General features: G+C 48.0%; 4 protein-coding genes and 1 pseudogene across 8 annotated transcripts in view; all 5 read right to left on the reverse strand.

Annotated features, from left to right (window-relative positions):
- Nucleotides 1-7015: 7015 nt before the first annotated feature.
- Nucleotides 7016-13005, reverse strand: LOC131913442 (glutathione S-transferase Mu 7). 3 transcript variants are annotated; one of them, XR_009379895.1, is made up of 9 exons: nt 12872-13005; nt 12539-12614; nt 12047-12111; nt 11707-11788; nt 11507-11607; nt 10313-10408; nt 10119-10229; nt 7732-8085; nt 7016-7497 (listed from the first exon to the last, which is right to left on the reverse strand). XR_009379895.1 is itself a non-coding variant. In XM_059266075.1 (8 exons), exons 1-8 carry the CDS (start codon nt 12905-12907, stop codon nt 7996-7998), a joined length of 657 nt encoding a protein of 218 aa, XP_059122058.1. In that variant the 5' UTR covers nt 12908-13005; the 3' UTR covers nt 7016-7995. The 3 variants fall into 3 exon arrangements, 1 of the variants encoding a protein (XP_059122058.1); XR_009379894.1 differs by having other exon boundaries at nt 7016-7381; nt 7421-8085; XM_059266075.1 differs by having other exon boundaries at nt 7016-8085.
- Nucleotides 13006-19836: 6831 nt separating this feature from the next.
- On the reverse strand, nt 19837-24942 carry LOC131913440 (glutathione S-transferase Mu 6). 2 transcript variants are annotated; one of them, XM_059266072.1, is made up of 8 exons: nt 24783-24942; nt 24453-24528; nt 23955-24019; nt 23560-23641; nt 23361-23461; nt 22383-22478; nt 22188-22298; nt 19837-20319 (listed from the first exon to the last, which is right to left on the reverse strand). In XM_059266072.1, exons 1-8 carry the CDS (start codon nt 24816-24818, stop codon nt 20230-20232), a joined length of 657 nt encoding a protein of 218 aa, XP_059122055.1. In that variant the 5' UTR covers nt 24819-24942; the 3' UTR covers nt 19837-20229. The 2 variants fall into 2 exon arrangements, with proteins under 2 accessions (XP_059122055.1, XP_059122056.1); XM_059266073.1 differs by lacking the exons at nt 24453-24528; nt 24783-24942 and adding an exon at nt 24273-24436.
- A 9075-nt stretch (nt 24943-34017) lies between these two features.
- Nucleotides 34018-38633, reverse strand: LOC131913447 (glutathione S-transferase Mu 6-like; annotated as a pseudogene).
- Nucleotides 38634-46967: 8334 nt separating this feature from the next.
- Nucleotides 46968-52629, reverse strand: LOC131913443 (glutathione S-transferase Mu 3). The gene is made up of 8 exons (XM_059266076.1): nt 52391-52629; nt 52062-52137; nt 51468-51532; nt 51100-51181; nt 50904-51004; nt 49545-49640; nt 49351-49461; nt 46968-47408 (listed from the first exon to the last, which is right to left on the reverse strand). Exons 1-8 carry the CDS (start codon nt 52424-52426, stop codon nt 47319-47321), a joined length of 657 nt encoding a protein of 218 aa, XP_059122059.1. The 5' UTR covers nt 52427-52629; the 3' UTR covers nt 46968-47318.
- Nucleotides 52630-62304: 9675 nt separating this feature from the next.
- LOC131913438 (glutathione S-transferase Mu 1) overlaps nt 62305-69456 on the reverse strand; it is a 23298-nt gene continuing 16146 nt past the window's right edge. The window contains exons 1-8 of one of the 2 annotated variants that reach the window (XM_059266071.1): nt 67975-68107; nt 67633-67708; nt 67188-67252; nt 66818-66899; nt 66620-66720; nt 65634-65729; nt 65441-65551; nt 62305-62759 (exon numbers count right to left, since the gene is read on the reverse strand). In XM_059266071.1, coding sequence (XP_059122054.1) covers nt 62670-62759; nt 65441-65551; nt 65634-65729; nt 66620-66720; nt 66818-66899; nt 67188-67252; nt 67633-67708; nt 67975-68010 — 657 coding nt within the window. In that variant the 5' untranslated portion in view covers nt 68011-68107 and the 3' untranslated portion in view covers nt 62305-62669. Of the gene's footprint in view, nt 62760-65440; nt 65552-65633; nt 65730-66619; nt 66721-66817; nt 66900-67187; nt 67253-67632; nt 67709-67974; nt 68108-69456 lie in introns of those variants that run through there. The other variant, XM_059266070.1, reaches the window with a different exon arrangement.

A 69456-nucleotide genomic window follows, 5' to 3' on the forward strand; every position in this document is an offset into this window, starting at 1 on the left:
CATCTTGTTACTCACATGTCCTGCAACACACATGCTGATGTATTGCTCTGAAGAACCCAGGCACTAAGAAAAACAAGGAGCCGGCTGAGGAATCTGCTAAACTTTTGGCCAAGAGAATAAAGGAAGCCAAATAAAAATAATTTTAAAAATGCCAGGAACACATTGCCAAGAGACGGGGGCTGTCCTTGGTGAGAGCTTCCGATTCTGAGTCTGAGTCCAGTCAAAACTAAATCTTTAAGAGTAACAAATAAATGACCAAACCTTGGGGTAGAGGGAAGCAAATGTCTTTGTCTTACAAATTGAACCACTACAAAGACAGAAATATACCTCTGAAAACCTACCCTATCTATCTCAGAATACTTTCAGATACTATTAAAATTTTTAAAGAAAGAAAGAAAGAAAGAAAGAAAGAAAGAAAGAAAGAAAGAAAAGAAAGAGAAAGAAAGAAAGAAAGAAAGAAAGAAAGAAAGAAAGAAAGAAAGAAAGAAAGAAGAGAAGTGAGATAGCTGAGTGGATAAAGGTATTTGCTACCAAGCTTGATGACCTGAGTTTGATTCCTGGTGAACCACACGGTGGAGGGAGAGCCCACCCCAGTGGGTTACCCTGATTCCACACACCCACTGTGCCACTGCCCCAAATAAATGCTTTAAAAATATTGAAACTGAGTCTGCTTTACCCTGCCCTTAAACTTTTATAAACGAGATCAAAGCTTAAACAGAAGGTCAGGGATGTGGTCATCCAAACAGTGCCTGTCAAGGTCTGTGCCCCTGCCTTTGACACGCTCTCTGGAATTCAGGCTCATCCTGCAAGGTGGTCTGACAAGTTATTGGGACTGTGTTATCAGAGCTGTGAGAAACCTCTCTTCGGGGAAGAGATTTCTTCCCACTGTCTGGTGCCAGGCTTCAGCCTTTTCCTTCTCCCCGCAGGAGATGCCTGGAGAAAACTCCAGTTTCCTGGAATCCATCATTTCAGTGGTCAGAAAGCCAGATTGGGGGACACAAGTGTCTCATTAGAATTTACTCCTTTCCTCCAGGCCAGTGACAACTTTGCCGTGTAGATGTGTAGATTCCCACAGGGAAAGGAGTTCTAAAGGTGGCATTGTTAGTCTGCTCTGTCCTTGTGTGACCAGTATACCAAGGAACAGCTGATTTCATATACGCACAGGAGGCAGGTTCTCATGTCGATAACACAAGTTTGCCCCAGTTCCCAGTATGCCTGACAGGGAGGCAGTGGCCCTCTAGATAATCCCTATCTGAATGTCCTTCCTGGTCTTGGCCCACTTTCTTTTTTTTCTTTTCTTTTCTTTTTTTTTTTTTTTTCAAGACAGGGCTTCTCTGTGTGGTTTTGGTGCCTATCCTGGATCTCACTCTGTAGACCAGGCTGGCCTCAAACTCACAGAGATCCACCTGGCTCTGCCTCCCGAGTGCTGGGATTAAAGGTATGCGCCACCACCGCTGGCCTTGGCCCACTGTCAACAGAGGCCATGGTGTTAAATGTCTTTCTTTCTTTACTCATTGGACATCATCAGCCAGGGACGTTTCTTTGTCTTGGATGAAGATTCCTCATGTGGCTGTGGTGGATTGTTGACTGCAGTAACTGCCTCTCATGCCTTTAGCCTGGGGCTTCTGTCATTGATTAATCCTGAAGTCAAGAACATTAAAATAGCCAGTGCCTCAGAGCTTTTGACCCAGTTCCAAATAAGAGGACCCAGGACAGAGGCATATTACACCTAGAGGAGACTGTAAACAGACTACAGAAGCATTGAAGGACTTTGTAGAGTGTAGTTGCCGTTAAATGCTAAAACCTGAGAGTTCTTAATTCATTCCTTCAGAAACTCTTAATTCATTCCTTCAGTCAACACATCACTGCCCAGTGCCTTGGAATTTTTTTTTTACAAAGTGTAGGAATTGTAACAGAAATTAATATTATATGAGGAAAGTTTGTTCCACCTGAGAAACTAGAGAGCATCAGAGAGTGGCAGGGGTCCCTATAACCTTGTCTCACGTTGCTGGTATTGGAGTGAAAATCTCAGCTGGGAGTCCAGCACAGGAATGCTCTGGGTGGTTGAGCTTGTTCTAAAGGTAACAATCTTAGCTAGCTCTTCTCCAGGCCAGGTGTACATGCAAAGTCCAGGAATGAGCCTTACCTGAGAATGCCTTGGAAGTATGATGTTTACAAACACAAAAACATACAATTTAGCTTTCAAGAAAAAAAAAATCCCATGAAAAGAAAAAAAAAATCAACAAGAAAAGACCCAGGTGGTGGTGGCAGTGCGCATCTTTAATTCCTGCACTTGGGAGGTAGAGGCAGGTGGAACATATGTGTGTTTGAGGCCAGCTTGATCTGTGGAGCAGTTCCCAGACAGCCAGGGCTACACAGAGAAACCTGTCTCAAAAAACAAGATATGGTATGATCTAGTAGCTTCAGTTCCTTATTCTTTATTATGAAGAGTGTGTACATTTCATTTTATCTTACAAAACAAACACATTTTTATCTGCCTGCTTACACATAACACATAATGTATTGTGTATGAAATAGACAATTTATAGAAATGTGTATCATCCATGTTCCTCTTCGTTAGAGTTTAGTTAAAGGCAGCGGTACTAACTGATAATAACCTCTTATCTTTGGGAAGATAAAATAGATTTTTCTCCTGGTAGAAAGCAAACGTTAAATATGTGATGGATTTAAACTCCGATATTGGTATCAAGATGATTAATGTCTGTTCACCTACATCAGTAAAATGAAATGCTGTGTGTGGTTTTTTGTTTCTGTTTGCTTGTTTGTTTTAATTATTAAGCAGAGTTTTTTTTAAATTAATTTTATAATTTAATTTAATTTTACATATCAGCCACGGATTCCCTTGTTCTCCCCCCTCCCGCCCCCCCCCCCCCGAGTTCTTGGTTTTTTTTTTAACTTACTTTAAAATTAAGTTATGGGAATTCCCCATTTCCACTAACTTTTTGTAATTAATATGGAGAGGACCCAGTCTATGATTCATGAATGGGTTAAAACCTGCAATTGAATTTTAACTACTTGAGAATTGCTGGCTGGCAGGTGGAGGACCAGACTGGACACGACCCAGGAGGAGGAGTTACCCACAGGGAGAACCTGGAAACTGTCCTGCCCCAGGGCATCAGGCTGTACATAAGGAGGAGAGATGGAGAGTTGGGCACCCAGAGAAGCAACCTAGTCCTCTAGGGTACAGGGTAGGGAAGGGGTGACTCTTTAGTCAGAAAACTGCCCCCTATGCAGTCTTCAGCAGCCTGTCCCAGGCCCCAGCAGCCCCCCGTGTCACTATGGAGATGGAGGAAGTCCCACCACCCTCAGTCTGCCACAGAAGGAAGCAAGACTGCCTGGGTTGTTAAATGCATCTGAATTGGTAGCCATGGCAGAGGAGTGAGTGACAGGGAGATGGCGTAAATCTCTGCTTACCCAAGACCAGAGAACCAGGAGCACAGAGTTCCCAGCGCCAGAGATGGATGTCCTCACCGAACAGAGCTACCAATTTCACACTTCCCCAGCTTCCATCAGGTCTAGGCCCTGATGGATGGAATGTCCACCTGCCTGATCGGTCAGGATATTTCTTCGCTACTCAGTCTACTCATTCATACTAATCCCTTCTGCAAACAGCCTCACAGACACAGCAGAAGAGTGTCTTCACAGCTGTGTGGGCATCCATTTGTCCAGTCAAACTAACACAAAAATTAAGCATCTTATTTTATGATAGAAACCCTGACCCTGAATATATCAATTCATAACACTGAGCTATAGGGGAAGAGTAGACCTTAACTGCCAGCAGCTCATCTTTTAACTGTTCGCCAGCAATTGGCTAAGCCCTGGGGAAATTTTGGATAAACACGAGTTTTACACAGGGAGATCTGTAGGCCTTGATTCATCAAGCGGAAACAGGTACACGCAGTAACAATTAGCCAAGAATGAAGGCAAAAAGCATCAAAGAGTCATTGTAAACTTCAAAGGTACTGAGAAGTGGAACAGCGGACTCCAGTGCTTCGGTGACACATGAAAGGGGCCACATGTCTTCCTGGTGACACTGTCAATGTGCTCATAGAACAGGCACATGATCTCTGCTAACACCACACAACTGGTCTTTCCGGGCGCCCCAGACTCTATCCTTTGGGGATCATCGAAAACCCAGGAACCAAAGAAAAGGGAGACAATACATTTAACGGCAACTGTACTGGTGTAACGAAAGCTAAAAGGTTAGAGGTGCCCTGTAGCATGAGAAGGATTAGGAAAATTGGGCTTTATCTACAGGTATGATTACTAGATAGCAGCTAAGTCTCATGAATGTACAGGTAAGCGAAATGCTGATATATCCCCCTTTTAAAAATAGACACTGCCGGGAGCTAGAGAATGGCTTACTGGGTAAAGTGCTTGGCATGCAAGCGTGAGGACCTGAGTTCAGATCCCTCATATCCACTTTAATAAGGTAGACTCGGGCTGGGCACCTGTAGTCCAGGCCTGGGAGACAGAGACAAAAGGATCCTAGAAGTTCACTCACTAACCGTTCTAGCCAACTAGAGGTTCAGATTCAGTCAACGACCTGTCCTAAAACTTAAGGTAGAGAGCAATAGAGAAAGGCACCCATTGTTGACCTCTGGTCTCCACATGTTCACACACAGACACTTGCAACTAATACACACATGCATGCACACACACACACACACACACACACACACACACACTATACATATATATCACACAGAGAAGGGGGGAGGGGAGAGGGAGACAAACAGAGAGAGACAGAGAAAGAGAGAACAGATTACGGTCTTTCTTTTCCTTTCTTTTCTTTCTTGGGCAGGCAAGGGGGTCCCAGCCAGGGCTCTGTGGGTGCTAGGCAAATACTCTCTACCAATGAGCCACACAGCCAGCCCCAAAATGTTTTAAATAGAAGATTAAAGCCAGGATGAGCAGAACCTGTAGGGAACAGAGGAAGCCCTAAGTGAGCGAGGTCCTGAGTGAACGTTATTTTGATTTTTTGTTTTGTTTTGTTTTGTTGGTTTTGTTTGTTTGTTTGTTTGTTTTTGTTTTTGTTTTGTTTTTCGAGACAGGGTTTCTCTGTATAGTTTTGCTCCTTTCCTGGAACTTGCCTTGTAGACCAGACTGGCCTCAAATTCACAGAGATCTGCCTGCCTCTGCCTCCCAAGTGCTGGGATTAAAGACGTGCACCACCACTGCCCAGCGAACATTATTTTGATACGGGCACAGCTACATTGAGAACTACAAGACCTTAGACCCATGAGACTATTGGCAGAACCATTATGGCTCAGATTCAAGAGGAACATCAAAGCTTTTCTTGGGGTCAAAGTCTTTATGAACAATTGATCAGCGTGTGCAAAGACTAGCAACTGTAGCTTCCTCCTCCGGGATGTTCACAGCCTAAGACTGTCTGATTACAGTGACCTCCAATCTAGATTAGCTCACCCCACCCCTGCGCTCTACCTAAAAAACAAGCTGAGGATCCAGGTTGTAGAGGTGGCAGAACCCTACCGGATCCCAGCTTCCCTGTATGTGTGTCTGTCCTTTCTCCATTCCCTCGCTGCCCCAGTCAAGGTTCTGGGACTCAAGCCACACTGATCCTGGTAAGAACATACGTGCACACGATTAAAGTAGGCATTATTAAAAATCAAGAGAATCTGAAGTGATGTGGTTAAATAGACATTCGTCAAGTCTCTACTATGATCTGGGCATTTTCTAGGCCCTGAACACTAGAATACTAATGAACAAGAAGAAACCAAAATACATGCAATTTTGCCATTATCATCCATGGGCACACAATAAATGTGAATAGTAAGTTATGCAATATGCAGACTTTCCCCCAATGTGTAACTCACATGCAATAAATGTACAGCTCTTCAGTGTATACCTATATGAATTTGCTCTCTGCATTCTTCATGTAATTGCCATCCAGATCTAGGTAATGAATGTTTCTAGCACTCCACAAGTTCCTGTCAATAAACAACCCTGCCAAAATCAACATGCGTTTGACCCAATCACACTTCCCATCTAAATGGAATGATAAAGGATGTACTTTCTATGTGTGTGAATCAACATTATGTCATTATCAACATCGGTCAACATTATGTCACCGAGATCCATCCATGCTGTGGTGTAGAGCATTGCCCCGTTTGTCTTATGATATACTATTTCATTACATGATAATGGCTTTATATTAGTAAACTACACTTGACTTATTAATTTCCTGATGATGAAATTGAAAACTAAGCTGCTTCCCACATCCTTGCATAAGTCTTTCACAGCTTTTGGAAGACAACAGCATAGGGAGACAGTCCTGGGTGAAAGGTCTACTTGCTCAACACCAGTTGACATTGTCAATGTTCCAAAGTGGTTATACTCCCAGCAATACACAAGTTCCATTACTTCATAAATTACCAGCTGTTGCCAGCCTGTTGGATCTTGGCCATTCTAGTGGGTCTACACTAGGATATTACAGTGTTTACCATGACTGGTGTTTGTTGTGACTTTACGGACTAGTAGGCTACTTGGATATTCACTTTTAGGAAATGCTTGTTCAAGCCTTGATCTGTTTCACAAGTTATCTTTCTGGATATATTGTTTCTGGATAAGAAATCTTTGTGGAGTAGCCGTATTCTCCCAACCAAGCCTGGCCCGAATGCCTACCTGTAAAGCAGCTCATTCTGGTACCATGGATGGGAATCACTGAGATCCTGAATGAATCTCCCGGGGGCTCACTCTTTGGTGTGGTTTGAAATCGCTTTGGGAGTTACGTGACGCAAACGAAGAACTGGTGAGGGAAGAATCTGAGTCGACCAACTCCTATGCTAACAGTGTGTAGAAAAGAACGTGAAGAGTCACATGGCCCCATGAAGTGTGGCTTTTGACTTAGAGACCTCAGAAGGACCAAGGAGATGGCCTTCAGTGTTGAAGAGCATCTGAAGAGGTTCTGATTCCATTAGAATCAGGCTTCTTGTTGGTTATTTGTTGTTGTGACAAAGTACCAAACATGACCTAGGGGGAGAACGATTTATTCTGGTTCATGGTTCAGGAGATACAGTTCAAAGTGGCAGGGAAGGCGAGCAGCAGGCCTGAGTCACAGGTGTAGTGACACATGCTTCTGTCACAGCGCAACTTGCTCGTGTCTCGTTCAGCGGGACACAGAGAGCAAGCAGAAGAGGACTTAGCCACAAAGGTCAAAGGCTATGCTCCTAGCAACCTACTCTCTCCAGATAGACCCCCCACCTGCCAGAGAACCCACAATTGCCCAAAGTGGCCATCAGTGGGGAACCAAGTATCCACAGACATGAGCCTGTGAGGGGCACTGCAGTGCAGAAGGGTACCTTGGAGCCTGTAGGGGCACTGCAGTATAAAAGGGTACCTTGGAGCCTGTGAGGGGCACTGCAGTATAAAAGGGTACCTTGGAGCCTGTGAGGGGCACTGCAGTGTAGAAGGGTACCTTGGAGCCTATAGGGGCACTGCAGTGCAGAAGGGTACCTTGGGGCCTGTGAGGGGCACTGCACTGCAGAAGGGTACCTTGGGGCCTGTGAGGGGCACTGCAGTGCAGAAGGGTACCTTGGGGCCTGTGAGGGGCACTGCAGTGCAGAAGGGTACCTTGGGGCCTGTGAGGGGCACTGCAGTGCAGAAGGGTACCTTGGGGCCTGTGAGGGGCACTGCAGTGCAGAAGGGTACCTTGGGGCCTGTGAGGGGCACTGCAGTGCAGAAGGGTACCTTGGGGCCTGTGAGGGGCACTGCAGTGCAGAAGAGTACCTGGATCATGGAAAGGAGTTGCTGGGGCTTTAAAGCACCTATGTTGGGCAGGCACTGAATGAGCAAAAAAGAGAGCTGGTTAGGACTTGGGGTCTGGACGGGATGGAAGAGAAGGGAGAAGGAAACGGTGGCTCTGGGGCTACAGAGGTCCTGGCTGCTCCCCAGGGCTCCCTGCAAACCAAGGACATCTGGCATCTTAATCCTAAATCCCACCCTGCCAAGGCCCTACTTGTTGCCCCAGATGGCTATCTTTAAGAACACGGGTCTTGGGAGGAAGCGACTGCTCTTCATGTAGTCTGAGATCTTCTTCAGGCCCTGTGAGTGAGAAGGAGCAAGAGCTCAGGTCAGTGGCTCCTGGGATAGCAGCCCCACGCCAGGAGCAGCTTTCCCCGTAGGCGCTAGTATTAGAGTTCCGTATAGGGAACTAACTCTTCAGTTTCCTGTAAAGACTCTGTGCAACGACAGGGTTTGGACCCATATAGATTATGCTCATGCTCAGAAAACCCACTTGATCCTTTAAGATCAGTCTCACTGTGTCTACATATCAGCAAAAGCTGAGTTCCAGAGGGGTGAGGTGGCTTCCTCCTGCTCACACAGCTAGTCCATGGGACAGGGCCTGAGTCAGCTGCCTCTAGGGCTCCCATTCTGTGCCCTCTCTGCCCAGTCCAGTCCCCTCCTGTCCTCCTGCAGGAGACCCTGTCACCCCCAGTCTTCACACACACGCTCCTTCTTCACAGGGAACATCCTCCTGGCTGGTTTACACAGAAACTGCCTGTAACAGGACGAGGAGGTCCAGAACAGGCCAGTGCAGCAGAACAGAGAGCCCAGCCAGTGACCTCCCTGGCAACCCCTGCATGAAATGCACAAGGGAGGAGAGGCAGCTTGGAGTGCTGAGGAGCTCTGACCCATCTCACTGTGCCCCAAGCTGCCTCATATCCAGCCCCTCTACAGAGGACCGTGCAAAGAGACGCTGGGTGTGTTTTGTTCCATCCTGCCAGGAGAGCCTGCTCGGATACTTCCTACAGTGTTCAGAGACCTAGAGCTGACTGTTACCAAGGAGGCAGGTGGAGCAGGCCGTGGGCTGCAGCCCTCAGCTCTTTTATCCTTCCCTACCATGAGCACACTGTTCTGATACACTTCAAGGCCGCTGTGGGGGACCAGAGCCAGAGCTGGTGAGAACTAGCTGAGATGTATCGCTTGACATAAGGAACAGATTCCAGACTACAAACCTGCTGTTCCGCTGCCTGCAGTAGTCAAGTCTCTAAAAGAACAGATTCTGTGGGTGCTGAGAAGACTCTGGGGGACCCATGACTGACTGCGCAGTGGGGGCCAAGCTTCCATCCCAGCACCCAGTTCGTACCATGTCTGTTATGTCCATAGCTCTCTGCTACTCAGTCTCTGAACGGAATTCTTTCCATGTCTCATTGGGTCTGACACTGAGCCTCATATAGAGGAGGCCAGTGAATAGGAATGGAAATAAGTAGATGAATACAAAATGGCTTCATGGAGACACAGGGAAGAAGAGAGGGAAGGAAAGCCCCACACCATGCAACACTTCAGAAGAAAACCCTGAAAAGGGCCCACATACACTCTCAAATCCAGCACCAAAAAACAGCCCTGGGGTTTGGCATGGACTCAGATGGGGTGAAGCATTCTGAGGATCAGGTGTAAGTATTGTCTACACAGGCTATTTCACACAAATCCTACCATGCCTCCCTCTCTGAATGCATGTGGCTTACACACTCCTGCCACGTTCTTCCTTCTCCACAGCAGCATCCTGGGCTAAGAAGCTCAGAGAACACAAGGGCCCAAGGCTCTTCCTTTTGACACAAAATAGGAACACAGCTACTGCCTGCTGACCTCTGAGGCCAGACACAAAAGGGAGTCGGGTGCAACCTCTGCTAGTGAGGGACTTACCCTCTATAGTCTGTTTCCATATCTATCCAACAGGACTCACAATTCAATCTGATCATAATGATCAATTTCACCCGGTAGATAAAAGATGCTAAGCACAGGTCCTGCCAGAAAGCAAGCACTCAATAAATGCTACTGTTTTTGCTGGTGGTTTTTGTTTTTTTGTTTGTTTGTTTTTTGTTTGTTTGGTTTGGTTTAGTTTGGCTTTTCGAGACAGGGTTTCTCTGTATAGTTTTGATGCCTGTCCTGGATCTCACTCTGTAGACCAGGCTGGCCTCGAACTCACAGAGATCTACCTGGCTCTGCCTCCTGAGAACTGGGATTAAAGGCATGTGCCACTGCCACCCAGCTGCTGTTTTCAATATAGTTCCAGGACTCAGGACCTATCAGGGAAAGGAAGGACATCGAAGAAGAAAGAAGATTAGGAGCATCACCTCAAAGCGAAATATGAAGTCCTTCAGGTTTGGGAATGCTTCCAAACACTTGGGTTCGAATACTTGGTTCCTCTCAAGAACATCATAAGCAATGAAATCCACAAAGGTGATCTGCAGGAAGCCGACAGTGAGTGCGCTGGAATCTGGTAACCTGGGAAGAACGGCAACTCCTTCTCCCTACCCCCTCTCTTTACCTTGTCCCCTGCAAACCATGGCCGCTTGCCCAGGAACTCAGAGTAAAGCCTCATCATTTCTGGGAGTTGCTCCAGGTACCCTGGCTTCAGCTTTTCCTACAACAGAAAACACTGTGACCACCCTCAGTCACAAGACTGTGGGCACAGCCTGGGCCCATAGGGTTGTGAAGGCCTCATCTGGGCAGAGGTGCAACCACCTTCCCGAGGCTGGGCCTGGGTCAATTCAGGCTTTCATTTATTATGTCACCACTGATTAGATCCTACAGGCACCAGATCTGGTGTCAGAGGTGCTGAGAAGGCACACAGGTGCACACTGTCCCTGCGACTCACCACCGATGCTCAGAACCACTCTTGTGGGTCACACTCAGGACTGTGTGGGCAGGCTGGGGACTCAGATGTTAGGCAGAGAGCAACTAAAGCGTTCTGGAAAAGAAGTCGCATGTTCTCCATAGTAAAGTGACAGGAGAAGGGCGGGACTTGAGTGCAGTTTCAAAAAAGGCGAAGTGAATTTGAGAGGGTGAAAGGAAACAAGGGAGGTTTGGTGGGCTGTGAATTGCCTACTGGGAACATCTGCCTGTCCCCATGGGCATCCTGGACCTGGCTCTGGGAATCTGCTTGGGAACAGTCCCCAGGTGCTGACGCTCTTCTGTGTCCGGGTTGCACCACTTTTTCTGCTTGTTTGAGTGTGTACAAAGCAGTGATGATTTAAGCCAAGTAGAAGACATAACCCAGGGCAGGAATGGGTGGAGAGGGCTGAGGGATTCTAAACACAGTCTTTACTACCCAGGTACTCATGCTCACTGTGGAGGTTTGCTCTGTTTGCTAGAGGCAGTGAGGTGGAGTGGGAGTTTCATTTGACAAGACTCTGAGATTTGAGGATTACTCTGTGAGCAGGCGCGCGCACGCGCGCGCTCGCGCGTGCACACACACACACACACACACACACACACACACGGAGGGGTTGGTTTTGTTTTGGTATTTTTGATTTTGAGACATCTTGCTGTGTAACCAAGAAGGCCTTAAACAGTCCCGTCTCATCCCCCAGGCTGTACCATGTGACTCCACTGCAGTCCAGAACACCATTTATAGGTGAGCAGCACTAAGAAGTTTAGATGTTAAACACACAGAGCAGATGAGAAGGCAAGAGTACAAAGTTCTGTCCCCCCACCTCACCCAGCCCAAAGTAGGACTCACAAAGTCAGGGTTATAGCAAAGCCTGGCTAGCACCATGCGGTTGTCCATAAGTTGATTCTCCAAAATATCTACACGAATTCTCTCCTCTTCTGTCTCCCCACCTGCAGCACACACAGCACACAGGCTCACTCTCAGCATCCCACCAGACAAAGCCCAGGAGGGTGATCACCATCCCCCACTCTGCAGCCGGCCCCACTCACACAGGTTGTGCTTGCGGGCAAGATAGCGCAGGATGGCGTTGCTCTGGGTGATCATGTGTGATCCATCAATTAAATATGGCAGCTGGATAGACAAGCAAGGATGGTCAGATGGGATATGAAGTCCCTGCCTCCCTCCCTTGGGTGAGGACAGAAACGGGGCCTGGTACTCAATGTGCCTCACATGGAAAACTTTCCATGAACACAATGCACACTGAGTGAAAGAGCTGGGATACAGCCCATCCCAGAAAGATGATGTGGGCAGGGGTGGGCAGATGAGAGCAGATCTGTGCAAAATAAGGACACCATCACCTTCTCCAAACCTCCCCTTCCCAGCACCTACATTGGGGAAGTCCAGGCCCAGCTTGAATTTCTCGTTCAGCCACTGGCTTTGGTCATAGTCAGGAGCTGTGGTGGACAAGATAATATGAAATCAAAGGACCCATGTGTTCAATCCCCTTTCCCAAGACCCTCCCAAGGAGTCAGAGACAAGGCTCTCTGAGGCGGTAGACCTGCAAGCTGACTCCCGCAGTCTCACACTGCAAGGATGAAGATGTTTGTAAGGGCTGTAGGCTCCTTCATCATCACTAAAGCTTACAAAAGATTTAGCCAAGTGCTAAGGAAATGGAGCCCAGTTATATATACAGAGGACCCACTAATCTTTCCTCGGCATCTTCCATTGGTAGAGCCAACCACACAATTAAGGGTTCTGGAAGGGACATAGTCTAGATCCAACAAGAAGAGGACGAGCTGAGCAACAAGGGGCCTAGTCGTGGGCTGCTGGGCACCAATGGGCAGGAGTTGGGCAGGAATCTGGCTAGGAAGGTGCAGTCACCGTCGCCCATGGTGTATCTCTTCTCCTCATAGCTTGAGTCTGTGTACTCCAGGAGCATGCGGATGGCATGGGCCAGCTGTGAGAAACCATCAGAGAGGGTGAGATTCTTTACTCCCTCCAGATGAGTCCCCACCTCCCTGTCCTAATTTTGCCATCTCCATGCATGGACACACACGCACATGCGCGCGCGCACACACACACACACACACACACCTGCAAAAGCATGCCTCCACAGATTGTCTTCTGGCAGACAATCCTCCTCAGCAAACCCATCTACTGTGTGCGTCCTTACCCCCCTCCAAGTCCTACTCTGCATTCGGACCCCTCACTCACCCCGCGGATGTCCCAGTAACCCAGGGTCATGGGCATGGTGCTGTGGTCTGAAAGAATAGGCTCAGTGTCAGATTAGCCTCGACTTTCTGAGAGTGGCCAGGGAGCAGGACTTGGCTTTGTCAGGTCTTCAGACCGCCCTTCCCCACCCCTAGTTTCGACCAATACCGGAGTCCAGGGGGAGGGCCGGGCCAACCTCCCAGGGACGGCTGAGAGCCAATGCAGCCTGAGATCAGATACTGAGCAGTGGCTGGCTGGACGCCTAAAGCAAAAAGCAGGACTGGACTTGCCTGCTCCTGGTTAGTGGCTCCACGCTCTTTTTGTCGTGGGGCTACCTAGAGATGACAATTCAGAAGGCCTTGAACCCTCACAAATGTGTCCAGAGGGCAAAGTTATCTCTTGTATTGTGAATACATGAAAAATGAAGAACTGGAAAACATGATAACGTAAATATATTCATGCATGCAAGATAAGTCTTTCTAATGGAACTTACACAACTAGGTGTGTGCATGTTTGTGTCCTGGATCATGTGGTAAATGTATCTATTTTTCCCGATTTTTTATTTTGAGAAAATTCATAACAGAAAAAGTACACGTATCTCCTATGCACCCTAGCTGCTCCCTTGTTCAGGTCCCTCCCCCAACCTCGGTCCTTCCTAGCCCAAGAATCTCATTTTCTTTCTCTCCAACATCATCCTGGGGGTGAGTAAGACACTGAGGAGCTGTGATTTATAATCACTTCTGTTGTGCCGACTCCCAGCCAGGCCGTTCATGTGGACCTGTAATTTATGACAATTGACGGAACACATTTATCTTTACAACACTTGAAAACCTTGCCCCAAATTCCTGAGAAACAACTGTTCTTTGTCTTTTTTTTTTTTTTTTTTTTTTTGATGGTTTCAGAGTCTGGGCTTTGAACTCTGGGTAACCCAGGCTGGCCATGAATTAGCCTCAGTTCTCCTGCCTCAGCTCCCAAGTGCCGAGATTAAGGGTATGCAGCACTATGCCTGTCTCTCTTAGAATGTACCATCAACTCTCCAGCCACAGGACATGCCCTTCGTGTTCTAGAGACCCTGCGGAGGCCGCCTGCTCTGGGGGTACCCTTCTTAGTCCTCTAGAATTCCTGTGAACCAGGCACTATCCGGGTCACCAGGCAGTCCTGAGAGGCAATGGTGAGCTGGTAGACCTGACAGCCAAAACAAGTGTGACTCCAGCTTTATGGGGACCACGCAGGGCCCTGCAGGGACCTCATTGGGGAACACGGCAGATAATGGGGGTAGGTCCACCAGGCCCCTCAACACAGCACAGCCACTGCTGGACAGGACAGTCACAGGCCAGCCCCAGGGACAGTCACTTCAGGAGGCCACTCTGTCGAAGGAAAAAAAGGAGCTGCGGCTTTACAAGGCAAGAATGGGACAGGGATCAGGGGACAAGAAAGGGGCAGGTGAGACCTTGGGGTCAGTTAGAGAAAGGAAAGAAAGGAAGAGAAGGTGGAGCCAGGGCGGCAGGGGAGTGGCTGCTACCGAGGACCTCCAGCATCACAAGGGAAATGAGCTTCTCACCCCCACCTCGTGTCCTGTTGAGGACCATATTTAGTGGCCATCTTTGTGAGCACAGGTCTGGGAGAAGCAACTGGTCTTCCGTGCAGGCAGCGATCTGCTCCAGGCTCTGTGGGTGAGGAGACAGCAGGAGCAGAAGGCTGTGTCCCCAAGGGGCCTCATAGCTCCACTCTAGGAACAGCCATTCCCTGTGGACTCTAATGCAGGCTCTCTGGAAAGCAAATTCTTCAATTTCCTGTAAAGAAAGGGAGACTGTGGAGGATGTGGTGGGATTATACCCTAGAGATTAAAAAAACTCACTTAATAATCCTGCAGGATCTATCCCACCATGACTAGCTATCAGCAAAAGCTGGGGTCCAGAGGGGTGAAGTGGCTTCCTCCTGCTCACACAGCTAGTCCATGGGACAGGACCTGAGTCGGCTGCCTCTAGGGCTCCCATTCTGTGCCCTCTCTGCCCAGTCCAGTCCCCTCCTGTCCTCCTGCAGGAGACCCTGTCACCCCCAGTCTTCACACACACGCTCCTTCTTCACGGGGAACATCCTCCTGGCTGGTTTACATAGAAACTACCTGTAACAGGATGAGGAGATCCAGAACAGGCCAGTGCAGCAGAACAGAGAGCCCAGCCCCCAGCCAGTGACCTCCCTGGCAAACCCTGCATGAAATGCACAAGGGGGAGGGGCAGCTTGGAGTGCTGAGGAGCTCTAATCACTCCTGAAAGCAGCGGTCCAACCTGTTCTACGTGCAACCTCAAGCCCATCTCACTGTGCCCCAAGCTGCCTCATATCCAGCCCCGCTACAGAGGACCGTGCAAAGAGACGCTGGGTGTGTTTTGTTCCATCCTGCCAGGAGAGCCTGCTCGGATACTTCCTACAGTGTTCAGAGACCTAGAGCTGACTGTTACCAAGGAGGTAGGTGGAGCAGGCCGTGGGCTGCAGCCCTCAGCTCTCCAGTCCATCCTTCCCACAGCCAATATTTGCACAATCACCAGGGTATTCCTGTATCAGAACCCAAACCAATGAGAATCTGAGCAAGGAGAACATTTGATGGTGAGAAGACTCCAGACCACAAACCTGTCGTGCTGACGATGTCTCCAGTACCCAAATCTCTGTACATATCAAGCAGACTCTGGAGGACCCATGATTGGCTGTGACGTGAAGGCTACTGTGACTCCCAGTAGCCAAGTGATGCCATGATTTGTCTGCCTCTTGCTCTCGGCCATACTTAGTCGCTGGATGGAGGCTCATCTTTGCATGGCTCACTGGGCTTCATACAAAGATCACCAAGTATCAATAAGAATAGGTACATATGGCCGGGCAGTGGTGGCACACGCCTTTAATCCCAGCACTCGGGAGGCAGAGCCAGGCGGATCTCTGTGAGTTCGAGGCCAGCCTGGGCTACCAAGTGAGTTCCAGGAAAGGTGCAAAGCTACACAGAGAAACCCTGTCTCAAAAAAACAAAAAAACAAAAAAACAAAAAAACAAAAAAACAAAAAAAGAATAGGTACATAACCCTATCTCTCAGATATAAAACAAGACACCCAGAGAAGGAAGGAAGACAGGCTGGAGAGTAAAGGAAACTGGGCTCCTACATGTCTACTCAATGCTAGCACCAACTATATCCCTTGGGTCTGAGTGCTTCTCAGTTGGGAATCAGTAAGGTATTCTGTAGAGGGAGTATAAATACGAGCTGTCTTGTGGACCTGTGCCTAGCTTGTCCCCCACAATCTGCAGCCAGCCCCATGCACACATGCTGAGCTTGGTACAATGTAGCAGAAGATGGCGCCATTTTAGCTGATCCTGTGACTGGCCATAGCAAACGGTGCCTCTACCATGGGATGTGTCTGGCCTCTGCCTCATCTGCATAGGGGGAAATTCCTGCCTTGGTTTGGACTTGTTTTCTCTTTTTCCCATACTTGAGATATAATAACTTCATCTAAGGACAGAAGTGTCAGACAGAGCGCACAGGCAGGGAGCTTGTCTCTCGCTCCCCCGAGGGCCCTTCCAGATAGCATAGCCCTGAACAGAGAAGGACTAAGTGACCACTGTCTTATCACAAAATAACTAGGCCCTTTGTTCTTCCAGAAGCCCTTATCCAGAGATGTCCTTGGGACTTTTCAACAAGAAATACAAAAACACGCAATCTCTCTTAGTTTAGTTAGGTGGTATCAGCTGACCTTGAACCCAAGTAACACCACTCTCCCATCCCAGTTGTCCTCATCTTCAAAGAACAAGCCCAGAACTCCATACTTCAACCCCACCAAGCTGTGCTTCCTTCCTTGGGGTGTTGATAAGGTCTAGCCTGAGGGCAATTTGACTCAACACTTGTCTCTTAAACCCCTTTCTCTTCTCAAACCCCAAAACTCAACAAAGAGGAAGCGCCCTAAGGAATGGAGGGACCAGAGATAAAAGGAGACTGAGACCCAAAAAGACTCCATGGAGCAGAACTGCCCAGTCCCAGAGACTCTCCGAATAAGAGAAGATGAACTGGGAACAGGTCCTTGCAGATGTAGTCTCCAGCTCCTTACATCACACTCTGACTCTCATCTACCCAGAAATGAAACCAGTCCTGCCATATGTTCTGACAGTCATAATATTCTGCCTAAGCATACGGGGCAACACACACATATATACACACATGTATAACATATATGTATATGTGTGTATACTCATGAACTTCAAGTTACTTTGAGTATGTATTCAGAAAAGGAAGTAGTATGTCATAGAGTACTTTTTTTTTTAGGAACTAATTACTAACAGTCTAATTTCCACAGTAGCTGTAGCATTTTATATTCCTAGGGACAAAGCAAAAGCCTTCCAATCACTCCACATAATCACCAAGTCTACCATCTTGACCGTGGCTCATTCGATGTGTGGGAGGCATATCTTCAATGTAGTTTCATTTTATGTTTCTCCAGTGATTAGCAATTTTGAGCAACTTTCATGTGCTTATTGGCAATTGTACATCTCCTCTAGAAAAATGTCTATTCAAATCTTGTACCCAGGTTTGAGGTATTTGGTCTTTGTTGCAGTAACTTGCACGTACAGGTATATTCAATAGAACACAGCCAGATCGATTCGTTATGTGGTTTGACATCCAGCAGAGGTATTAAAAACGAACCAGGGAAGGATGAGGAGATGTCTCAGTCTACAAAGTACCTGTATGTCATGCAAGTACAAGGGCATGACTTCAGTCCTTTGCACAGGTCAAGCCAAGTGCTGCTGTGATGAACTTATAATCCTCATGCTGGAGAGATGGAGACTCTCTGGACTTACTCTGTAGACAGCTTACCCAAACCAGTGAGTGCCAGGTTCCGTGAGAGATCATGTCCCAACAGGTAAGGAAGAGAGGGAGCATGAGGGAGATACCTGATATCAACCTCTGACCTCCACATACAGGTGCTCGTGCGCGCGCGCGCGCGCGCACGCGCGCACACACACACACACACACACACACACACACACACACACACACACGGCCAGGAACTATTGACCATCATGGAAAGTATTCTCTAACTTCTGTCTTCCTAACTTTTATATACTTCCATTAACTTATCTTTTTTCTGATGTTGTTGTATCTGTGTTTAAGTTAGTGTTTAATAAAGGCTGGCTTCTTAAAGGTTTTTGATGTTACCAGATTAATCAATACTTCTCTTCAATGAATAAAGGAAATAATCTCTTACCTTACAAGCTTTACCTTTTAATTAATCACTTATTTTACAGTGACCTCACATTCTGCCTGTGAGTGCTCATTTCTTAACTGCTGTAGTAGCAGCAGCTGGAACTTGGCATAAGGACAATGCCCTGCAGGGCTGCCTCCAACCTGTTCCTAGTTACAGGTAGGTCAAAGGAAGTGCTTGACAAAGACCAGAATCCAGGAACTGGCTACCACTGAGGATCCTGCTCATTGGGTGCTTCTTCCGTGAGTCCAGCTCCTTTGTGGGCGACCCGACAGCACCTCTGGTCACACACTGCTGCTCTAGGGCCTAGGAAAGTAGACCCACCCACCTCAGCTGCTCAAGGCCAATTGCAGTCCCTTAAGGGCTTAGGTGTGAGAGGGCCTCTGGGTCAGACTACAACACCTCCGCATGGAAAAATCTTCTGTACCTCATTCTATGCCTTCTCAGGTTATTTCTCATGGTTATTTCTAGAGCTCTTCCTCCAGACACTGGTACAAGAATCTCTGAAAGCAAATCTTCACAATTTCCTGAACTTCAACAATGTGCCAGACACTGTCCGACATATCAACAGGGCCAGGCTCCTCCCTCAATGAGCTGATGATTGAATTTGTTCAAGATCCCACAACACAATCACCAACAGTAGGGGCTATTTATAGCAAAACATCTTGGAGAGAGAGATGACTTCCAGGTGAGGCCAGACATTGAACCTGGAGCTTGCTCACCCTCTGCCCATCAACCCACCCGGCACCTCACTGATGCAAGACTCACGGGTGCACATGGCCAATGAAGGTACTGCATATTGCAGGATGATGAATGAGGGACCCCTATAAGAATCCCAGGTGTGTGGTGGTATTGTGTTCCCCAAAATATTGTGTACCCTAATAAACTTATCTGGGGTCAGAGAACAGAAAAGCCACTAGATACTTAGGATAGGCAGTGGTAGCACACGCCTTTAATCCTAGCATTCCAGAGGCAGAAATCCATCTGTTCAAGGATACAGCCAAGCATGGTGACTCACGCCTTTAATCCCAGAAAGTGAGCCTTTAATCCCAGGGAGTGATGGCAAATAGCAGAAAGGTATATAAGGCGTGAGGACCAGAAACTAGAAGTATTTGGCTGGTTAAGCATTTGGCTGGTTAAGCATTCAGGCTTTTGAGCAGCACAGTTCAGCTGAGAGCCATTGGGATATGAGGACACAGAGGCTTCCAGTCTGAGGAAACAAGAACAGCTGAGAAGTTGGCCAGGTGAGGTTAGCTGTGGCTTGTTCTGTCTCTCTGATCTTCCAGGGTTCACCCCAATACTTGGCTCTGGGTTTGTTTTATTAATAATAAAAGACTCTTTAAGATTCCTGCTACACAGGTGAACATCTCTCTCTTTTTAAAAAGATTTATTTATGTATGTATGTGTGTCTGCTTGCCTAAGTTCATGTGAACCAAGTGTATGCAAGGCAGGTAGCAGACAGCATCAGATTCCCTGGAGCTAGGGTTACAGGTCATTGTGAGCCACTGTGTGGGTGGTGGGAACCCAATCTAGGTCCTATGCAAGAACAGGAAGCACTCTTAACAGATTAGCCTTATTTCCCACCCCTGTGCATGATCTTACATCCTGCCTGACTGAGAGCCCACCATCCGCCATGTTCTCATCACCTAACTGTCCTTATGAATAACAGAACAAAGACTGCACATCAATGCAGTCACTCCTGTGAATTCTAGGAAATAAGACAGGACACAAAGCAAGTATGCCTCATACTTTACTAGAGATCAGACAAGGTTGGGCCATTCCAGTCTGGAGACCGAACCTGCATACCAGGTAGTATGGATCTTTGGGCAACCGTGGGGAGTAAAGCCATCATCGGAACTGCTCAGAGTACAGTGAAGGTCGTCTGATAAGAAACATGACAGTAAGATGTTTGCCAAGGATGGGGGTTTGAAATTTAGAGGCTTGAGTGAGAAGAGGCTGTGTGAAACGGGAGACAAGCATTCTTGTAGAGGGGAAGGTAATGAAAACACAGAGAAAGAAACGGAAGGACTGATGCAGAGAAGTTACTGGAGCTAGCTGCAGCCCAGTCAGTGTCCAGGGCGCCGGGTGCATGACAGGTCTCCCTAACAGTACCAGCAGTGCGGGCTCCTACTTGTTACCCCATGTGGCCAGTTTTAAGTACAGAGGCTTTGGGAGGAAGCGGCTGCTCTTCATATAGGCAGAGATCTTCTTCAGGCCCTGTAGCAGGAAGGAGAAAGAAGGACATCAGGTGGGCAAACTCACTCTAGGAACATCCAAGAGACTTTAAAAGCCAGATCTAGAAAATCCACCCAACCACCATTCAGCAGGGATGCTGAGGTACCCAGAGGTTAAGAAACTTTCTCATTCTCCCATGGCTAAAAGACTCAGCCCAGCTGTGGCTGCCACTCTGCTCTCTGTGCACTTCCCTCCTACCTCCCATAGGGGGCACTGTCACTCCTGGCTGCTCTATGATGAAAAGAAGCAAGGAGCCAGAAAACCAACAGGGCTGAGAACTTGCATGTGGCTCAGAAGGGAGCCCAGGTCCTGCCCAGTGATTCAGCAAACCCTGAGTGTGAATGGAGAGGGCGAGGGGGATGCAGAGCAGGGAGAGGCCAGCTCCAGTGTGATCCCTGAGCACTCTCCCTGAGCCCCAACCAACCTCATCTCTAGCTCTGAGGCAGTGGAGTGTGTTCCAGGACACCTCAGCAAAAGTGCACAGATCATTTCTAAAGACCAACAGAGAGCCAGAGCTACCCCAACAAGCCACACCCATCTGTGCTCAGAACAAGGGTTTCTGCACCCCACAAACACCCCATTCCTCAGCCAGGCCACCTCTTGCACACTCCCAAGGCCACTCCATGTGGCCCAGAACCAGAGCTGGTGAGAACTAACTGAAAAAATAAATGCATCCCTTCATGGAGAGTGGAGGAGAAGGAAAAACGCTCCCAGGCTGAGATCTGTTGCTGTACTAACGGCTCCAATACACAAATCTGAAAAAAGTAGGTCTTGTTCGTGTCCAACCAGAGAGTTCAGCATGGCTATGAGCAACTGTAAGATGAGGGCCACCACTAATACCACATGCATCTCTGCCCTGCCTACTGCTTCCAGCTGCACTCAGCCCCAGGATGAAGGGACATTATCGCGTGTCCTGCTGGGCCTGACCCTGTGCCACACACAGGGGAAAATTCCAAAGAATCTGAATAAAAACAAAAGTATGATCTCATCTCATAGAGGAACATGAGATATGAAAGAAGAGAGGAGGCAAGAGCACACCCATTGGGCTGGAGAGATGGCTCAGGGGTTAAGAGCACTGGCTGGTCTTCCAGAGGACACGAGTTCAATTCCTAGCCAACTACATGGTGGCTCTCAACCATCTGTAATGAGATCTGGTTCCCTCTTCTGGCCTGAAGGCATACATGCAGGGAGAGTACTGTGTGCATAATAAATGAATCTTAAAAAAAAGAAAAAAAATAAAGCACACCCACACACCAGCCAACAGAACTCAAGATAAAATCTTCCATGGAAACAGCCAGGATCACAATGCTTCCCTAGTCAAGTCAGGAACATGAACTGACTACATCATTCTGCAGATCAGGCAGGACCATTGAGGATGTCTTGGTGCTGCACATCAGTCGGCCTTGGTCTCAGCCTAATGGCTGCAGGAACAAACACATTCTTCACATGTTCTGCATACCACAGGTCCTGGGCAGGAAACCCAGGATGTACAAAGGCCTGACTTTCCTTTTTACACAAATCAGAGACAGACACTGAATGCTGCCTTTAGAAGCCAAAGGCAGTCAGGAGCCCAGAACAGTCTCTGCTGGCACTAGGACCTTGAGCAAGCAGCTTGCCCTCCACAGTCTCAGATTCCTTATCAGTCCAGTGGGACATCTAATTCTATCCAGGTGGCCAGCTGTTGCAATGATAAATGGACTCCACAGATCTAAGCGGCTGATCACAGGTCCTGGCAGAAAGCCAGTGCTCAATAGATCCTTGTTATTCTTCTTTTAACCCTCAGAATAGGGAAGCATCCTGGAAAGGGGGCAGGGAAGGACAGCCAAAAGGAAGGAGGACCAGGGTATCACCTCAAAGCGGGCCAAGAAGTCCTTCAGGTTTGGGAAGGCATCCAGGCACTTGGGCTCAAATAAACAGTGCTGGTCAAGGACATCATAGACAAGGAAGTCCACATAGGTGATCTGCAGGAAGCAGGGTCAGTGAGATGGGATCTGGTAATCTGGGAAGAATGCCAACTCCCCCTCCTCACCAGTTACCCTCTTTACCTTGTCCCCTGCAAACCATGGCTGCTTCCCCAGGAACTCAGAGTAGAGCTTCAGGTGATCTGGGAGGCCCTTCAGGAACTCTGGCTTCTGTTTCTCCTGAGGTAGAAAACAGCTGTCACAACCTTCATACAGTCCCCAAGGGAGAAAGTATGGCCTCTCGGGGCTGGGCAAAGGAGTAGGCACTTTCCTAATCCTGGACCTATACCATTTAATGCCTCACTGTTTTAATGGTTAGATTCCTATCTGCTAGCAGGCTTCATCTCTCAGGGGTGATTGGAAGTTATAAGGGAATGCCACACTGTCCCATCTGTTCTGACTAACATCTAATCTAGGACTTCCTGGGTAGCTGGTAGCTTCTTGACCCAGAGGTCCAGTAGAAGCAGAAAAGCAACGTATTTAACAATTTCAAGAGAAGAGGAGAGTTCTAAGAGATGGTACAAGGACAAATACTCAAACAGTGTCTGAGTAGGGCGAATACAGTTGAACAGTGTTGGATGTTGAAAGGACAGTGGTCCTCCAGCTGATCGTAAGCTGCCTTTTAGCAAGAGGCCCTGCTTTTTGCTGCTACTGAGGACTCAGCTCTGGGAAAACTGTTGGGTACATTTCTGAACACCCATGACTTCTTTCCATCTGGGTTTCATCTGTGATCTCCAGGAGTGGTAGTTGGTGTGTGAACTAGACAAGGTGGTACATGGCAGTGGTCAAGGCCAAAGTCGAAGAGAACCGAACATACGAATTTACTATATAGGAAATGAATTGTCAACCATTGGTGTCACAACACCTCAAAGCTTCTTGGAACTGATACATGGTGTTTATTGACAAAATGAGGCTGGGTTGGGAGCTCAACCTGTTGGTAGGATAGGAAAGCTTGGCAGTTCAGAATGGGTGGGTCCAAACTCCAAAGAGGACAAGTGTGGGTATGAACACAAGCCCTTAACTCCTGCAAACCCAGTCTATGCCATGCAGTGGGGGACTCACAAAGTCAGGACTGTAGCAGAGCATGCCCATCTGGATGCGGCTGTCCATGGCCTGGTTCTCCAAAATGTCCATACGAACCCTCTCCTCTTCCGTCTCCCCACCTGCAGCACACACAGCATAGACTCACTCTCAGCATCCCACCCCAGCCAAGCCCAGGGGGATGGCCACCATGCCCCTCCCTGCAGCCGGCCCCACTCACACAGGTTGTGCTTGCGGGCAAGGTAGCGCAGGATGGCGTTGCTCTGGGTGATCTTGTGTGACCCATCAATTAAGTAGGGCAGCTGGAAGGACAAGCAGGGATGGTCAGATGGGACATGGGGTCCCTGCATCCCTTCTCTGGTGAGGACAGACATGGGGCCTGGCACTCAGTGTGCCTGGCACGGGAAGCCCTCCATGAGCACAGTGAACACTGAATGGAAGAGCTGGGACAGATGACGTGAATAGCTGAGACACAGCCCATCACAGAAACACTGTGCAGCCACCAGGAATGGGAGCAGGTGAGCAGAAGCACTGATCCCAACCCCCTCGGCCAGACAAGGAGATGAGGCGAGGACACCATGCCTTCCCCACCCCCACCCCCTTCCCTGCACCTACATTGGGAAAGTCCAGGCCCAGCTTGAATTTGTCACTCAGCCACTGGCTTCGGTCATAATCGGGAGCTGTAGACAAGACAATGTGAAAATAGATCACCTGAGTCTAAGCCTCCTTCCCCAGAATCCTCCCAAAGAGTCGAGGGCAGGACTGACTCCTTGTGCAGGGAATATGCAGTTTGACCCGGTAAATCTTTCACCCCAAAGCTGAGTATTTGAATAGTGCCTTAGTGGCTGTGGGCCTTGCATGACTAAGGATTACAAGAGCGCTAGGCCAGGACTGGGAGAACCTCCCCCAGTTACAGGAAAAGGGCCAGCATACCACCAGCAAGATTCTGTACTGAAAAACAAAGCTGCACCCGCAGGAGGTTTCCGGAAGGGGTAAGCTCTGGGTTCATCTGGAGGAGAGCCACGGAGCTGACAAACAGGGAACCAGGCAGAAGCTACTGGGCACCGATGGGCAGAGTTGGGGAAGAGAGTCTGACCAGAAGAATGTCATTACCATCCCCCATGGAGTATCTCTTCTCTTGGTAGTCTGTCTCTGTGTATTCCAGGAGCAGGCGGATGGCGTGACCCAGCTGTGAGAGATGGCCGGTAACAAGTCACGGCTAGTGAGATCCTAAATTGACCTCACCTCCTCTAGGAAAGCCTCCCCACCTTTTACTAAAAAGAGAGGTGGAGGAGAGGGAGGGAGGCAAGGAGAGAGGAGGGCCTGGGCAGGGTGGTTCTGACAAAGACAGGTAAAGAGGGGCTCAAGAAAAAGCTGATGGGAATCTTCCTTTGTGTTCTGACCCTGGGCTCTTCCCACCTAGCGGCCCAGCCTTTCACTTACTCCACGGATATCCCAGTAACCCAGAGTCACGGGCATGATTTCTATTCCAGCCGTGGACACCGCGCAGTCAGGCCACGGTCAGAAAAGACTCCACTTTCTGATAGCAGCGCACAGTGCGAAGAATCAAAAAGCAGTTCCAGAGCGGCTCTGCCCCGCCCCTGCAGGAGCCAACCACGGAGCCTTAAAGCCCAAGCCACCGTGACTGAGGGGAGTAAAAGCCAATCCAAACCCGGGGGGGGGGGGCTAATATCCGGAGGCGGGGCTGAGTTTTCAAATACCAAAGGCAGGCCTGCTCCCATCTGCCACCTGCTGGATCCTCAGGAAGTTGGCGGTATCCGTGGAGACAGTCCCGTTCTGCCCCTCTCCTTTTCTAGGGTTTTCACACCTAGACTGTGGGAATCTGTCATTCAGGGAGGCTCAGATCTCAACGTATGCATAAAAAGGCATTCTCTCAACCTGAGAGTCTATTCTTGTACCCGTCACTGGAAGAAAGGACTCTGCCAACCTAACAAACTGCAGGCTTTATTGTGTGCACAACCTGCAGGTACAGGAGCCGGGAAATGGAAACTGGCCAGGAAAGGGTCAAACAGAAGAGCGAACAGTCTCTGTGTCTCTTCGGGGGATTTGAAGGCTGCCTTCCTATTGCTGTGACAGACACCATGACCAAGGCAATTGTTGTGGTTTGAAAGAAATTGGCCCCCAGAAGGAGTGACACTATTAGGAGGTGTGGCCTTCTTAGAGGATGTGTGTCGCTGTGGGGGCAGGCTTTGAGGTCTCTTTTCTCAAACTTCACTCAGTCGACTTCCTGTTGCCTCCGAGTCAAGTCAAGATGTAAGGCCTGTCAGCCAGCATCACGTCTGCCTGCACACCATCATGCTCCCTGCCATGATGATCATGGACTGAACCTCTGAAGTTGTAAGCAAATCGTCCCCACAACTAAATGTTTCCTTTATAAGAGTTGCTGTGGGCATGGTGTCTGTTCACAGCAATGAAAACCCCAACGAAGACAGCAACTTACAGAAGAGACATTTAATGAGGGCTTACAGTTTGAGGGAGAGTCCATGATCATCATGGTGAGGAGCCTGGCAGAGATAACCAGACAGGCAGGCACAGTGCCGGAGCAGTAGCTGAGAGCTTACATCTGATTCACAAGCAGGAGGCAGAAAGAGAGAGAGAGAACTAACTAGGAAGGGAATGAACTTTTGAAATCTCAAAGCAGACCCCCAGTGACACACCTCCTCCAGCAAGGCCACACCTCCTAATCCTTCCCAAACAGTTTCACTAAGTGGGGACCCGGCACTCAAACGTATGAGCCTATAGGGGACATTCTCATTCAGATCACCACCAGGACCCAGCCCTTTGGCCATCAAGCTAGTAATTAATAAATTAATGAGTACTTTGGCCATATTTGTGAGCTAGATCCAAGAATCAGATACAGAGGGCTTGTGAAATTGAAAGGTTCCCACCACCATGGACAGAATCCTGAACTCAACAGCACAGTGGCCAGGAGGGACCAGATACCTCTCCTGATCCTAAGGGACAACAGGATTCTGTCCAGAGAGGACCTTGAAGGACTCTGCAGAGGACCCAAGCACCTAAGAGTCAAACTCTCAGCTGTCCAGCTCATTGGTTTCAGCCCTGGCCCAGGCTCCTGAATCATGTGTGTTTGGGTACAAGAGGGTGGCACAAATGTCTTTCTAGTCATTGTGGCACGTGTGGTTAAACTCAAAGACAAAATCCTACCAATTCACCTGAGAACCAAGGCTCCCTTTTTCAGGTTCTTAGCATCAGTGATAAACAAACGAATTTTAAAAACAGATTCCAGGTAGCAGGAGGGATGGCTCACTTGATAAGTATTTTCCAGGCCAACTTTAGGATCTCAGTGCTAACCCACATGGGAAAGTTTTCATGGTGGCAGGCACTTAGAAAACCCAGTGCTGGGGAGGTGGAGACACAGGCTGAAGCAGGATTCCAGCTGCCAGTCCAGCTGGTTCAGCAGACTCCAGGATCTGTGAGAGAGCAGTCTCAAAAACTACACGCAAAGGGACACCAGAGGTCAACCTTTAACCTCCACATACACATGTTCACATGTGTATACAAGGAGCACATGTATACAACTCGGGGCCCAGGGTCGGTCATGAAGTCAAAACTTAGCTCAGTGGGGAGGCAGAGGAACGAGTAAATACTTGGCCATTTCCATGAAGTTGGGGAGTACCCGAGGCTGAGAGGGAGGAGAGAGAGAGGCAGAGGTCCTTCGGCTGCCCATGGGCTGGCTATTAGAAAACTCAGTGATGGATCTGAACAGGCAACAGGTGAGCATGGGTAAAGTCAAGGGTTCCATGTCCGGCCTCCATCCTGAACCACTTTTCCTCAATGATTGAGCCTGTTAATTCCAGGGGTACAGAGATTATCTGAGCCAACTGGAACAAAGCTGTGGCACAGGCCATAGGCAGAAGTAGAGAGTTCTAGACACAGGCTCTACTCTCTGGGAGTTGAAGGTCCACTCTGGGGAGAATCCACTCTGTTCTGACATTGATAATAATAGAGTTCGTTCAATGCAGTAGGGTGTTATGAGCGATACTGGGGGCAGCATGTGGAATGAACTGGATTGTAAGTAGTTTCAACAAGTTCGGAGGAGACACAGGGTCTGTGTGATGATCAAAACCCTTCCTGGCCCTGTCTAGCAGGGGGCATGAAACGACGTGGAAAGCCTGGGCTATCTTAAAAATGTCCACAAGTAGCCCACACAATGACTGACGCTCAGTATTTCCCCTCTGGTAAATTCAAGAGATGGCCTCTGACCCTCTCCCCCCACACCCGCAACTTGCAGTTCGCTCCTCTCACACAGGCTGACATCATTCTAGGGTGATTCTGTGCCTGATTATGGCACGCTACACCTCACCAATGAGATGTGATTGGTCTTGACTGCTGCCCCTCTGTCCCATGTCCATGTTGGGAACTTCTCCCGTGGCCTGTTGTCAATCTCTCTCTCCCCACAATTGAGAGAGCATGTAGGCAGGGAGTTAGTCTTCCCGTCCCTGGTAAAGAGCCCCTCCAGATAGCAGAGCCCTGCATGGGGGACTGCAGGCAAGACAGGACCACTGTCCTGTCATGTACTAACTAGGCCCTTGGTTCTTCGAGAAGCACTTGTTCAGAAATGTCCTTGGGACTTTCAAGCACTTGTTTATGCCAGAAATAAAGAAAACATCCCGTATCTTAGTCTAGTTAGGTGTTATCAGCGGACCTTGGACCCAGTGCCCTGAGATACAGCCCTTCCTCCTTCCTCCCCTCACCAGGGATCTATAGGACCAGGCTCTGCTCTCCCTACTAGCGGGGCCTGGAACTTCCCTCTTGAGACCCTTACTGTGTTGTGCTGCCTGCCTGGCGGCGGTTAACAGTGTCAGCTACTGTCAGCTCGACTTGGTGCCCTCTTCTCCTCTTGAACCTGAAAACCTCACAGGGAGAAAGTACCCTAAAGAAGGAGGCTGAGACCCTGAAAGAGTCCACGGAGTGGAGATGTCCCATCTCCTGGACTCTCCCCAGGAGATGAACTGCTTTCTAGACTGCTACCTCTTTGAGCTGGCTCCTAGTCCACTGACACCATGGAAACGGGGAAAACCAGGCAAAGAAGTCTAACAAACAGTGACGGCAGACTGACCCGGCCAACTCCCGTGCAGTTGGTTTTTCTTTTCTCCTTTGTTTTTTGAAGAACGCCTGCCCCCTCCCCCATTCTAGAGAGCAAGAGGCCCACCGAATGGACGGAGGCGCCCTGGAGTCTAGCCACAGCAAATCGTGTTTAGTTGCCTACGTCTGCAGCACTCGTCCTGTGCTCCTTCCAGCTGAGACCCTCCAGTGGGTATTTTTATCCCTTCTAACTGTGAACACAATGTGCAGAGACCTTGTCATTTACAGTGGACTTCTTTATTGTATACTTAGGATAGGAGAATGAATTTACTCTCGACTCTTTCTTTAATTACCACACTTAAAATTTGGCTTGCTAGCAGCTCGCCTTTTTAATGGGAACATCTGAATTTGGGGGTGGGGACAGTGTGACCACTTATTCTTTGTTTGCTTTCCCATGCATTTGTCATATTTACTGTGGTAATACTGAGAGCCCTTGGTAGCAAAAGACCATGGGAGTATACAGCAGGTGACAACTAGAGTTCAGAAGGTCAACCCATCAGAACTAAGGGTTCTGTTCAGTTATGGAATTCCTGCCTTTTGAATGAACTGGCTGTCTCATGTTGTAAACCTCTTGTGCAATAACGGCTATGATTCTCCCCATTTACCCTGAATCTCCATGTCATGTGCACATATAATCTCATGATTGCATATCAACCTTATGGGCACAACTTCTCCTATACATTTGGGGTAATGGGATAACTGTCCCCAGCTGTGTTTATTCATTTACATATATCTGGCCAGGGCCATTCCCCGACAAAAGTATTTTAGTTAAGATATCTTTTTATCCTAGGACAAATGCAGATAGAAAAACATTAGCTCATCTCACCCACAGATAGAGAAAATAACCATTAGCAATTAAATCCTCAACTCCTTACCCTCACTCCGGGTTATTTACATAAGATTCTAATTTAAGAGATTTACTGCTCACATTCCTGAAATGGTGTTTTAGTCATTTGCTAGTTACCGAGTTAAGGCAGTTATTTCCCACTGACCTAAGGAGATTTCTGACAAGGCCAGGTGTGAGACAGGTGCCAAGCTTCTTGTGCAAATTAAGTTTTAATCTTCCTTAGCAATTACTCTTAGCGAAAGTGCTTTTACTAACCAAATGCTACATGCTAAGAACTAGGTTGCCTAGCAACCGAGCATAAGTCGTCCCCCCCCCCCCCAAAGCGGCTGCAACTGGGATGAGCAGGAAAAAAAAAAAAAAAAAAAAAAAAACAGTTAAAGGCTGTTTTGCTTTTCTAGTGACTTATTGACGTTTATAGACCTCTAACATTCTACCTAGCCACTTCTAGATTATACTTTGAGCACATAAATTCCCTAACTGATCTCAGCTTTTAGTTGACCCTACCAGAGAACTCCCTTTAGTCATTCCCCACCAAAGAGTTGCTGTTGGGTATATACACTGGTTCCCTCAGAGCAGAAGGAGAATTGATTGAGAAGAACAAGATGAGGCCAGAGAAGGAAAGAACTAGGTAGAATGATGAGAGAACAGCAGAAGGGACTGAGTGTAGGAGGGACTGAGAGGAGCTAAGTATGAGAACAGAAAAAGAAACTATGCAGATAGAATGGATTTAGAAGAATAAAGTGAATGGACTGAAGAACTCAGTGTGCTTAGATTCATTGGCTATCCCTCAGACTAGAATCCACAGCTGGTTGTTAGGTTCTTCCACGGACCCCGGGAGCAAACAACAAAGGCTGGACCTTATATTGTTTGGGGTATAGTAAGTTCTATAAAATCACATTCCTACTGTGTCAGCTCAGTATTGTCATGGGCATTGTGCTGGCAGCTGCCACCACCCCTCATCTCTGTGGCCCTTTTCCTTCTGTAAAGTTGGAGATGCTGTCAGCTCCCTTTCCCTGCAGCCTGCAGAAGCCACCATCTCTGTGACTATTGGGCCTTCATCGTGTTGTAGTATGGTGATATTTTATTTGTACTGAAATGTGATTTTAATTGTATGTTAATAAAGTTGCCCGGGGGTCAGAGCTATTAGAGCCATAGCAAAAGCTGGGCGTTGGTGGTGCACGCCTTTAATCCCAGCACTTGGTAGGCAGAGCTAGATCTCTGTGTGTTCAAGGATACAGCCAACAGACAGTGACGAGGCAGTCATGTGGTTGGTTTTACAACCAATGAGAAGGCAGAACAGAAAGTCTATATAAAGACAAACAGACAGGAAGTAGGTCTCTTTCGGAGAGGTCTCTTGGCTGAAGAGGCTAGCTGCAGGGTAAGGCTCTTAGCTCTGATCTCTTGGCTTTCTTCTTTGCAATGGTTCTGTGTTTCTTATTTAATAAGACGGTTGGTTACATCTACATTGTAGCTCAAATACTGACTGTACCCACAGGGTCATATTCTGGACACTTGAGTGCGGCACTGTCATGTGAGGTGGTGGATTTAGAACGAGACAGAGCTGCAAGAGGAGATGCCTGGGAACGGGTCCTTGCAGAGGACAGTCTTCCTGTCGCACTCTGCCTCTTATCCACCAAGAAGTGAAAACCAGCCTCTACCGTATGTTCTGGCCACCATGATAGTCTGCCTGAGCACGTACAGCCAAGGGACTGTGGGTCAAACTTTCTGAAATATTAACCTAAATAAATCTTTTTGCCCTTCAGTAGTGTCCTGCCCAGTATTTTGTCAGAATGATAGGGAAAGTAGCTAATATAATCAGAATTGTAAAATGTTCACAGTGGTGTTTTGGTTTTGTTTTGTTTTGTTTTGTTTTACCAGTTCTAACAGCTCGAGTTTCATCTAAGCTTTATCATGTGTCAAAATAGCCCTCCTCTAAAACACTGAGAAGTATTCCTCTGTGTTCCTATACTGCATTTTCTTTTTACATTCATTTGTAAATAGGTTCATGGGTTGCTTTCATATTTTATTCATCAGAATAATGCTTCTTTGAACATGGACATACAAATACATATTTGAACTGGCCATGGTGGCACATATCTGTAATCCTAAGGACTCAGGAAGCTTTTAGGCAAGAAGATTACAAGTCTTGGCCAGTCTAGGCTCCATAAATAATTCTAGGCCAGTTTGAGAGCTAAATAGAGAAATTTTGTCTAAAAAAGCCAAAATAGTTATATAAATCCACTATATATGGCACATATATACTATATATTATATGCATATGTATTATATATGAACCTTGAATTATTTTGAGTATATACCTAGAAAAGGAATTGGTTCATCATAAGTAATTCTATCACTTCTTTATGAGGCACAACCTAATTTCCACAGTGCTGTAGCAGTTTACAACCCAGAGCGAAAACGTTCCAGTTACTCCACACAATCACTGTCTGCAGCTTACTGACAGTGACTAATCAGATGTGTGTCAGGCAGATGTTGAATGCCGTTGTGCCCTACATTTCTCTAATGATAACTGATTCTTGAACAACTTTTCGTGTGCTTACAGATGCTTGCATATCTTTCCAAGAAAAAGAAAAGTCCATGGAGGTCCTTTGCCCGAGTTGATTGTTTGGTGTTCTCTGTGTTACAGCCACTGTGTGTGAAATACATCCAATGGGACATGGCCAGAACCATTCACTGTAAGTCGTCTGTGACTTCTACAGAATGACATGCAGCAGAGGAATCAGAAAAGCCCAGGAGGGGCTGGAGGGATAGCTCAGTCTGTAAAGTACTTGCACACTGTGCATGCTCGACCAGCTGAGTCCGACTCCTGGCACCTATGTAAAAGCCAGGCTAGGAAGTGTGAGCCTGGCTATTTCAGTGCAGGGAGAGGGAAGCAAGAAGAATCCTGGGACTTTCTAGCTAGGAGATTCAGTCAAATCAGTGAGCTTCAGGACCAGTATGAGACAAAGTCTGAAAAAAAAGAAGTAAGGTAGAGGATGGTTGAAGAAGACATCTGACATTATCAACCTCTGATTTCCATATGAACCCCCCCACATGCACATGCACCACACACACACACACACACACACACACACACCCTTTTAATCTCATTTATTATTTGTGTCTACCTACTTAACTTTGATCATATCCCCTTTAACTTCCCTTTTTCCTGTTAGTTCATCTGTGTTTGAGTTAATGTTTTTTTTGTTTGTTTGTTGTCAGGGACAAGGACAGAATCTCTAATTAGTGGAAAAATACAGACCCCCGATAAGACAGGGAACTAGATCATCTTACAGTCAGGTTGCCTAGCAACAGGACATTGAGTAGAGCCCTTGACCTTTTCACCCTGTAAACATCCTTCACAAGCATCCTGTTAGCTTGCCCCACCCTGTGCAGATAACAGCTTCTTGCTCCCCCCACCCTGCAGGAACTATATAATCCCTCCTGGAGAAAAATAAAGTTTCACCTTGATCAGAATCTTGTCTTGGTGTATTTCCTTTGTGTCTCCTGTCCCTATCATTCCGTCCTTAGGGTGGTCGAGAACCCGTTGAAGCCCTGCTGGCTGGGGCAGTTTGCTTTTAAATTTTATTGACTCTGTGGATTTTACATCATGCTTTCCAATCCCACTTATCTCCCTATCTCCTGGAATCTGCCCTCTGCCCTTGCACCCTCTCTCCCAAATCAAAAACAAATTTAAAAGAAAATCCAAAACCAAACAAAGAAACAAAAAAAAAAAAAGAAGAAGACTCTTGTGGAAGCTGCAGTGTGGCCCTCTGAGACACACAGTTTACCCTTTAGTCAATGTTTAATAAGGGCTGGCTTAAAGGATTTTGATCTTACCAGATTAATCAATAAATAAAGGAAATAATCTCTTCTCTTATCTCACAAGCTTTTAATTAATCACTTATTTCACAGTGACCTCACATCCTGCCTGTGAGTACTTATTTCTTAACTGCTGTAGTAGCAGCAGCTGGAACTTGGCACAAGGACAATGCCCCGCAGGGCTGTCCTCCAACCTGTTCCTAGTTACAGGTAGGTCGAAGGAAGTGCTTGGCAAAGGCCAGAATCCATGATCTGGCCCTCATCAAAGGATGCTTTTAGCATCTAACAATGCCTGGATCCTTCAAAGGAGCCTATGATTGACTTAGGCGAAAACACCCACAACCCCAGTCACAAGCAGTGGGAATATTTATGGGGAGACATCTTGAGAAGAAGAAGAATTCAGAAAACTGAATGTTCAGTTCAAGAAAGACTTCTAGGTGAGAACAGATGTTGAGTCTAGAGCCTGCTCACCTCTTCCCATTAGGCTAGCATTGCTTCGAAGCCCGACACACAGGATACACAGCCAATGGAGATACTCTATACTGCAGGATGAACGAGGACCTGGCACAAAAGGAGCACCATCCTGAATCCCAGGGTCAGAATTTTCAGAGGACATCAAGGACCGTATTTGATTGGGAGCTCCGATCACAGTCTCATTACTCACCTCTTCCCATGAACAAAAGAGCAAATGACACTCAACTGAGTCCATGCGGTCTGTAGAGCCACAGGCTATAAGACAAGACACAGAGTAAGTGGAGTCCAGACAAGGCTGATCTCAGGCAACCGCAACCATGGGGAGCATGACGTCAATTAAGCTTCTCAAAGCAAAGCCTGGGACTGTCTGGTTGGAAACTGGAGAAACAAGGAAGAGAAGGAAAGAACCAACAAAGTGATGAGCTGAACGTTTACAGTGGGGGGACATAGTGACCCTGGTGGAGGATAAGGAAATGGAATAGGCGGAAAGGAAGGGAAGACTGAAGCAGAGTAGACAGCAGGAGCCAAGGACGGTTCAAAGTCCAGAGCGCCGGGTGCATGACAGGTCTCCCTAACAGTACCAGCAGTGCGGGCTCCTACTTGTTACCCCATGTAGCCAGTTTTAAGTACACAGGCCTTGGGAGGAAGTGGCTTCTCTTCATATAGGCAGAGTTCTTCTTCAGGCCCTGTAGCAGGAAGGAGAAAGAAGGACGTCAGGTGGGCAAACTCACTCTAGGAACATCCAAGAGACTTTAAAAGACAGATCTAGAAAATCCACCCAACCACCCTGCAAAACCAGTCCCACCACCACCATTCAGCAGGGATGCTGAGGTACCCAGAGGTTAAGAAACTTCCTCACTCTCCCATGGCTAAGAGGCTCAGCCCAGCTGTGGCTGCCACTCTGCTCTCTGTGCACTTCCCTCCTGCCTCCCATAGGGGGCACTGTCACTCCTGGCTGCTCTATGATGAAAAGAAGCAAGGAGCCAGAAAACCAACAGGGCTGAGAACTTGCATGGGGCTCAGAAGGGAGCCCAGGTCCTGCCCAGTGATTCAGCAAACCCTGAGTGTGAATGGAGAGGGTGAGGGGGATGCAGAGCAGGGAGAGGCCAGCTCCAGTGTGATCCCTGAGCACTCTCCCTGAGCCCCAACCAACCTCATCTCTAGCTCTGAGGCAATGGAGTGTGTTCCAGGACACCTCAGCAAAAGTGCACAGATCATTTCTAAAGACCAACAGAGAGCCAGAGCTACCCCAACAAGCCACACCCATCTGTGCTCAGAACAAGGGCTTCTGCACACCACAAACACCCCATCCCTCAGCCAGGCCACCTCTTGCACACTCCCAAGGCCATGCCATGTGGCCCAGAACCAGAGCTGGTGAGAACTAACTGAAAAAATAAATGCATCCCTTCATGGAGAGTGGAGGAGAAGGAAAAACACTTCCAGGCTGAGATCTGTTGCTGTACTAACGGCTCCAATACACAAATCTGAAAAAAGTAGGTCTTGTTCGTGTCCAACCAGAGAGTTCAGCCTGGCTATGAGTAACTGTGAGATGAGGGCCACCACTAATACCACATGCATCTCTGCCCTGCCTACTGCTTCCAGCTGAACTCAGCCCCAGGATGGAGGGACATTATTGCGTGTCCTGCTGGGCCTGACCCTGTGCCACACACAGGGGAAAATTCCAAAGAATCTGAATAAAAATAAAAGTATGATCTCATCTCATAGAGGAACATGAGATATGAAAGAAGAGAGGAGACAAGAGCACACCCACCAACAGAACTCAAGATAAAATCTTCCATGGGAACAGCCAGGATCACAATGCTTCCCTAGTCAGGAACATGAACTGACAACATCATTCTGCAGATCAGGCAGGACCATTGAGGATGTCTTGGTGCTGCACATCAGTCGGCCTTGGTCTCAGCCTAATGGCTGCAGGAACAAACACATTCTTCACATGTTCTGCATACCACAGGTCCTGGGCAGGAAACCCAGGATGTACAAAGGCCTGACTTTCCTTTTTACACAAATCAGAGACAGACACTGAATGCTGCCTTTAGAAGCCAAAGGCAGTCAGGAGCCCAGAACAGTCTCTGCTGGCACTAGGACCTTGAGCAAGCAGCTTGCCCTCCACAGTCTCAGATTCCTTATCAGTCCAGTGGGACATCTAATTCTATCCAGGTGGCCAGCTGTTGCAATGATAAATGGACTCCACAGATCTAAGCGGCTGATCACAGGTCCTGGCAGAAAGCCAGTGCTCAATAGATCCTTGTTATTCTTCTTTTAACCCTCAGAATAGGGAAGCATCCTGGAAAGGGGGCAGGGAAGGACAGCCAAGAGGAAGGAGGACCAGGGCATCACCTCAAAACGGGCCAAGAAGTCCTTCAGGTTTGGGAAGGCATCCAGGCACTTGGGCTGAAATACACGGTGCTGGTCAAGGACATCATAGACAAGGAAATCCACATAGGTGATCTGCAGGAAGCAGGGTCAGTGAGATGGGATCTGGTAATCTGGGAAGAATGCCAACTCCCCCTCCTCACCAGTTACCCTCTTTACCTTGTCCCCTGTAAACCATGGCTGCTTCCCCAGGAACTCAGAGTAGAGCTTCAGGTGATCTGGGAGGCCCTCTAAGTACTCTGGCTTCCGTTTCTCCTGAGGTAGAAAACAGTTGTCACAACCCTTAGACACCAGTGCTCTGGAGAAAGGCTGCCCTCATAGGGCTGTGCAGAAGAGCAGCCTCTTTCTAATCCTGGGCCTGTGCTGGTGTGCAGGCTTCTCTGTAATGCACCACAGTCTTGGTAATCAGACTCCTACTTGGTAGCAGAGTTCACTTGGAGCTTAAGATGGAAATGCCACACTAATGCCTAAGTTAGATGGGAATGCCACACTGTCTCTGAATCTGTCACCACTGGCATCCAAACCAGGCATGGTATATTACACCCAGGACTTTAGGGTAACTGACAGGTTCTGCACCTAGAAGTAGAGTGGAACCAGAGAAGCACAGTAGTTAACAGTCTGAAGAGACCAAATTATTTCCAAGGGATGACACAAGAACAGAGTCAATATTTGAGCAGCGTGAGCAAAGCTGAGCCATGTTTGATGCTGAAAGGGACAAAGGTCTTCAGGCTGACCATGGGCTGCCTGTTAGGGAGAGAGGCCCTGAGTATTGCTTCTACAGGCAACTCAGCTCTGGAAAAACTGTTGGGTAGATTTCTGAATGTATCAGACATTTTCTTCTGGTTTGAATCTGTTCACTCAAGGAGCAGGCAGATGATGTGTGACCAGCTAGGCAAGATGAACAGTGGTCAAGTTCAAAGTTGAAGAGAATTCTGAATACAAGAATATATAGTAACTAAATACCCAACCATGGCTGTCACAGTAATATTAAATATTTCTAGGCATTGATACACAGTGTTTATTAATAAGATTGGAGGGTTAAGGAGGTGAGTGTGTTGGCTGAATAGGAAACCCTGGAGAATCGTAATGGGCGGGTTCAAATACCAAATAGAACAAGTATGGATATGAACACAAGCCTTTAACTTCTCCTTCAAACCCCTGTCTGCCCCAGTAAGGACTCACAAAGTCAGGGCTATAGCATACCACACTCATCTGCATTCAGGTGTCCATAACCTGGTTCTCCAAAATGTCCACACAAACCCTCTCATTTTGTCTCCCAATCTGAGGTACACACAGCACAGGTTCACTCTCAGCATCCCACCCAAGAGGATGGCTTCTGTCCCCCACCTTCAGCCAGCCTCACATAGGTTGTGCTTGTGGCCAAGGTAGAGCCAGATGGTATTGCTCTGGGTGATCTTGTGTGATCCATCAATTAAGTAGGGCAGCTGGAAAGACAAGCAGGGACAGTTCGATAGGATATGAGGTCCCAACATTCTTCCCTGGGTAAAGACAGACACAGGGCCTGGCACTCAGTGTGCCTGCCATTAGAAGCCCTCTATGAACACGCTGCCCACTGAATGGAAGAGGTGGGACACAGCCCATCACAGAAACACTGTGAAGCCACCAGGAATGGGAGCAGGAGAGTTGAAGCTCTGATCCCAAACCCCCTCATGCAGGCAAGGAGATGAGGTGAGGACACCATGCCTTCCCCAAACCTCCCCTTCCCGCACCTATATTGGGAAAGTCTAGGCCCAGCCTGAATTTCTCACTCAGCCACTGGCTTCAGTCATTAGGAGCTGTAGTGGACAAAATAATGTGAAAATATCTCTCCCTATACATTCTTCCCTTTCCCTGAGATCCTCCAAAAATGCCAAGGGAAGCCACCCTTGTTAGAATTCTGCCCTCACTCCAGCTACACGGCCGCACACATGCAGTTCAGGAGTTAAGCAACGGGTCTTGCATCTTGCATCTTATGTCATCAATGTGCACTGGCGACTACGTGTGTGAGGCGTGGACACACAGTCAGTGCATGCATGGTGTAACTCCATAAGAAGCCCGCCTGAGCATGTTCACCAGGAACCCTTAAAAAGCCAGAGGCAGGCACCACCCTCTCTCTGTTCTGTTCTGTCTCCCCCAGGCCTGGTTCTTCTCCTCCCATCCCTCTCCCTCCTAATAAAGCTCTCTGCTACTAGGCAGTCGTGGCTGTGCCTCGTGATCTTTTCGCACGGTAACCAGCGCCGTTTATTATTTATTTCATGCCTGAGGTAGGGAATCTGTAAACTGACCCATTCATTCTCATATGCCAAGGTTGCATAAGTGAATATTCCTTCAAAGCCTGTAGGTCCCACATGACTAAGCTTTACAAAAGGTATGGGCAAGCACTAGGCAAACCCCACACAATTACAGGTTGAGAGGGAGGGAGCGCTCCACTCCCAGGGTTATGTATTGAAAAAGGAAGCTGCACCCGCAGGAGGTTTCTGTAAGGGGTAAGCTCTGGGTTCATCTGGAGGAGAGCCACAGAGCTGAGAAACAGGGAACCAGGCAGAAGCTACTGGGCATCGATGGACACAGTTGGGGAAGAGTCTGACCAGAAGAATGTCATTACCATCCCCCATGGAGTATCTCTTCTCTTGGTAGTCTGTCTCTGTGTATTCCAGGAGCAGGCGAATGGCGTGACCCAGCTGTGAGAGATGGCCGGTAACAAGTCACGGCTAGTGAGATCCTAAATTGACCTCACCTCCTCTAGGAAAGCCTCCATCTCTAATCCTAACGATAGAACAGGGCCAAGTATAGGACTCCTGACAGGAAACAGGAAGGAGACTCTAGAAAGCGCTGAAGAGTTTCTTCCTCCTGGAACCAGGCCCTAATACTTCACTGGGTCCCAACCCAGGGCCCTTCCCACTTAGCAGCCTAACCTTTTAACTCACCCCACGGACATTCCAGTAGCCCAGAGTCACGGGCGTGTTTTCTGTTCTAGCCTTGGAGACTGAGCAGACAGGATGGATGGATGGACTTCACTTTCAGATACCAGTACACAGGGGGCAGTGTCTGCTTGCATGAGGTTCCTGAGTCCTCCTTCCCCACTCCCAGATGGCCCAAACTCAAGGCCTGAAGCCCAACTCAGCACGACTGTAGTGAAATTCGGTCCAAACTCTGCAATCTCCAGGGGCAGGTCTGAGCATTCAGATACCAAAGGCAGTGACTGGCAGGCCTGCTGTGGTGGCTCCCTGCCCACAGCCCCTCCCCCTGCTGGGTCCTCAGGAAGTTGGCAGTGCCCTGGAGACTGGCCAGATAGGCAGAGAACAAGGCGGCTCTCCCTCCTTTCACTGAAGGGCTCAATTTTCACACCTAGACTGTGGGAATCTGTCATCTCAGGAGGCTTACCCCTCAATATAAGGACCAGAAAGTCATGCCCCAACTTGAGAGTTTAATCCAGCGTGTATCACTATTTCCAAGACTCCTCTAGCCTGAAACTATCAAAACCTCATTGTCCCACAGCCTAGAGTTACAGGAACAAGAAGTGACATGGGAACGACCCCAGGACCGTGACAAACAGCACAGCTAAGAGTCTCTGTGTTTCCTTTAGGGGATTTGGTTGGAGATGAAGGCCTTTGATCATCAAGCTAATGAGCATATAATTGAATCAGTACATTGGCCATAACTGTGATTTCAGTCCAAGAACCAGACACAGAGGGCATGGGGACTCGGGGCTTCCCACCACCACTGACAGCAGACTGTTGGCAGAACCTCACACTCACCAACACGGTGGGAGGGAACACAGAGCTCACAGCTGGAGTTTGCCGGGGTGGTTGAGCATGCGCTCCAAGGACCCAGACACCTCTCCTGCTTCCAAGGGGTTACAGAATCCTGATCAGAGGAGAGCCTGCAGTATCTGCACAGGATCTAGGGAGGTCAAAGCCAGACTCTCAGCTGTCCAGCTCTCCCCAGCATCAGCTCAGGCTCCTGATTCATGTGTGTTTGGGTATGAGAGGGTGGTTCAAATGCCCTTCAAGTCATTGTGGGACCTGAGACTTGAGGTTAAAACTCAAATACAGCCTACCAATGTTACTTGAGAGCCAAAGTTCCCTTGTTCAGGTTTTTAGTGTTTGTCTTAGTGATTGTTCTATTGCTGTGCAGAGACACTGTGACCATTGGTCACTCTTATAAAAGAAATTTATAATTTAATCGGGGCTTGCTCACAGTCTCAGAGGTTTAGTCTATTATCCTCGTAGGAGAGACCATGGTGGCGTGCAGCAGACATGGTAGCTAAGAGTTCTACATCTGGATCCAAAGGCAGCGAGAAGAGAGAGCCACTGGGCCTGGCTTGGAACCTTGAAACCTCAAAGCACACCCCAGTGAGAGACACACTCCCTCCAACGAAGTCTCACCTAACCTGACAAGGCCACACCTCCTAATCCTTTCAAACAGTGCCACTTCCTGGTGACCAACCATTCAAATCTATGTGCCTATGGGGGCCATTTTTATTCAGACTGCCACAGTATCACTGATGAATGGGTTTAAAAACAAACTCAGGAGAATGGAGAAATGGCTCTGTTGGTAGAGACTTGCCAGGTGTTTTAGTCAGGGTTCCTGTTGCTGTGATTAAACACAACGACCAAAAGCAACTCGAGGAAGAGAGGTTTACTTCAGTTCTCAGGTCTCACTCCATCACTGAGGGAAGTCAGGTCAGGAACTGCAAGCAGGAACTAGAGCAGAGGCCATACACGCATAGAAAAAAAGTACTTACTGGCCTGCTTGCTATGGCTTTTTCAGTCTGCTTTCTTACATCACTCAAGACCATGATGCTCAGGGGTAGGTGGCATCTCCCACTGCCTACACCCCACACCTCACACTCCCACACCCCCCTCATCTTCCACACCCCTGTCCTGTGAGCTGAGTGCTCCCACATCAATCATGAACTACACTACAGACTTGTCTACAGGCAATCTGATATAGGTATTTTCTCAATTGAGGTTCCTTTTTCCAAATAACTCCAGCTTGTGTCAAGTTGATGAAAAACTAGCCAGCATGTAAATCAATACGGTGGCTCTTCAGAAAATTGGGAATCTATCTACCTCAAGATCCAGCTATACCACTCTTGGGCATATACTTTAAGGATGCTCCATCCTACCACAAGGACACTTGCTCAACTGTGTTCATAGTAGTTTTATTCATAATAGCCAGAACCTGGAAACAACCTAGATGCCCCTCAACCAAAGAAAAATGGATAAATAAGATGTGGTACACTTACACAATGGAGTACTACTCAGCTGTTAAAGAATGACATCATGAAATTTGCAGGCAAATGGATGGAACTAGAAAAAAAAAAACATCCTGAGTGAGGTAGCCCAGACCCAGAAAGACAAACATGATCAATACCTAGCCCAATCGTGATCAAAGAAGCTTCCACCAGCAGCTATTGGGCACAGATTTAGAGAACCACAGTCAAACATTAGGTGGAGAGAGAGCCCAAATTGGAAAACTCCATTCTTTCCCTCCCCTTGGAGCTCAGGGAACCCCTGGAAGAGGGGAAGGCAGAAATACAAGAACCACAGGGGTCAAGGACACCAGGAGGACATGGCCCACAGACTTCACCTAAGCAGTGCTCAGAGGGACTCCCAGAGACTGAAGTGGCAGTCATGAGCCTTCATGGATCTGAGCTGGGTCCCCTGCATATACGTTATGCTTGTTAGCTTGGTGTTTCTGTGGGAGTGTTAACAGTGAGGGCAGGGTGTCTCTGACTCTCTCGTCTGCTCATGGGACCCTTTTCCTCCTGCTGGGTTGCCTGATCCAGCCTTGATATGAGGGTTTGTGCCTGGTCTAATTGTATCTTGCTATGCTGCATTCAGTGGATATTCCTGGGAGGCCTGCTCTTTTCTGAAGGAAAACAGAGGAAGAGTGGATCTGGGGGAGAGGGGAAGGAAGGGGGGGACCCAATTTTCTTTAATGGGATGGCTGCTAGGAGTTTGACCATGCTCCAGGGAGTAAATGGGCAACACAAACTGCACTTGGTGGAAGTTTGGGTTTGTTGTTGTTATTGCTGTTTGGGTTTTTTGGGGGGTGTGGGGTACAAGGGAAGATGGACCTAGAAGGAATGAGAAGAGAGCATGAACAGGGTGCATTGTATGAAATTCCAAAATAATTAATAAAAAATATTATGTTTATGGGGGGAACTAGCCAGAATATCAAACATGGGTTCTATTCCCTAGACCCCACATTAAAAAAAACGAGACATGGTGAGGTGCACCTGTAATCCTAATGCTAGGGAAATGGAGACAGGAAGTTCCCAGAGACTTCCTGGATGGCCAGTCTAGCTGAATTGGTGAGCTACAAATTCAGTGAGAAACCTTGTCTTAAAATTAAAGTGGAGAGTAATTGAGGAAGATACCAGATATCAACCCCTGATTTCTACACATATGTTGAACACATGTGCACACACACACACACACACACACACACATACACACATGCACACAAGACTCAGTGAGGGAATAATTGTGTAATTCTATAATCACAGTTCTTCGGAGGTAAAAGCAAGAGGATCAGGAGTTCAGTTGCCATAGCAATTTGAGGCCAGCCTGAATTGCATGTCTGAAAAATAAAATAAATAAATGAAAATGGACTTGGAGGGAAACTCACGGACCATCTCATTAAGAATAAGAGAGGAAAGTAGCAGGTCAGGAAAGCAGTAAATATCAGTAGCTGCCAGGAGGGAAGAATGGAAAATGGGGAGTGAGTGGCACTCTTTGGGTTAGTGTCCAAGGAAGCAGGTAGGCACAGCAATGGAGGTTTGGAAGAAGCCGTATGAGATGAGGGAGGCCTTCAAAGAATGAGAGTCAGGGGAAACATGCTGTGATTTGGCTGCTATCTGAAGAACAAATAGGAAGGGGAGAAAGGAAGAGCCATCCCTTTTGAGTTAGAATTCAGTAGAGCAGCAGGCTTAGCACATCATCTGTGAGCAACTGCATCAAGGACAGGGCTTTAGGGTCTGTAAGTATGTTATCTCATTCATGGAGTAATTATTCCTCCCATCTCTTGACATGTCTTCGGGTATATCAGGTTTCTTGAGGATGTGGTCTCCCAGCCAGATCATTGACAAGTCTAGCTGGGTAACTCTTAAGGGAGGAGACAATAATATGTATTTGGAATCTTATGTTTTGAACAGTTTAGAATGCCATGTCTGTACCCAGGGCCAGAGGTAGAACTCAGATTCTACAACTGACCAGGAAGAAGTACCTTCCCTTAATGGGACTAAACAAAGCCCTGATACCTTCCTCTTCCACCTCCTCATTTGGTATTTGAATCTTAAGGAGGAGCAATCTTGATGTTACCCTTTATACAGATAACAGAAAGGCAGAGAGCTGATTATGACAATTCAGTTTGTCTTCAAATGGCTTCAAAGTCTGCTAATGTCAGTCTAGCTGCCTAACACCAAAGAGCACTGTCCTTTGTGCCAGTGCTCTGAGTTGGGGGCAAAGAGCTGTCTTTGAAGGTTCAAAACCAAGTGGCAGGTAACGTGGCCTGTGGTTGACTTTGCCATGTCTAAAGGAACTCGGCAGACATAAAAGATAGTGAATAAACATCTTTTGTACCTACTGCTGCAATTAGAGGGTTAATACCTAAAGCTGTTTGCATCTCTGTGTACTTCCTCTTCTGCCTTTTCTTGTTTATAGAGAATGCTCAGCGCTCAAGAGCATTGATGCATCGGCAGGCCCTCAGGGACTATAACGCTTTCTCTTACTTTCAGAATCTGTGAGACCATTTGGGGAAAAGATGTAAAAATCCAAGTGATGAGACATATTCCCAAGACTTGCAAGAGAAACGAAGCTTGAAAATATGGCTATATATGTACAGACAATCTTAATTTACTACACTGTGCCACATACATAGTTTGGATTAAATTCTTGTTATAAAATAGAGAGAGACATGAAAAGGATATAAATATGAAAATAGATATATTTTTGGTAAGAGGGTAAACTTTTTTTAAAACCTGTAATAAGGGTGGATTTTATACAATAAAACAAGATTTTTTTTTTTTTTTTGTTTTTCGAGACAGGGTTTCTCTGTGTAGCTTTGCGCCTTTCCTGGGACTCACTTGGTAGCCCAGGCTGGCCTCGAACTCACAGAGATCCGCCTGGCTCTGCCTCCCAAGTGCTGGGATTAAAGGCGTGCGCCACCACCGCCCGGCAAAACAAGATTTTTTGTCCTAAAAATGAAAGATAAAAGTTGAAGACAATTTTTTAAACTTTAAGTCAGGTTGTAGATAGCATGGATAAGTTATACAGGTCTGTGGATAATACGTGTCTGATGACTAAAGGTTATTAACTACTAAGGTCAAAGTCCAATAACTAATACCAAAATTATCTTTAAGTCAACAGAGTTCTCCTAGGATATTGGTCTCTTGCTCTACTAAACATTGTTTCATTAATATAACCAGGGAAAATGAGTCTTAACAAAATCAAGATTTATTTAAAACTGTTCAGTGTTTTTTCTGAACCTGATCAAAATGTCAATGAAAATTAAAATTACAAGATTGGCAATGCTGTCCTCCTGGGTGTTCACCAAAAAATTGGGAGTTCTATACCAGTAAAAGTAAGGGGGTTCATAAGGACTGCCAATATTTTGGCCCTTGCCCTCCAAGGCCAGCCAGGACCCATGAGACAGGATCAATAGAATGTGTAGGGCACATTATGGGGTTAAGGAGAAACCTGGAGCCAGGAAACTCCCAGGAATCTACAAGGATGACCCCAGCTAAGACTCCTAGCAATAGTGGAGAGGGTCCCTGAACTGGCCTTCTTCTGTAATCAGATTGGTGACTACCCAAATTGCCAACAGAGAGCCTTCATCTAGTAACAGATGTAAGCAGATGCAGAGATCCACACACAAACACTGGGTCAAGCTCCAGGAGTCTTGGTGAAGAGAGAGAGGAAGGATTGTATGAGCCAGGGTCGTCAAGATCATGACAGGGAAACCCACAGAGACAGCTGACCTGAATTCATGGAAGCTCACTGACTCTGGATCGACAGCTAGGGAGCCTGCATAAGACCAACCTAGGCCCTCTGAATGTGGGTGATAGTTGTGTAGCTTGGTCTGTTTGTAGGGCTCCTAGCAATGGGATCAGGACCTGTCCCTGGCACTTGAGCTAGCTTGTGAGAACCCAATCCTCATGCTGGGTTGCCTCACCCAACCTTGATGCACGGGGAGGAGCTGGGTCCTGCCTCAACTTGATGTACCATGCTTTGTTGACTCCCATGGGAGGCCTGCCCTTTTCTGAATGGAGACTGAGGAGGAGTGAATTGGGGGAGGGGGAGTGGAAGGGATGGGGGAGAGGGAAGAGGAGGGGGGAGAGGAAACTATGGTCAGTATATAAAATAAATGAAAAAAAGAATGTGTAGGCATGTTATTATGGGTTCTGTGGATGTACATATGTTATTTCTAATGGAAAAGGTCTCCTGTGGTGTGTATCCCCTCTTCTGCTGACTTCAGGAGACACCCCCACCCCCAAAGCCCATGTGGAATCAGTCCTGACTGGATAGGAAGTGCTGGGAAAGCCCCAGTTAAAGCCTGAGAAAAGAATGCACATGACTAGCCCAGGGGTGCCCGGGCATGACAGAATGATCTCACACATCATCTAGCTGTGATTCCACCTAAGCCCTGTGCCCATGAGTGGTGCCTGACCCTCGTGGTGAGAGCAATCCTCTTTACTCAGTCTACAGAGTCAACAGTGCATCACTTCTAGAAACATCACCATAGCCCCACCAGCATACAACATTTCACAAGCTTCCTGGGGAGCTCTCAGCACACTCCATTTGACACATAAAATATCACCGTTGGGGAGCAGATGAAGTCTGAGTGAACGTGTATTGTTGATATGAACATGTCTATGGCAAGAACCACAATGCCTCACTCAGACCCATGAGAAGGACAAGGCCTTCCCCAGGTCAGGCTCAGAAGAAAGACAAGGCCTTCTTGTGGTCCAAGGACAGGCGTTGACAGTATGTGCAGAAAGTACCAACCACAGTTTCTTCCTCCAGGATGACTGTCAAGGACTGCTCCCCTACAGACCCTTACAGAGATGAGCTGGCAGACCTCCTTGTTCACACGTGAATAATAAACCCGCCTTCTTGTTCAGCTGTACACACTAAATTTCTGGGTGGCTACTGCATCTCCATCATAGCACATGGCCTGCCGATCCCAGTGTTTTCTGGACTTGTTTCAGTCTTTCTTCTTTTCCAGGTGCCCCAGTCAGGTCCACCCCAGAGCCATGCAGGTCTTGGCAATCAACCATTCTATTGTATTCAAACCTGAACGCAATCACAGCTAATCCCATCATGCCTGTACAAAACTGGGTTTGATCGTCACAAACGCATCTTTGAAGTTCTCCAAGAACTGTCTGGCTAACACAGTGTTGAAGGAGACACAGGGAGCCTCGCTGACCAGGAGATTTACTGACAGTGATTCCTTGGGTGCAGGAAGGACAGGTCATAAAAATTAGCAGAGAGTAGGGTAAATTCAATTCCCTTTCCCCAAACAGAAAGGATTGACCAAGAATGAAGGTCCCCATGCCAGGGGAGCTTCAAGCCAGAAGAAGATATCAGAGACCCAGTAAAGACAATACCCTAGAAATCTAATATTGACACAGCCACAGATGTGAAGGAAGAGAGGCCATCCAAAGCCACATCATCACTCATTGAGACCCAGACCCACAGGCTTTTTCACAGTTCAGAGTCCCAGTACATATTGCAGTGAATGAGAGTCCAGACAAGCACACTTTATCCTCTAGAGAGCTTTGTCACTGCTGTGAGGGTCTCAGGTTAGAATCAAGATATTTCAAACTCCTTCTGTTCCATTAGACTCCTCAGAGCCAGCACGACAGGCTCGGAGCTCAGACTTCTGGAAGCAGCTGTGACACTCGGAGAGTCCAAAAAGCAAAAGGACTGAGACACAACACAGAGCTAGTGTTTCAGGCTTTATTGGCGATGAGAAGGCCTGGGGCAGCCCCCCACTGGGGGACTTGAGATAGTATTGACCTTTAGGGTAGTTCTAGGGAGCAGAGTTCAGGGCAGACATCAGGTCATAGAAGAGGACTGTGTGGTTGGCTTGGGGCACAAATGAGGAAGGGGTCTTGATGAAAGGAAGTGGGGAGATGGAGATTGCATGGGCTTGACTAGGGTCGAGCTGAGGAGACTGAAAAGCTGGAGAAGGCAGTGGGAAGGAGAAGGAAGTGCTGCAGGGCAGAAGGCCAGGTGTCCCCAGGGCCTGGAGGATCCCCAGTGTGGACTGGCACTCCCTGTGAGTGCCAGCATGGCAGGGGCCTAATCAGTGCCCCACTGGGCTATCTTAGTAAATACAGGTCTTGGCAGGAAGCGGTTACTCTTCATGTAGGCGGAGATCTTCTTCAGGCCCTGTAAATTGGAAGGACACAGCCAGAGCTCAGGTCTGCAGCCCCCCTATGCTGAGCAGTCCCACCAGGAATAGCCTTTCTCAAAAGCTCAAGCCCTGGAACATGGCACAGCTAGCTTAGCTCCCAGCCCTGGCAAGAGAACTCTTCAATTCCTATAAGGCAAGAGAGACTAGACCCTATGAAGGTGCTTTATTCCCACTAAAGGTTACAATACATGCTCAGGAAACACCATGACCAGCTATCAGAAAGCAACCTGAGGTCCAGAAAGGTTAATCAACTTCCCCTGCTCACATGGTAATGATCAAGACAGGGCTGGAATCAGCCTGGCTCTGGGGCTGCCCTTCTCTCTCTCTGTCTCTCTCTCTCTCTCTCTCCCTTTACCCCCCTCCCTCAGACATGCAGCTGGAAAGTACTTTCTAGCTTGTATTTACACACACAGGAGGGATGTAACAGGAAAAAAGAACCAGAAAGACAAGTGGAACCAGTGACTCAGCAAATCCTGAATGAAAGGGACATCACATTCTAAACAATTTCCTGAGAGCAGAGCTGAGGATTGTTCAACTGGTTCCTGAGTATAATCTCACTGCACCCTGGCTGTCCTCATCTGCACCCACAATACAGGAACCACTCCATACGACTGTACGTTGTGCTACAAGCCATACACCAAACTGGAGAACACACAGACAATTCCAGAGGGCACAAAGAGATCCACAGCTGTCTATACACAAGCTGAGCTAAGGTGCCACTCTGTTTCTCCACACACCCACCCTAGAGCCATGCCAGCTATTGGACATTCCCCTAGGACATCCAGCCTGGGCCAGAACAAAGCTGATGGAAATTAGTTGGGAAAGTACATCCTTGATGGGGAATGAACAAGGCCAACAGATTGCTGTGTAATAATCCCTTTGTACACTGTGGGAGATTTGTCACTGTGATTGGTTTAATAAAGAAGCTTGACTGGCCACTATCTAAATAGGATAAGGTTATGCTGGAGAGCCAAACTGAGAATGCTGGGAGGAAGAAGGGTAGAGTCAGGAGTCACTAGCAGACTCAGAGAGAAGCAAGATGGGCATGCCAAACTGAGAAAAGGTACCAAGTCATGTGGCAAAGCATAGATAAGAAATACAGGTTAATTTAAATGTAAGAGTTAGCTAGTAACAAGCCTGAGCTATTGGCCGAGCATTTATAATTAATATTGAGTCTCTTTGTTGATTATTTGGGAACTGGTAGACAGGAAAGAAAAGTCTGCCTACAACAGATAGCAGGTAGAAAAACCCTTGGATCAAGGTCTCAGATTCCCTATTGTAGATGACTCAAGACTAAAATCAGGTGAGGTCCAGGCTGGGCTCAGCAGCCATGGGGAGTAGCACATGCATCTCACAGTCTGGGTTTCTACAGCTCTCTGCTGATTCAGTCCCAAGCTTGTGGCATTTGTATGTCCCCCCCACCTTTGGGGATTTTGAAGTGGTAATTTTGCCCCATATGGGTCTTGACAGAAAGCTCAAAAAGCCCTGCTTGTTTTCCTCTAGTCTCAGATTAGAAAAGCATTGTGAAAGGGAGTGTTAGCTTCTGCTGCAGCAGCAGCAGCCCTGTCTCTGCCTCCAAAGCAGTTACGTCATCACCTGTTGTCAGGTACCTTCCCAACATCAGCTAGGCAACATGTGCAACATGTGCATCCCTTAAAAGTGCCCGCCAGGCACAGCTCGCTCTCTGGCCTCTCCTCTTCCTCTTGTTTCTTCCCTGTCTGTCTCTCTCACTCTTTCACTCTCCCCTTCCCACCTCCCCAATAAACTTCTTGCACTAACTCTGTCACAAGTGGCGTGTTTGCTTAGTGGTATACCTTGGCAGGGCCCGCCAAAAGGTACCCACTTCACCTTTCTTTTTTATCCTTACAGGAAGAGAAGAAGAAGGCCACCCAAGAAGAAGGAGGGTCAGGGCATCACCTCAAAGCGGGCCAAGAAGTCCTTCAGGTTTGGGAAGGCATCCAGGCACTTGGGCTCAAACATACGGTACTGGTCGAGAATATCGTAAGCGAGGAAATCCACATAGGTGATCTGCAGGAAGCCGACAGTGAGCGTGCTGGAACCTGACAACCTGGGGAGAATGGTAACTCCTCTCTCCACCTCCCTCCCTTTACCTTGTCCCCTGCGAACCATGGCCGCTTGCCCAGGAACTCAGAATAGATTTTCATCTTATCAGGGATGGCCTTCAAGAACTCTGGCTTCTGCTTCTCCTGAGGCAGAAAACAGGTGTCACCAACCTTAGTCACAGTCTCCCTATCATAGAGGCTGCTGGCCTTGAAGAGCTAAGTTCATGAATATCACCACCATTTTATTAGTAGCAAACATCATCTGTTAGAGATGACGGGAAGTCAGACAGGAACGCTATACTGTTCCTAAATCTGTCACCACTGATACCCAGGTGCTATGAGTCACATCCAGGACATCCTAAATATCATGGATGTTATGGTGCCAGAGATCCAGTGGAGCCACAGAAGCAAAGGATGTATAGATCCCAGGAGAAGACAAGGTTATACTGCAGTTTCTGGGGTTGCATAAGAATAGATCAGATATGTGAAGAGCCTGCATCAGATTTGAGCAATCACTAATATTGAAAAGAAGAACAGCCAAAGGTACTCTGACTGACCCTGAGCTCTCTCCTAGGAAGATGTCCTGACCCTACCTGATGCCAAAGACAGAACTCTTGGAAAGCACTAGGTGTATGTGTAGACCATTTTGCATGCCACTCCCAAGTCTGTGCATCCTATCTTTATAATGTGTTTGTAGGAGGGAGGTGTGTGTGTGTGTGTGTGTGTGTGTGTGTGTGTGTGTGTGTGTTTACCTATGTGTGCATCTGTGGAAGCTGAAGGTTGCTATCCAGTGTCTTTCTCAATTTCTCTCCACATTATGGTTTTGTGACAGTGTCATTCACTCAACCTGGAGCTCACAGACTGGCTGGGCTCATTGACCAGCAAGGCCAGAAATCCTCCTGTTTCCTTTCCTGAGGTGCTATGATTATAAGATCATGCTGTCACGCTCAGGTTTACTTGTCTTTAATGTGGGTACCAGGGACCTATAACTAAGTCCTCATGCTTACACATCAAAGACTTTGATCCCCTGAGCAATCTCTCCAGCCTCTATTTCCATCCTTTAAGTTTGTGTTTTAAGAGGAATTGTTAGTGTGAACACTGGGTTAAATGACACATGGAAGTGGTCAAAGGACAGATCCAGCCGAGATTTACAACTATACTAAAGGACTTAGATCAACTGTCCACCAGCAGAACATCAGCCGTCTCTTGCATGGTTACTCTAGTAAGGATAGTTTCACAGTGTTCATGTGCTGTCTCACTGGGGTTATGAGGAGCCTCCTGCATTAAGAAAGGAGAGCTTGGAGTACCAGCAACACAGTTCATTCACTGAGGGAGGATGCTGCAGATCTGAATGCATGACTTTAAGTCCTGCTGCAAACCCTGTCTGCTCCACCCCTGGCAACTCACAAAGTCAGGGCTGCAGCAGACTATCATGAGTTGTATGCGAGTGTCCATAACCTGGTTCTCCAAAGTGTCCACACGAATCCTCTCCTCCTCTGTCTCTCCACCTGCAGCACACACAGAACACTCAACCTGAGCATCCCACCCCAGCCAAGACAAGGGGGTTGTCCACCATGCCCCACCCTGTAGCCAGCCCACTCACAGAGGTTATATTTGCGGCCAAGGTATCGCAGGATGGCGTTGCTCTGGGTGATCTTATGTGACCCATCAATTAAGTAGGGCAGCTGGAAGGACAAGCAAGGACAATCAGATGGGATATGGGGTCCCTGAATCCCCTCCCTGGGTGAGGACCAACATGGGGCCTGGCACTCAGTGTGCCTGGCAAGGTGTGCCCTCCACGAGCACACTGCCCACTGAATAGAAGATGGGACCCAGCCCATTACAGAAATGCTGTGCCAGCCTGGCATGGGAGCAGGTGAGCAGAAGCTCTGATCCCAAACCCCTCAGCCCAGCAGGGAGATGAGGCGAGGACACCGTGCCTTCCCCAAACAGCCCTTTCCCGGCACCTACGTTGGGAATGTCCAGGCCCAGGTTGAATTTCTCACTCAGCCATTGGCTTCTGTCAAAGTTGGGGGCTGTAGACAAGATGAAATGAAAAGAAATCAGTCCTCAGGGACCCACCCAAGGAGTCAGGAGCAAGATACCCTGAGGTATCTGCAACCTCTACACTAAGTCATTTTCCAAGATGGAGGAGAGGGTATAAATAACCGGTAATAAGGGGAGCCTGGACCCATTCGGACCCCAGTAGTGAACCCAGGACAATTATGAATACAGGTGGACCAGGAACTCCATTCCCAATGTTGAGACAAGGTTTATCAACTATGTAATTCTGGCTGTCCTGGAACTAGATATATAGACCTGGCCAACCTCGAACACACAGAGATCCACCTGCTTCTGCCTCCCTAGTGCTGAAATCAAATGTGAGCTCCATCACACCAGGCCATTCCCAGTGTTTAAAAAACCAAACTGCCCCCTCAAGAGGTTCCAGGCTCTAACTCCAACTGTAGCAGGACTGCAGGCCTGAGGTATAAGAGGCTAGGCACAGGGTGATGGACATCACTGGGCAAGAGGGAAGCAGGTGACTGACAGGGAAGGTGCCATTACCATCCCCCATGGTGTATCTCTTCTCCTCATAGCTTGAGTCTGTGTACTCCAGGAGCAGGCGGATGGGGTGAGTCAGCTGGCAGAGAAGAGCAGAGACATTAGAGAAGGTTGGACCCTCACTGTATGATTTCGTCTTTTCAACTGAGTCCTCCCGCGCTATGCAAACACAGCTACCCCGCGGTGCATCACACCTGCAGAGCCTCATCTGCGCAGCCTCTCAAGTGTGTGAGCGCCAGAGAGCTAAGAGGAGTATCCCTCTGCTACAGCCCTGGCGGCTCGGAGCTCCCCGCCCAAGTCCTAGTCCTACCCTTCAGGCAGATCCCTCTTACACCGCGGACATTCCAGTAACCCAGTGTCATAGGCATGGTGCTGGTGCTGTGGTCTTCTGGCCTGGCTTCAGAAGGGTTGAGCCGGGGACTTTAAGGAAGCACGAAGAGAAAGGTGGGAGGGGCCTGGTAAACGGTCCCGCCCTCAATGCCCTAACCCCACTCAGGCGCTGCCTTTCCCTCCAAGCGTCCTCAGAGACTTTGAACCCTAAACCAAAGGGCCACCCACACCCTCATCCTGGGAGAGGCAGGAGAAAGATCCCTTGCAGCCTCAGGCCCTGGATTCTGATTGGGGTCCCGCAGGCGCGGCAGAGTCTTCCAATCTCCTTTAGCGCCTTCCCGCCCTCGCCCCCTGCTGGGTGCCCCAAAAGCTCACGGTGCAGCTTTCCTTTCCTTGAAGAACTTACTTGGCTTTGACCCCTAGACTGTGGAAATCCGGCATTGAGGGAGGCCCAACCCTCAGCGAAAGATAAAGCGGGAGCCCCTAACTTGAAAGTTTAATCCAGAACCTATCGCGGCGTCCAGAGCAGCCAGTTTGTCAGCTGCCAGGCTTTCTAGTCCACCACAGCTTTATTAGCCACCTAAAGTCATGGGACAATCCATGACATTGGAAGGACTCCAGGACAGGGACAATCAGAAAACAGGTAGTCTCGGTATTTTCCTTTAGGAAATGTGGGGGCTTGGTCATATGTTCAGCAAGTTAGTGACCATATAAATTAGTACTTTTGACCTGTTTGTGAGCTAAATCCAAGAACCAGACACCCAGGGAACAAGAAATCTGAGATAACCCATTCACACTGCAGGATGGCTGGCTGGCAGGATTCCCCAGGGATTATCACAGTGCAAGGGAGCAAAGAGCTCACAGATGGGGTGTGCAATAGAGTGGGAGAGCATGTGTTCCAAGAGGCTTGCTTTCAAGGGACAGCAGGATGCTGTCCACACAGGAGCCTGGAACACTCTGCACAGGACACAAAGGAGCCCAAAGCTAGACCCTCAGCTGTCCAGATGCCTGGATTCTGGTCCTGGCCCAGGTTCCTGACACACATGTGTCTAGATGTGAAAGGGTGGGTCAAATGGCCTTTCAAGTTACCCTGGGGTATGTATGGGTCCTGGGAGAACCTTCATAAGGACAATGTCCTACCAACAACAGGGTCCCACATGTCTACTTTCTTCCTTGAAGGCAAGACACTCTTCCAAAATCAAGAGGCTCCTGCCTAATTGACCAGAGGATGACATCACCTTGTTTACAGAAACTTATCAGAAATCATGAAAACAAATGACGGAAGTGGAGACTAAAATGGGTTTGGAAGCCAAAGGGCAAGGTTGCTGCTCTGCAGAAGTACGTTTTGGGATTAAGTCATCCTTTCCTAGGTCTACAGGATATGAAGGCAGCATGTCACTTAGGGTTTGCCCTCAGGAGGGTGAGGTGTGCAGAGAGGGTGCAGGGGACAGGCAGAGGCTGTCTTCATTCTATGAAATTAGAGAAGCCACACGCTTTGCAGGTCTCTGTGAGGACGCAAGCTCAGAGACCATGTCATCGGAGCTGACAGTGTCTGTGACAAATGCTGCTTTAACATTTGGACATGTCCACTGCCCACTTGAGGATCCTGGAATGTCCCAGCTCAGAAAATAACCTGAGGCCTTAAGGACGATGGTTAGTGTTAAAATTGCCCAGAGAGGATGTGAGGTTCGAGCTGGAACAGGGACAGAGTAGGAGAGCAAGGAAAGAGATACCATGATAAATGAAGACATCATGGGAATAGGGAGAAACAGGGTGCTAGGGAAGTTCCCAGGAATCCACAAGGATGGCCCCACCTTAGACTACTGGCAATAGTCAAGAGGGTGCCTGAGCTGACCTACTCATGGGAGACCTTGCCTTGGAGGAGGTGAAAATGGGGGGTGGATTGGGGGGAAGGCTGGGGGTGGGAGGAGGGAGGACAGGGGAATCTGTGGTTGGTATATAAAATGAATAGAAAATCTCTTAATAATAATAATAGGAGAAAAAAAAGATTGCCCAAAGAAAGACAATACTATTCACACATGCACATAACTGCCTGGTTCCATGAGCTCCTATGTTTTAGATTTTTAATCATTTGCTATTCTAAGGGTTATTATACACATTGAGCTTAGAAAATTAAACTTTCTGGGTTTATCTGAAAAAAAAAATGAGTGTTAAGTGCTAAGATTGACCAGAATAATAACTTTAAAAGACATTAAAAGAACATTAAAACAACTTTACATGGAACAGAAATGGTACAACTGTGCTCATCCAGTCCGTTTTCTTCTTTACTAAACATTATTTCTCCATTATTAAAATTGAGTCTCTAGCATAGAGACCCCACAGATAAGAAGGCCCTTCATGTGAGCTGTAAATTGACTACTAAAGACCACAAGTCCGCTTGGAATTGCAGGGGGAGGTATTTAGCAAGTACAAGGCACATCAGCATATTTCCACACACTATGATGTCTGGAGAAGGGGAGTGGATGATAGAGAAGGAATCCTTGCTGACCAGAACAAGAACTCAGGGGACCTGGGAAGGAGTCAGAGCCCTGCAGCCCCTCAGAGGAGAGAACAGCTCTGCAGAAGAGGGTAAGGGCTGGGACAGCAAGCCCTCAGTGCAGGGTCCCAGAGTCTAAGAGCATCATCCTTTGAAGGAGAGAGGTCTCTAAAGGCAACAGGGAGCAGTGGGGACCAGGGACATGGGAAGATGTCTGAAGCCAGTACTGTGCTGGAGAACTGAACCCCAGAGTTGATCACTGATCTCTGGCTGTCACTGTGCTCAGTCACAAGTTCACAGCCCAGCCAGTCCAGGTGGCTTAAAAGGACACTGTGCATGGAAAATCTAAATATATTGGAGAGAATTTGTCCTATAACCTGTAGAGTGACATCTGAAATGGAATCCATAATTCCTTCCAACCTAATGGGTGACATTCTAACGTTGTCAATGCAAATACACAGAATTCTAAATATAATGGCTTCATATTTTTGAAAGACCACAGGAGAAATGAGCACCAATAGATAACTAAGTGTTCTCTGCCTCGTGGAAACTTTCAGAAAATCTCTGACATGCTGACTGTCCAGAACACTCAGGAAACAGAGAAGACACATAGTATTTTCTCATTCTGTAGGAAATGATGAAGTGAATGTCACTATGTCCCAGACATGTCACCCTCATCGCTGTGACAGTAAGAACAGATAAAGGGCTGGGACGGAAAAGCAGAACAAGGAGCCCGTGTGGCCATCACCATGGAGCAGAGACAGGAAGTGAATCTTCAGGTTGTGCTTTCATCAGAGAACAGGCGATCTGAGTGGATGGTGGTTGATACCCTAGGAAAACAAACCATCTTCACCTTGTGTCCCCACCCAGTGGGTGTTTACAGAGTTAGAGGAGCTTCAGGGAAGCCACTGTGTGGCCTGCCGGAGGCCCTGGTACAAGTTTCATGCCTTGTATTTGTCCTTATTCTCTGGATGTTGGACTCCAGACTCCATTTTAAACGGTGCATCTAGTTAGTATCTGCCTGGATCAGCTGTGTATCCTCTAAACATCACCTGCACAGAGAGAGTCAGGAACCGAGAAAGGAAAGAAGGATAAAAGGAGGAAAGGAAGGGAAAAAGAGAAGGAGGAAGGGAGAGGAGGGAGGGGGAGAGGAAGAGAATAGGAAGAAGGGAGAAAGAGAAGGGGGAAGAAAAGAAAAAAGAAAGTGAAAAAGCATTTATTTAAACACATTAACATTTCTAAATGGCTGGAAAGCAGCCAGGTTCAATGTGAAAAGTTTTGTAGAAAACATACTAAGAAGAAAAATACTCAGACTTTCACCAAGACTCATGGGAACCCAATACCCCTATCACAAAGCATCAGCAAAATTAATAGAATATTACTCCAAGAGAAAAGGACAAGGAAATTCCAAAGGCCCTAGCCACGTGGCTCAGTTGGGAGAGTGTGGCCTAGCATGCACAGAACCCTGGGATTCATCCCCAGCACCCTATAAACCAAGCATATGGGCCTTCACCTAATCTCAGCTCTCAGAAGGGAGAGGCTGGAAGATCAATAGTCCAAGGACATCCTTAGCCATACAATGAGTTTAAGACTAGCTACCTAAGACATGAGGCTTTGCTTCAAATGGGAGGAAATGGAAATTATAAGTTATAAGTGTTATGCCCAGATCATGGGGACCCCGAAAAGACCACCAGGAAGACTGAATTCTGTAGGTAAAAGCAGAGAGCCTTTAATTTCAAACTCAAGCTTGGTCCCTCTGTCTGTCCGACACAGCAGTGAGAGCAGAAAGCCCAGAGCCCAGGCAGGGTGGGGTTTTTATCATAGCAGAGGTTGGGGTCAGGGGATTTCAGGGTTTAGGACCCTGAGTGGCTGACATTTGTCTGGAGGTATATGGAATGTTTAGAATGTTAGTTATTTCCTCTTAGATGCAGGCCCCACTAGGTGGGGTCAGCTTATGGCTTTTCCTGGGTCCAAAAGTGTTGCCTGCCAGAAGCTGTGTCTGGGCCTCTACGCCTGTCATGGCAGCTGTGTGGTCAAGCTGTTTTTGGCCTCCCCCACCCCACAATAGAATTAAGAGAAAGAATTAAGAGACTTGTAAATCTGTGTAAATGATTTCAAAACCAGGGATCCATTTGTTCCATATACACACATTAATGCTACAATGAACTGGGTCTTGTGAAAATACAACAAAATGTGGATTGAAATATTAAGACCCTTGCCGGGCGGTGGTGACGCACACCTTTAATCCCAGCACTCGGGAGGCAGAGCCATGTGGATCTCTCTGAGTTCGAGGCCAGCCTGGTCTCCAAAGCGAGTTCCAGGAAAGGCGCAAAAGCTACACAGAGAAACCCTGTCTCGGAAAAAAAAAAAAAAAAAAGAAATATTAAGACCCAAATGAATTAATAATGCACACTAATAGTGGAACAGAGGATTTTTGTTTTTTCAGGAACTAGCTGGATGGAATTTCAAAACCCCCCAAACCTAGGAAGCTGCACCAGTAATCATGAACTACTCTCTCAGGTCTGGTATAAATGTCCACCTGGAAGGCAGCACGGGGAGGCTGGCTGCGAATCGCTGCTCCTTTGGAGTCTGAACGCCCACCTAGGCATCCCAGAGGAAGGATGTGGGCTTGGATTGCATTGTTTTGCATTGCTTCTGTGCTCAGACACGGTACTATAGACACAGACAGAGATGGAGTGTGAGGGAGGAGAAGAGCAAGTGGACAACACAGCTGAGGTGCAAAGAGGAGATTGGGCCCCCTGCAAGGGGGCTTTGTTACACTCCAGGTGTCACAATACAGACCTGGACACTCACTCCACAGTCCTGCACAATTTGTCCAACCGTGACACTTGTCCAGAGGGAGCCTGAGGTTGAGAATGCTTAAACAACTTCCTCTTCACACACCTGGTCACTAGGGCAGACCCTGAGTCACACTGGCTCTGTGGTTGGCTTCTGTGCGGTTCCTGAACCCACACCTCCTGCCCTCCTGCAGGGGACCCCAGATATGCACAGACATATCCCCAGTTCGGAGCTGAGCGCCTAACCTAGGTTTTCACACAAACTGAACTTCCTGTAGGACAAAGGAGTCCGACAGCTCAGTGCAGCATGGAAGAGATCTTACTCAAAGACCCACAAAAATCAGGACGAAATAGGACACTGGGAAGGGTCCAGAAAGAAAGCCTCATCAGGGTTGTAATCAAGCCCCTGAGAACAAAGTCCAAGTTCCTCCATTTGGTGCCTTATGTCACTCTCACTGAGCCAAAACTGACCTCATCTCTAGGCCTGATAAGGGACCGGTGCATGCCATTGACCTTCTAAGAGGACAGAAAGTGTCACAGTGTTTCAAGAGTTCAAACATATCCATGACTTCATGCCCTCAAAAGTCTAGGGGCAGCCAGCCTCGGATGCAGCCCTCAACTGCCCCCTCCTGCCTCCGTCCTCTCTCTCTCTCTCACCACGGCCAGGCCAGCTCATGCACGATCCCCAACGCCGTTAGCCTGGAGCAGAAACAGCGCTAATGAGAACTAGCTGAGAAAGTGTGTAACGATGTGTGTAAGGCAGCAAAACAGATTCCAGGCCGAAATACTTGTTTCCCTAACACCTCCCAAATCTCTACTGAAGTAGATTGTGTGGGTGTCAGAAGGTAGATTCTTAGTGACCCTTGGGTGTCTGTGAGTGAGAGGCAGACCAGGCTCCCAGCACCTAGTAGGTATCAGATGCACATCAGAGTCTGAGATCTCTGTCTGTCTCTGTCTCTCTCTCTGTCTGTCTCTGTCTCTCTCTCTCTGCAACCCTCAGTCCCAGGATAAGGACATCTTCCCCTGTCCCCTTGTGCCTGACACCATGCCTCACAGAGGACGATGCGTGAGAATATGTCCCATTTCCCAGAGAATCACTGTTGCAAGGGAATGTCCATGTTAGGCAAGTGTCTGTTACTTAGACAAAGTAGCAGAGAAAACCAGCCTAAATGAGGAGATATTTATTCTGCCTCACGGTCTCAGAGGTTTCAGTCCGTGATCTCTTGTCTTCATGATGGGGAAGAATATTATGGCAACGAGTGGGTCCTGGAGAAAAGCTGCTTACCAGATGGTGAACAAAATGAGCATTTGGGGAGATTCTAGAAAATTGAGGAGTAACTGAGACTTAAAAGATGGAAGGAGAGGAACAGTGGTCCTCTCCACCCTGAGACAGGCATTGCATATCGGGATACTAGACTGCAAGGCAAATAATGTTTCAGGACTGCCTCTCAGGATAATTTGCTGGTTCAGTTGAACCAGGAAACACTCACACAGGGTTCAGAAACACTTACATAGTGTTCATAATCCAGGGTTCCGTGACAGTTCGTCCTGGAATTCTTGTTTGCATTGATTGAGCCTGTCAAATGCAGAAATGCAGATAGTGTGAACTCACTTGACCAGAGCCCTTGGCACAAGCCAAGGCCAGAGGTAGAGAGAACTCAGGGCACACGTTAGTCTCTGGGAACTGAAGGTCCACTCTGAAAGAACAGATGCTATCTTGAGGTTGGTGGGCCCTGATAATAGTGTTCACTTGACGCAGTTGGGGTTTGGAAATACAGTGGCACCAGCATGGGGAATGACCTGGATTGTAGGTACCTATATGAGTTTAAAAGGGAAACAGGTGTGGGTTCATAGGAACCCAAGAGTCCTGGCCCAGATCCAACCTGGTTCACTCCAGTTCAAGGCACTGGATGATTCAGAAAGTCTGGGTAGTAGATTCTGGCCACCTGAGTCTGAGTGGTTATATTTGGCTTCCCAGAGTCCAAATGAATCTTCTTTTTTGCCCATGTCCAAGCTACACAGTGACATACACTCAGTACTTCACCCCAGTCAAGTTCATGAGGGTGGCCACTGTCCTCAACTTAGACCTAGGCTAGTTTCACACAGAGACGTGATGTCTGTGGGGGGTGTAACAAAAACGGCACTAATCTAGGTGATCTTGTACCTAACTCTAACCCATACTCAGTTTGGGCAGTGGTAAGTGTCTGCAAATGACGGGTGCCCTCCTGCTTCAATTCCATAATGGGAACTTGGTGGCTGGGCTTGGGGCTCCTCTGTCTCTTTCTTCCTTTTCCATTCTTGATACTCATGACACAACATCCTGTGAAGTAGCAGGGCCACAGTCAGAAAGAGCTTAACAACTGAATGATGCCGTGGAGCTGGACCACTCAGCCTCCTGGATGTTTCCCAAGGAACTTACATAGGGAAAATGAGCTGTTTCACAGACTGGCATCTGTTTCAGCTGATTCCTTCTCCACTAACACACAGGGGTGAGAAGCCTTTGCATGGCCGTATAAGAACAGGGGCCTCCAAGGAGTGTCAGTCTTTCCTGGATGAGCCACAGACACTGAACAGATACAGTGCCCGCTTGTGATGCTCCAAACTTTCCAAAGCACAGGACTTCTGTTGGATTCTGGCCAGGTCAAGTTATCGGCTTTTTTGTTTGTTTGTTTGTTTGTTTGTTTATTTTGTTTTTTTTCAAGGCAGGGTTTCTCTGTGTAACAGCTCTGACTGTCCTGGAACTTGCTTTGTAGACCAGGCTGGCCTCAAACTCACAGAGATCCACCTGCCTCTGCTTCTCAAGTACTAAGATTAAAGGCCTATGCCACGACTGCCCAGCAAGTCATCGCCTTGTATTGGTGAGTTTCAAGGCCATACCTTACAGCACTTTTACCTGGGCTTTAATTTCCTAATTTTGATATTAATATTCAGAAAATTGTTGTCATTTACAATTCTTTTCATCTGCCGTGTCTTCCTCTTTACAAAAAGAGTGATTTGGACTTCTTTTGGTGTGCATAGACTCCATAACCCAGAGTTCTATGTGTTACCTGGAGAGAATATGGCCTGCAAAGTCTAAGTACCGGCCCCACATGGGGAACGTTTGCCAACCTCTGTTCTAGGTGCTGGTCCACATTTTATTCTCCCTACTCAACATTATCAGGGCCACTCCTGACCTTATTACATCCTTTCCAGTTTATCTTCTTTGTCTTTTAGTTAAAATTTAACAAATGTTGACTGAAGTAACGTGAGCTTACCAGTCTCACGAACAGGCTGTGGGTATGAAGGCAACCCCCATCAGGGCTCTCATCCAGAGGTGCTACCTGGTACAGGGAGGTCACGGGCACTGCCTGACAAAGGCCAGAGTCTATGATCCAGCCGCTGGCATTGGATCCTGCTCAGCAGGTGCTTCTGCAATGTGCCTAAGTCCTTTATGGGTGACTTGATGCAAAATGCCCACAGCTTTTGACCATACGCCTATGCCGCGTCAGTGGGGCCCAGCACACTAGGCCAGCTCATGCCCAGCCTTGTTCTTTCACAGGCAGCTGCAGCCTCTTGATGAGCCTGCTCAGCTGAGAGGGCCTCTGGTTCAGACTCCAGCATCATCACAGGGACATGTTGCTGTAATGACTCTGGATAAGATGTTTCGTTCCAGAGCTCTAAGCCCTGCCACTGCTTGTATAGACTGGCCAAACATCTCTGGAGATACCTGATTCAAATTCCAAACTTTCCATTCATCAACCATGTGCCAAACCTGGCCATGCATATCAAAGATGAACAATCCAAAGATGGCATTGCGGTGCACACCTATAATCCCAGTATTCAGGAGGCAGAAAAGGAGAATTATGACATCAAGAGATATCTCAGGTATATAGTGAGTGAGGACCCAGCCAGAGTGGGTGACATGAGATCCTGGATCAAAACCATCAACCAGAGGCTGGAGACATGGGTCACAGGTTAAGAGCACACTGCTCTTAGAGCGGTTCTGTTCCCAGCACCCACATGCCATCTGTAATTCCAGCTCCAGGGGTCTGATGCCCTCTTCCGGCATCTGCAGGCACCGGGTACCCATGTGGTGCTCATACACACATGCTGGCAAAACACGCATGCACATGCAATAAAAATAGATACATCTTAAAGAAACAGTCAAAGAAGGATGAGGGAGAAAGGAGCCATCCTCCAACTCACTTTGGCTCGAGTTGAGGGAAAGACTCCTACATCAACTGCGGACAGTGGGGAATGCTGCTGGAGAGAAATGTTGAGAACGCAAACGGGGTTGTGTGTTCAGCTTCGGAAAGCTGAGGAGGACGGCAGAAGACGGCCATCTAGGGCCTGCCTGCTCAGCCTTCCCTTCAGCACAGCATCTCTCTAAGCATGACACGAGCTTCCCATGGACAGCTGAGGCACTGCACTCTGAAGAGTAACTGAGAGATGAAGGAATGGGAATACCAGCTTGAGGAACACAGGGACATGGACAGGGACATCAAGGACTTTAAATAACCCAGAGTCCCTACATTTCCTTCTCCAGCCCCTCCTGCAGGAAACAAAACAGAGACACCTCCCCCCAAAAACCAACACAGTTGGTCCTGAGATTCACAGCCAACAAAACAAGACACAGGACAAATGTCGTTCAGACTTTACTGGGGATCAGACAAGGCTGCTCACTCTGAGGACCAGGGCGAGCATAGAGGCAGATCTGATCGCTCAGAGCTTACTGGGGATTCTGGGGTCTGGTCCATTCCTCCAAGCAGCAATGAGGGATGGCTGGATGCAGGGCAAGAAAAAGGTATAGGAGCAGGAGACTGAGGAAGAAATGCGGAGCCCAAGGATTCAGAGGCTTGACTGAAGGAAGGGCTTGTAAGAAGAAATGGAGGAATAGGGGATAGAAAGGAGAGGAAAAGAACATTCAGTGGGGACACAGAGCCGTGCCCAAGGGCCTGGGCCAGCAGGGTGGTCATGAATATTCCCCCAGGGCTGGGCTTTGTAGTCCTATTTTGGGTTCCAAAAGGCCATCTTTGCAAAGATTGGTTTGGGGAGGAAGCGGCTGCTTTTCATGTAGTCAGATATCTTCTTCAGGCCCTGCAGGGGGAGGAAAAGGCAGGAATTCAGGATCTGCGGCACCACTGGGTATACAGGTTTTACTCTAAGAACCCCAACACAGCATGAGCTGCTCAGGTGCCCAACACTGGTAAGGGAAGGCTTTGATTCCCAGTAAAGAAGGAGAAACTGAACACTGCTCTCAGCTGTGTGTCCCAGTACCTCAGCAAATCCTGACTTCCTGAGAATGGGGATCAGTGAACCAGCAAGGAGACAATGGAGTGGCCTTTGCCATTCTCTTGAAGCAGAAAAACCTAAAGGTTAAACCTGGTGGCTGAACGCACACTCAGTGAGCCCATCCTGTTTTTCCCAGCCCTACTAGTGAAGACCCTACAGAAAGGCTGTGCTGTGTACCGTCTTTCCAGTAGAATGCCTAGATAAGCTGGGAAGAATTCAGAGTTCCAGGGCTGCCTGGACCCAAGTGGGCAGGCTTAGCTGGCCTTGATCTGCAGCCTCCCACACTCCCACTGTGCTGTACAGCCAGTTCTTACACAATCTCCAGAGCTGAGCAGCCTGAACCAGAATCCAAGCTGATGGAAACTAACAAAACACATCACTCATTGGACAGTTTTGAGGACGGAAAAGAAGATTCTGTGCTAAGAATCCCATTGGACTACAGCCTCGACCCCCAAATCTCTAGCGAAGTAGGTTCTGTGGCTGTCACATGTGCCTCATAGTCAGGCATGCCTGCCACGCTGCATCCCTGCATGGAGATGCACCTTTCCAAGTCCTACTGAGCTGAAACTGTGCCACACACATACAGAGACACCAGAGAAGGTGAATGAAAATGAACAAAAAAATCCCATTTCAAGATTTCACAGTCAAACACCAAGCTGCTGCTGAGAAGGAAGAAGAAAGGGAGGAAACAGGATACAGTGGTGATATGTTGTTTTTGCTCTAACAAATAAAGCTTGCTTGGAGATCAGCGTTCGGAGCTAGCCACTAAAGGCCAGGCAGTGGTGGCACATACCTTTAATGCCCATACTTGGGATTTCATGCCTTTGATCCCAGTACCTGGGAGTCACTCGCCTTTAATCCCAGCACTTGGGAGGGGGAAACAGGAAGTGATAAGGCTGGGCAGAGGGATGAAGTGATAAGGTGGGTGGAGACAGGAGTTTGGCCTCTTTCAGTCTGAAGATTCCATAGAGGTAAGAAGTCTCTGCTTCTCTGATCTTTCAGCTTTCACCCTGATATCTGACTGAAGGTTTTTATTATTAAGACCAATTAGAATTTGTGCTACAGGATACCTAAACACTGAACACCTCAGGAGAACATCCTCCAACAGCAGCGACCTGTCCACTCAGCCTGGCACCAGCTGTAGCCCTGGGTCCCAGTGCTTCCCCAGTCAGGAATCTGACTGAGCAGAGAATTGGACAGGCCGGATATGCATACTGCACCTTGGCACTGTACATCAGTCCTGCCATATTTCCCCCTCTCAACAGCACTTGCTATACACTCTGACATGTCCTGAATTTCCATAGGCCTCAGGGCTGGAAAATCCAGGCTCCCTGGCAACTTACGGCTTTTTTCCTTTGGGATCAGGGAGCTCTACTGTCCTCTCTTCTTGAAGCTACAAGCACACAGGGAAACAAATACAACCTCCTCCAACGGTACTGGATCCCTGAGAAACTGACAATCTCTATAGTCAACCTCCTTAGCAGTCCAATGGAACAGATACTGCTACAGAACACGTAGGCTGTGATGAGAAATTTTATGCAGTAGATCTAAGAACTGAATATAGGTCAGTCAGTGCTCAACAAATGTTAATTGTTCTTCATTTTCATTCCAAGGAGTAGAAAGTTATGGTGGTTTGAAAGAAAGTGTCCCCCAAAGGGAGTGAGTGGCGCTATTAGGAGGTGTGGCCTTGTTGGAGATCTGCAGAGTGTCTTGACATCAGACATGGAGATGCAAAGTTTGGATTTGCCCAACTGGTTTTTAGTCTTGCTTTGGTCCAGCATTTTCCCACTGTGCTCCCTTCACTGTGTTTTGGAATGGTAATGTATATCCTGTGCCATTATACACTGGAAGTATTTGATTGGCTTTCTGATTTTGACTTCCTAGGGGATTACAGTTAGGAGAATATATAAATATCAGAAGAGACTTTGAACTGTAGACTTTTAAATAAGTTTGAGCCTGTGATAGACTATAGAGACTTTTGAAGTTTGACCGAATGCATTTTTTGCACTATGATATAGTGACTAGCCTTTGGAGCCAGGGAGCAGAATGTGGTGGTTTAAGAGAAAATGGTCCCCAACGGGAGTGGCGCTATTAGGAGGTGTTGCCTTGTTGGAGCCGGTGTGCTGTTGTTGTGTGTAACTGTGGGTCAGTGGGTCAGGCTATGAGGTCTCCTTTGCTCAAGACACTGCCCAGTGTGTCAGACCACTTCCTGTTGCCTTCAGATCAACATGTAGAATTCTCGACTACCTCTCCAGTACTATGTCAGCCTGAATGCACCCATACTTACAGCTGCATGGTCCCTACCATGATGATACCGGACTAAACCTCTAAAACTATAAGCCACCACCTCGGCTAAATGTTTTCCTTATAAGACTTGCCATGGCCATGGTGTCTCTTCACAGCAATAGAAATGCTAAGACAAAAGTCATCCTGGAAAGGGAGAAGGGAAAAAGAACACCGAATGAGAAGGAGGTTCAGGGCATCACCTCAAAGCGAGCCATAAAGTCCTTCAGGTTTGGGAAGGCATCCAGGCACTTGGGCTGAAATACACGGTGCTGGTCAAGGATGTCATAAACGAGGAAATCCACATAGGTGATCTGCAGGAAGCCAAGGGTCAGTGTGCTGCAATTTGAGGCCTGGGAAGAATGGCAACTCCTCCTCCCCACCTCCTCTCTTTACCTTGTCCCCTGCAAACCAAGGTCGTTTGCCCAGGAACTCAGAGTAGAGCTTCATCTTCTCCGGGATACCCTCTAAGTACTCTGGCTTCCGCTTTTCCTGAAGCAAAAAACAACTGTCACCACCCTCAGACACAGGATCCCTGGCAGAGGCTGGCTCCGCAGGGCTGTGCAGTCCCCAGCAGGCAGAGGAGAGTGAGCTTCATGAGATTTAGTCTGGGTTGGTGTCCAGGCCTTTACTTACAGCATCCTCATGATTAGATTGCTGTTATGTAGCAGCCCAACAGGATACAACTGTACAACTCTGTCCCCCCAGCCCCCATATTCCCACCCCCACCCCTACCCTCAGCATCTACCACCATTTCCTGAGCCACTGTGCATCAGACCCAAAGACCCAAGACAGCTGTGGCCACCTGGCTCTGAACTCTGAACTCATGTGAGGCAGTAGACATGCAAACAACTGGCACTTCGGTACCGTTTCCAAAGAGATGAGATGGATTTGAGGGGACAGAAGGAACAGGAGGAGGACCAAAGACCTTTGGCTGACCGAATTGCTTATTGGGAACATCCGCTTATCTCTGTGGGTGTCAAGGACACAGCTCCGGGAAGCCATTTGGGAAGAGAGTGTCCCTCCCAGCTCCTTTCTTCTTCTCCTAGTATGAGGGTGTGTGTTGCAGAAGTAGCAGCGCTTTAAGCCAAGTGCAGGACAAGGATCACGACAGAACCAGCAGTAGGAACTGGAGCATTCTGAACTCTGTCTGTACTATCAGGGGCTGGAGTTCCACTGTGGAGAGCCTGGACTGGATCTTAAGACTTAGGAGTGATGACGGGGAATTTTCACTGGGCACACTGAGTACTAGCGTTACTCTGTCAGAAGTTTCAAATACTGTACAGTGAGTAGCACTGAGAGGCTCTGGTGGCAAACTGGACCAGAATAGATTCTAGGGCAGAGTACAGGGCGAGTTCCAACTCAGTGGTGGTGGGACTCACAAATTCAGGGCTGTAGCAGACCATGGCCAACTGCATGCGGGTGTCCATAGCCTGGTTCTCCAAAATGTCCACCCAAATCTTCTCCTCTTCTGTCTCCCCACCTGCAGCACACACAGCATAGAGTCACGCTCAGCATCCCACCCCAGCCAAGCCAAGAGGATGGCTTCTGTCCTCCTCCCTGCAGCCGGCCCCACTCACACAGGTTGTGCTTGCGGGCAAGGTAGCGCAGGATGGCGTTGCTCTGGGTGATCTTCTGTGATCCATCAATTAAGTAGGGCAGCTGGAAAGACAAGCAGGGATGGTCAGATGGGACATGGGGTCCCTGCATCCCTTCTCTGGTGAGGACAGACATGGGGCCTGGCACTCTCGGTGACTGGCATGGGAAACCACCAATGAACACGCTGTACATAGAATGAAAAAATGAGACATAGCCCGTCACAGAAACCTGTGCAAACATCAGGAATGGCAAGAAGAGAGCCTAAGCTCTGATCCCAAACCCCCTCAGCCAGACAAGGAGATAAGATGAGGACACCATGCCTTCCCCAAACCTCCCCTTCCCTGCACCTACATTGGGAAAGTCCAGGCCCAGCTTGAACTTCTCATTCAGCCACTGGCTTCTGTCAAAGTCAGGAGCTGTAGACAAGATGAAGTGAAAAGTAAACAACCCAGTGTCCCAAGGAGTCAGGTATGAGAACCCCCTAAGAAGGAGATCTGCAACCTGACCCACTTTCACACTTCTCAGGGGTATAGAATGCTTGTAAGGACTGTGGATCCTACATCACTGAGATTTACAAAACATTTAAACAAGCCCCAGAGGAAAACATCCAACTACTGTAGAAGGCAACCCAGTCCTCCACTGGAAGACCAAATTCAAGGAAGTTGCTAGAAGGGACAGGTCCTAAATCCAACTGGAGAAGCCCTGTAGAGCTGAGCAACAGGGGGTCAGACAAGTGTCCCTGGGCACCAATGAACAGGGGGGGCCCAGGTCTGACCAACAGGGTGTAGTCACCCACCGTCCCCCAGGGTGTATCTCTTCTCCTCATAGCTTGTGTCTGTGTACTCCAGGAGCATGCGGATGGCATGGGCCAGCTGCAGAGATGACATAGGACAGGTCACAGATGGGGAAACTGACAGTCTTCCTTCGCCACCTCTTGGTGAGCTCCCATCTTACACCTGCAGTCTCCCCACAAGCTCACATGCTGGCCCGCAGAAGCCCAAGCTCTCTTGTGTTTGAACTTCCCCTCATAGGCAAAGCTTTCTAACAAGTTCTGAACTCCATCCCTCTCCTAGAAATCAGCCCTCGCTACTTGCCACCCCATGTCTCTCTCCCACCCAGCAGTAGCTCTTTCACTCACCCCACGGATGTCCCAGTAACCCAGTGTCATGGGCATGGTGCTGGTGAGGTGTCCAGAGCAGGCTAACCGGGACCTTGCTAGTTTGAGCTTTCTGATAATGTCCTAGGTTAAGCGGGAGGAGGCGGGACTTGTTTCTGCTTTCCTATTGGGCTATTGGCCTACAGAGTCTCAAATTTCAGACATTCCAGTGCAGGGAGTGCTAGAGGAAGGAGCCAGGGAGCCAGGAGCAGGGAAAAAAAAAAAAAAAAAAAAAAAAAAAAATCTAGCCTCATGTCATACTGACTCAGCAAACATGAAGCAAAAGGCAAGCCCAGGCTAGTATCTGCGTCAGCATCTCCCTGCTCTCACCCTCCTGTGCTGTGTCCATGAAGACACAGATGTGCAGGGGGAGACACTCCAACAGCAACACTCCTTTCTCTTCCGGACACTGCTCACACTTCACCATCAGCCCCTCCTGCTTTGGCTCTGAGTGGATCCTGGTGGCAGAGTCAGAACAAAACAGGATGCCTCAAGCCTGAGACACTAGTGTGCTGCCTGTGCTCCCGGATGGCATGCAGGACTCTGCTAAGCTGGGCAACTCCGAGCCACATACACATACGACCTCTAGATGCCTGAAAAATATTCAGGATCACTGAGCACTGGGAAGATGTAAATCAAAACCACCATGAGACACACCTTTCCCAGTAAGAACGGCTGTAATCAAACAGAACAAAGGTATCGGGGCAGGTGAGAACTCGGACAGAAGAGAACCCTTGGATACTGCTGATAAGAGCGTAAATGATCACAACCATTATGGAAAACAATCTGGTGTTCTGACAATAAACCAAAAAGAGAACCACCATGTGATCCGGCAATGCCAATACTGGGTATTTATCCACAGGAAATTATATTGGTATGCTAAAAAGTATGCACTTTACAATAGTCAAGAAATGGATGTGGGACTTCATAAATCTAGAAGGCTTCTATACATCAAGGGAAACATTCAATGGAGTGAAGAGAAAGCCTACAAAGTGGGAGAGAATCCTTGTAACCTAAACATCTGATAGAGGATTAATACTCAGAATATACAAAGAACTCAAAATTCAAAGAAATGAGAAGTGGGAAAAATGGAGGGCTCTTCCTTAGGAAGGTGGAGGGAGATAAATACAGAAGAAGGAGAATAAAATAAGAGTAAAGATGTCTGGAAAAGTCATACTATTAACTATTTACCTAAAAATACCGACAATACACATAAATTAGTGTATAAGCATGAATATATAGTTTGAATGAAAAATTCCAAGAGTCAGAGACATCTAACAAAAACTCTAACACCAATCATGAGCAACCCTCCTTTGAGTTGTTGGTCAGGGTTCTCCAAAGGTCTCTCAAAATGTTAAAGGTGCCGGGCTGTGGTGGCACATGCCTTTAATCCCAGCACTCGGGAGGCAGAGGCAGGCGGATCTCTGTGAGTTCGAGGCTAGCCTGGTCTACAGAGCGAGATCC

The sequence above is a fragment of the Peromyscus eremicus genome, chromosome 6, assembly GCF_949786415.1.
Source record: "Peromyscus eremicus chromosome 6, PerEre_H2_v1, whole genome shotgun sequence".
Lineage (NCBI taxonomy): Eukaryota > Metazoa > Chordata > Mammalia > Rodentia > Cricetidae > Peromyscus > Peromyscus eremicus.

Bases quoted from the DNA above. Each gene is read 5' to 3' on its own strand.
- LOC131913442 (XM_059266075.1), bottom strand. From the start codon at position 12,907: ATGCCCATGACCCTGGGTTACTGGGACATCCGCGGG. The intron at 12,615-12,871 runs GTGAGTGAGGGG...GGTTTCTCACAG, and splicing joins GTTACTGGGACATCCGCGGG to CTGGCCCATGCCATCCGCAT. The intron at 10,230-10,312 runs GTAAAGAGAGGG...GGCTTCCTGCAG, and splicing joins CATGGTTTGCAGGGGACAAG to ATCACCTTTGTGGATTTCAT.
- LOC131913440 (XM_059266072.1), bottom strand. From the start codon at position 24,818: ATGCCCGTGACTCTGGGTTACTGGGATATCCGTGGA. The intron at 22,479-23,360 runs GTGAGTCCCCCA...TTTCTACCTCAG, and splicing joins TCTGCTACAGTCCTGACTTT to GAGAAACAGAAGCCAGAGTT. The intron at 22,299-22,382 runs GTAAAGAGGGTA...TGCTTCCTGCAG, and splicing joins CATGGTTTGCAGGGGACAAG to ATCACCTATGTGGACTTCCT.
- LOC131913443 (XM_059266076.1), bottom strand. From the start codon at position 52,426: ATGCCTATGACACTGGGTTACTGGAATGTCCGCGGT. The intron at 51,005-51,099 runs GTGAGTGGGCTG...TGTGTGCTGCAG, and splicing joins TGGCCGCAAATATAACCTCT to GTGGAGAGACAGAGGAGGAG. The intron at 47,409-49,350 runs GTGATGCCCTGA...TCCAATTTACAG, and splicing joins ACTTCTTGGCCCGCTTTGAG to GGCCTGAAGAAGATCTCCGC.